The sequence below is a fragment of the Lepus europaeus genome, chromosome 11, assembly GCF_033115175.1.
Source record: "Lepus europaeus isolate LE1 chromosome 11, mLepTim1.pri, whole genome shotgun sequence".
NCBI classification, from domain to species: Eukaryota; Metazoa; Chordata; class Mammalia; order Lagomorpha; family Leporidae; genus Lepus; species Lepus europaeus.
In genome coordinates, this window is record NC_084837.1 from 35,544,314 (window position 1) to 35,616,402 (window position 72,089).

General features: G+C 40.0%; 1 protein-coding gene and 1 pseudogene across 1 annotated transcript; both read left to right on the forward strand.

Moving 5' to 3' along the window:
- Positions 1 to 3,071: 3,071 nt before the first annotated feature.
- On the forward strand, positions 3,072 to 15,864 carry LOC133770459 (CCAAT/enhancer-binding protein epsilon-like). The gene is made up of 3 exons (XM_062206581.1): positions 3,072 to 3,595; positions 14,367 to 14,439; positions 15,763 to 15,864. The coding sequence occupies exons 1-3, from the start codon at positions 3,072 to 3,074 to the stop codon at positions 15,862 to 15,864; spliced, it is 699 nt and encodes a 232-aa protein (XP_062062565.1).
- Positions 15,865 to 28,804: 12,940 nt separating this feature from the next.
- On the forward strand, positions 28,805 to 52,342 carry LOC133770460 (RNA ligase 1-like; annotated as a pseudogene).
- Positions 52,343 to 72,089: the final 19,747 nt, after the last annotated feature.

Below are 72,089 nucleotides of genomic sequence, written 5' to 3' on the forward strand. Positions count from 1 at the left end.
CTTACAATGGTAAACAAACCATGTCTGGCTCCTGTCTTAATGAAGCTTATAGATTTGACAGAAATTAATTTAATAAACACAGAAATAAATACAGGGACACTAGTTCCTGTTTTGAAACTGAACAGTAGACAATCTGGAGAGGACGTATTTAGTGTTGATGCCTCCAAAGCATCCAAGTGTGAGAAAATAAGGCAGGCTGGGGTTAAAATGGAGTTGCTTGAGCTAACTGCATGTTGTTCTGCTTCTGTACAAAACGGCTGGGCTTGCAAAATGCTTTTATGAGATAATTGAACTTTAGTTGAACCTGTAGCATGTGATAATTATTTTAGGAGCTATGTTAAGTTTTTGGGAATCATAAAAGCAGAAGTTGATTGAAAATGTACCCAACCTATGTCCTGATGACCCCGTATTTGTGCTTGCTCAAGTACTTTGTTCCTTTACCCTGGAAAGTCCCTTTACCTTGTGATCTACCTTGTGATCTTTTGTAATGCTGTGGAGATATGCTAATGTTGTGGTTTTAAGCCTTAAATACTCTGTGCAATTGATGATCGGGGTCGTTCTCTCTGCACTGCTTTGTAGTGTTACTGAGACGGCCCATCTGCGCAGATGTAATAAACTTTCCTCTGCTTTTGCATCGATTGGAGTGGAATTCGTGCTTCTGGGGGTCTCTCTCTCTGTGGGACACCAATTTTAGGGTCCTACATCTTGGGGGCTCGTCCGGGATTCGAGACCCCAGACCCACGCTCCATTTTCCAATCGGAGGTAAGTCTTTGCTGTTTTAAGTATTTTTGTGTGTTTTGTTGATTTTTTATTATTTTATTTTTTTCCCGGGGCGCTTGACGTACCGGAGGTTTATGTTTTAGCTGTACGGGCGGCTAGGCGTCCGGGCGCTAGGCGCCGAAAGAATTGAGCCAGTAGTAGGTAAGGACAGACGTGTCCGCGACCCCTGGCTCGGGCCCTGGGGGACGCTCCAGTGGCGGTGTCTCGGGGGAGGCTGGCCAGGCAGCTCTCCCACCAGGTAAAAGGTTTTCTTCCCCGGGAGAAGGGCTGGTGGCAGCAGCCACTCCCGTCGGAAGTTTTGGTTTCAGTTTTGTCTCGGTTTCTGCGCGCAGTGTCTTTGTGAGTCTTGTGGTTGTTTTCTGTGTTCTAATATATCTTCCGTATTTGCCTTTCCCCTCCAACATGGGACAGGAATTAACTACACCTTTGAGTCTTACTTTAGATCATTGGAGAGAGGTCCGGGAGCGGGCCCAAAACTTGTCTATAAGAGTGCAGAAGAAGAACTGGACAAGTTTCTGTACGTCCGAGTGGCCAGCCTTAAACATCGGGTGGCCACAGGATGGGACTTTTGACTCTCGAATTATCTTACAGGTGAAGAGCCAGGTCTGCAGGGGAGGTAAAGAAGGGCGCCCGAATCAAGTGCCCTACATCTTTGTGTGGGAGGACCTGGCGAAAAACCCCCCAGACTGGGTAAAACCTTTCCTCCTTTCCAACAGGGCGGTGGCAGAGCTCGATCCTACTATACCCACCACCGCCCTGAGGATGAAGCCCAGTTCTGAGTTGTCAGCAGTTGCCCTGGGGGTGGCGTCGAGCCCCAAACCCACTCCGATCCTACCCGCCCCGCAACACCCCTAGTATCGGAACTTGCAGACCAGGGCAAATACCCTACCTCAATTGGACACCCTCAAACCTGAAAAACCCTTAGCTCCTCCAGGCGAGCAGGAAGATATTCCACCACCTTATTCCCCCCGCCTCCTTAGACGGGCACCTTATATCCCCCGCTTCCCAAAAAAGGCCCGCGGTGCCCTTTTTGGAAACCAGAAGAGAAATGGAGGAGGAAGAATCCGATGAAATAGAGGAGGAAGGACCCCCGGCCCGTTCTAACTGGCCGTCCTCCTCCTCCATATAACTGGGATCACAAGCCCTGACAGGACTTGCAGGGCCTGTTTTACTAACATTAATTTTACTACACTTAAATGGAACTCTGTAGGAGACTCAGACTCTACTGCCAGACTCTCCTGAGGAGCTTAGCTGAAGGGGTTAAAGTTATTTAGTTAAAAAAGGGGAAGTTTAAAATGGGCTAAGAAAAAGGAACTAACTAGGATCCTGGCCACCACAGTTAAAAGAAAGCAAAAGTAAGGGAGAATCAGGATAGGCAGGGACCCCGGAGACTGACAAAAGCACAGAGAAGTGCCCAAAAGGACAAGTCTGCCTAAGGTCCGACTAACAACGAGAATCTAGTGGTGTACGACTGCCACACGAGACTGAACTAACCGAAACGGCCCCTGCAAGACGACAAGAGAAAAGATGACAGCAGCGGAGTGGTGAGACTGAGCGACAGCGGCCCCTCGGCCCCTCCCTCGTTGGGACACGTGTGGTCCGACACGGTTAGGGATAGTGTTGGGGATGCGGGCTCTGCCCAGGCTCCCGTGGATAATGCTCCATCACCCCTGCGGTGTCTGGGATGGGCCCACGCGATATCCCCCTAGCGTCCGGAGTTCAACGGAGATAACAGTGGGAGACGGCCAAACGAGGACAGTGGTCTGGGTTTCCACCTTCAACCCCCCGAGGACTCTGCTCGGCAGGCAGGGCTGATCGCTATGGACCATGCACTCCGTGCAGCTAAAAAAAGGAGCGGGTGGCAATGCACAAGAACAGCAGGTACGCTCTCGCCACTACCCACGGGGAACTTAAAATGGACAGAGGCTTTATCGACCAGGAAGAAGAATTGCACCAATGTTTCCCTGATTTGGACTACCAAAGGTACTGGGGTCAGACACCGGGCCGGCTTTCGTCTCCAGGGTAAGTCAGATGGTGGCACAGGTGTTGAAAATAGAAAGTTACATTGTGTTTATAGGGTAAGTCAGATGGTGGTAGCGGTAGCCAAGGTACTGGGGATATAGTTAGGTAAAACGTATGATTAATGGTGGAGACTGGCACTGGAGACTGGGTCAGATTGCTGCCGATGGTTTTGTTTAAGGCTTGCAGTATATGTGGCCTGACATTTTATAAAATGTTGTACCCAGCATTGATTCTTTTGCAACTCCCCTACCCCGCCAGGCTTTGCTTAAATGTTCGCCTCCCAGGGCTTCGAGGGCTTCCAGGAGGAGCAGTCCCCGGCTTTGCTCTCCGACCTTTTTGCCATGGAGTCGGCACCTGACAGCAGCCCAGGGAGCTACAACCCTAGGACTGTGGCTGTGAAGGAGAAGCCCCGGGGGCCAGAGGGCGGCCGAGGTGGCAGCCGGGGCAGCTACAATCCCCTGCAGTACCAGGTGGCACACTGCGGGCAGACGACCGTGCACCTGCCCCCAACCCTGACAGCACCAGGCCAGCCCCTGTGCGTCCCCGAGGCCCCCTTGGCCACCACCGTGCCCCCCAGCAGCCCCCTCAAGGCGCCCTCCCCGGCTGACCCCTCGCAGGAGGGCAAGAGGGCAGTGAACAACAGCCTGGAGTACCGGCTGCGGCGGGAGCACAACAATATCGCCGTGCGCAAGACCAAGCGGCGCATCCTGGAGATACAGCAGTACATGGCAGAGAATGAGCAGCTGCGCAGCCGCGTGGAGCAGCTCACGCAGGAACTGAATATCCTGCACAGGTTTTTAAAAGCTATTATAAATTTAATGTCATTGGTCAGTACCAATATTAAAAATTAAGGACATAAAAGGAAGGAGTATTGTTGGTAAGAAGGGCTAAAGAAAATAGAGCTTTTTATATAAGGAAAGGACATGGTTTGTAAGAATAACTTTATCCGGATGGCTAGTTTACTCTAGACTAAAATGGAAGTGGTAAAATGTTTAAAGTAAGTCGAAGAGGGTGTGTGAAAGTCACAGTCACAAAAAGTATTTGGGTCAATTCAGCTAAACAGGCACCAGGTATCAACCCAAGTTTGTATGACTTCTTCAGGGATGTGTTTTCTGTTTTTGTCTCTGTTGTATTTTTTGTTTTTAAATTTTAATGCCTTTTTGTAACTTTTTTTATCCTGCGGGGCATACTTCCCCTACCCTGCAGACTTGCTTCTGTGCTCATAAATTCGGCTGCAAGGCACAGAGATGTGCTTGTAAACCTGTGTCTGGCAGCGGATTTGGTGGGCGCCGGTGATGGGCAGCCCACATATTCCAATAATAATCACGTGGGAGGAAGAGACACCTGGGACATCTCCGGCCTGTTTTATGATCAGACTCCCCTATGAAACAAAGGACCGGGCGGAAGCGTATTCTTAATTCCCTCTTAATTCTAATTGTTAAACACCCTGCTCCCTTTACAAAATTTAAAAAGTAATTCCTAAAATTTTAAGATTAAAATTTGACAAAAAGAAAAGGGGGGAATGAGAAAATAAGGCAGGCTGGGGTTAAAATGGAGTTGCTTGAGCTAACTGCATGTTGTTCTGCTTCTGTACAAAACGGCTGGGCTTGCAAAATGCTTTTATGAGATAATTGAACTTTAGTTGAACCTGTAGCATGTGATAATTATTTTAGGAGCTATGTTAAGTTTTTGGGAATCATAAAAGCAGAAGTTGATCGAAAATGTACCCAACCTATGTCCTGATGACCCCGTATTTGTGCTTGCTCAAGTACTTTGTTCCTTTACCCTGGAAAGTCCCTTTACCTTGTGATCTACCTTGTGATCTTTTGTAATGCTGTGGAGATATGCTAATGTTGTGGTTTTAAGCCTTAAATACTCTGTGCAATTGATGATCGGGGTCGTTCTCTCTGCACTGCTTTGTAGTGTTACTGAGACGGCCCATCTGCGCAGATGTAATAAACTTTCCTCTGCTTTTGCATCGATTGGAGTGGAATTCGTGCTTCTGGGGGTCTCTCTCTCTGTGGGACACCAATTTTAGGGTCCTACAAGTGAAGAGCCTTACAGATTGTAGGATACTTTGTGTTAGGTGCCTAGTTATACATTAGCCTATGTGTATATAAGGGGCTAAAGAAAACGGGAATTTTTTTTAAGAAAATGGGAATTTTTGTGTGGTAGAATAAGGAAAAATGTGCAAGCCAGCCTTGAAAGCAGACTAGCAATTACGTATCTAAAGTATTGCTCTTGTTCAGTAGCCTTGTTTGGTGGGTTTCAAACTTCTGGGAGGGGGTAGGAGGAGGACATAAGTAAAAGCTTAGGGGAAAATTCCCCACCCTGGACCAAGGGATCTATTCAGTCCAATAACACTGTGCTGAAAAGATCCTGGGAGGAATTTCAGGAACTCCACACCAAGAAAGCCCTCCAACCCTCCAACCAGCACTATACCAGAAGAGGGAGGAGGGAGGAGAAGCATGAGTGTGGGGGGCCATGCCCATAGCCACACAAACTCCAGCATGAATGCAGGTTGGGCACTCAGCTCTTTCCTGAGACACCCACCTGGTCTATCGGGCATATTTCTCCCCATTACACTTTGCTACCTTGCTTACCACTACTCTTCTATCTTAAATCTGAATTCCTTCTCACCTGAAGACAAGAACCTCTGATTAGCCAACTATTTGGCCCATAGGTCAGATGCCATGCAAAACTGGAAATCTAAACTGAGCCCACAAACATAAAGATAATGGGGTAACTGAGTGTGTTCAGGAAGGCTAGAGAGTAAGCAGACAGAAAGGACTAATCTTGAGGAACTCCAACATTTCAAGGTAGGACGCGTGAAGAAGATGATAAGCTTGCAAAACTGGCCCCAGGGAACAGCCAAACAGGAAGGCCTGAAACATGGTGTCATGGAAGCCAAGGCAAGAGAACTTTGAGAAAAATGAAAATGGCTAAGTAGTTCCCATGCTGCTGTTGAGAAAGATGAGGCTTTCCAGGGTTGGCTTCTTGTTGCCATACCAATATCAGTTCAAACTTTACCTCTTCAAAGAGGCCTTCCAGACCATACAACCTAAAAGAGCTGCCTTCCATTCTCTCTCTTCTTCCTCTTTTATTTTCATCATAACACTTATCACTACCTGATAATCTTGTTCATGTGAGACTCGTGACACTGGGAATTTCATATGACTCACTCAATACTGCATCCCAGTACCAAGACTAGTGCTCTACACAGCAGAGAAATTCTGCCAGCTTCTAGTGAATAAGTAAAGATTGAAACTTTCCCACTGGGTTTAGCAGTAAAGAGGTAACGTGTTACTTAACGATTTCAACAGTGTTCTGATGTAGAAACCTAACTGAAAAAATATGGGAAGTTAGAAAACAGACACAGAGAATATGGCCGGTGGATAGGGAATTGCTTTAATAGATAAGGTGAATGAGGGGTCACTTTAATGTTGGGTGGATGGACGCTGATATGAAGGAAAGAACTCAGGATTCAGACACTTCTCTTTTATGGGAGTCTTCCCTGCCCTGGAGGAAGAGGGTTATTAGCTCCAATAACACTGTGCTGATAAGATCCTGGGAGCATAAGCAAGATGGCGGAATAGGAAAGGAGCACATTGATATTCTTCGGCAAGACACAGGTTAATAAAAGTGGAGATACTGCAGGGTCAAGGAAGAGTAGGGGAAGAAACAGCAGAGGAAACTCTTCCGGAACTAGTGATTCACAGTGGACCTGCGTGGAGAGCGTGGGAGCTCAAGTTCGGGACACCAGCGGCAGACTCAACACACCAGCGCTGGAACGCGAGGTGAGCCGAACCTCAATAGCCCGAGACAACAGCGGGCAAGCGGAAAGAGGAGACTAGAGGGAACAAGGCTTGAAACTCCGTGGGGAAAAGTTCACCAGGCTAACTAGAAGAGAGAGAGGAAAAAAAAAAAGTGACCGAAACGGACACGAGTTTCTCTCTCTCCGCTCACCCCTCAAGGGCGAGCAAGACAAAGAGCAGGCGCCCATTTTGGACATACGTCATAAGCAGGGCGACCTCAGGTCTGCACCGGCCCTGAGCCTAGCAGAAAAACCTGACTCTGGGGGGAGGGGTGAAATAACAGGAGATTAGGATCTAACTTGGCAACCCAGTGGGAGACTGCAGGAGAATTAGAGCCCACACCGAGGGCAGCAGAGATTCCCTGTGTGGTCCTTGGGAAAGAGCTTCCGATCTCTGGCTCCTGTGGGTATATCATTTGCCTGCTAACCACCTCCAATTCCACTCAGCTGTGTGGAATTACTTCCCTTTTGAATCAAAAAAAAAAAAGAAAGAAAGAAAGAGAGAGAGATTTACCACACCTAACCTGGGAGTGTCATCTTGACACACCCTCAACCCTGAGGAACCAAACACAGCTCTCAGTCCACACCCATCTCAAGTCTCTAAGGCTCCACCGAAAGCAGACAGTACACTTAATATAGAGCCATAGTGTAACAAGAAAAAACACCACAGTGAAGAAACCAAATATCTCCAACATGCCAAACAACAAACACAAAAACCAAGCTAACAAGAACAAGGAAGAAACTATGACGCCCCCAAATGAAAAAGACACCCCAACTCAAGATTATGAAGATGATGAGATCGAAGAAATGCAAGAAGCGGATCTCAAAAAATTGATAAGAACATTAAGAAGTTCTCAAAAACAAATTCTTGAACTACAGAAATCCTTAATGGACAAGATAGAAAATCTCTCTCGTGAAAATGAAATATTAAGGAGGAATCAAAATGAAATGAAACAACTAGTGGAACAAGAAACGGTGATAGTGACAAGAAATCATAATGAAATGAAGAATCCAATAGATCAAATGACAAACACATTAGAGAGCCTTAAAAACAGAATGGGCGAAGCAGAAGAGAGAATATCAGACTTAGAAGACAGAGAACAGGAAAGGAAACAGGCAAACCAAAGAAAAGAAGAAGAAATTAGAAATCTAAAAAATATTGTCGGGAATCTACAGGATACTATTAAAAAATCTAATATTCGGGTTCTAGAAGTTCCGGAAGGCATGGAGAGGGAGAAAGGATTAGAAGGCATTTTAGTGAGATACTAGCAGAAAATTTCCCAGGTTTGGAGGACAGAGGCATCTTAGTACAGGAAGCTTATAGAACCCCTAATAAACATGACCAAAAGAGATCCTCACCACGACACGTTGTAATCAAACTCACCACAGTGAAACATAAAGAAAAGATCCTAAAATGTGCAAGAGAGAAACGTCAGATTACTCTCAGAGGATCTCCAATTAGACTCACAGCAGACTTCTCATCAGAAACCCTACAAGCTAGAAGGGAATGGGGAGACATAGCCAGGTACTAAGAGAAAAAAACTGCCAGCCCAGAATATTATATCCTGCAAAGCTCTCATTTGTGAATGAAGGTGAAATTAAACTTTTCATAGCAAACAGAAACTGAAAGAATTTGTTGCCACTCATCCTGCCCTGCAAAAGATGCTTAAAGATGTGTTACACACAGAAACACAGAAACATGGTCACCAATATGAAAGAAGGTAAAGGAAGGAAACCTCACAGCAAAAGATCACAGGAAGCTCAATTTCTCTTTGACATAGAATTAAACTCTGATGCACTGTTAGAGCAATGTGTTAAAGTAATCTATTATGTTCTCTTGATGTCTGTTAAATTCTAATTGTTCAAAAACAGCTGAATTTTTATTAAGAGCTATGGGTTATTTAACTATGTGCTTATTTTCAAAGACTTGAATAATCACCTTGTAACAATGATCAAATTTGGTCTATGTTATGTCATGATTTTAAGGAATCTTATTTCAACCAGATATTTTGGATTTTGATATTGGTCTATTATGCTATGTTATATGTGCGTACATATTGTATGTCCACATGGGGAAATTTTATTAAGAGTTTTATTTTAAATGGCTTATAGATAAGATTGTCCATAAATTTAAGCTGCTAAAATCAATCAAAGATACATTTTAATTTGTGTGACCTGAATCTGTGTATCATATGTTTTAAACTTGTTGGTAGAAAGAAACTAAAAACATTTTATATGGTTGTGCTTAAGTTTACTGGTTAAACAAACTACACCATCTTAGATATTTAAGAGGTGTTTTCAAATACATGATTCTTAAAATTTATAGAAGGCATTGGACCTTCTGGTAAATGTTTTATTAAGTTCTTATCTAAGGGTTGAAACGGTTTGCTGAGTATTCATGTAATATTGCTATTGTCAGCAAGCGATCTAGGACTTGCTCCCTCATTTCTCTATTCTAAGCCCAACTTGTTCTTTCATTTCTCTATTCTCTTCAAGGTAGGAAACTAATTCTATTATGAAGGAATCTGTAGGACGCACAATTTAATCTTTAGACCTTATAAGAGATGGCTAACATTTTTCTGTAATAGCATAGCCAAAATAAGAACTTAACTAATAATCTCATAGCTAGATTCACTTCGCCATCAGCGAAGTATACAGTAAGTAGAAAAAAAAAACCTCCCTTTCAGACCAAAGGGAAAGAAAGTTTTAAAGTGAGAATATAATTTTCCTCATGGGCATTGTCTACCTTAGAAAAACTACTACAGAACATGCCTGTGACTATAGACTTGTAGTTCAGGCCACCGAAGATTAGAGATGGGAAACGGGCACTCCCTTGACTTGCATCCTCTGGTCTGCTTGAACACAAACCAGGAGGAAAAGAAAGCTAGGCATCAGAAGCAATGGGTGGCAGGCCTATTAATGGCTGATCTGTACAGTGATCTGCCCTCAAGGAGACCCAACAGGCCAGTCCACTGCAGTGGCTTTCAATGTGATAAGCCTGGGCTTCAGCAGAAGTCAGCTTGTGAAGAGCCCTGGCAGCTCTGCCAAGAGTTGGATCACTGGAAATGGACCTGCCCTGGAATCGAAGGATGCCCAGGTCAGAGCCACAGATCTTATTGGCTCCAAGCTGAAAAGCCCTTCACTCAGCCCAACTTCCAAAGTGACCACTGCAGCTGAGGGGATGGTCAAGTAGGGTCAGCAACATTGCAGGCAGAACTGTAAATTTCTTGTTAGAGATGCCACCTGCCTTTACCTGGCCAGCTCTCCTCCCAGGCCAGCCAAGTAATGAAAGTCAACAGAGTGCCTTCCCCTAGGAGGTTCACACCTCCCTTAGGATATACCCCATGTGAAGAGATAGATAGGTCTGGGCCTCTTAACTTACAAGGCCTAAAGCCCACCAGATTATTATCAAGCCCCTTCTATCAGGTTCTATTTGCCTCTCAATCAGAAAACTTAATTGTAGCTTAGACAGTACCTTTCTTAGCTCCTCTAATAATGACTCTGTCCTTTGTTCTAGACCCTGTCTAGTGCACTTGGGCCTCATTCCTTTGTAATCATAACCTCTACTCTACCACCAATGGCTCTACTCCCAACCTGTGTGTACTGATGGTCCTCTTCCCCACTTAATGCTGTATAATTGTTCAGACCTGGTTAAGGCCACTCTTAGGATCATTGGTTACTATCCTCACCCTGTCTTTTATGACCTTGTCTAAATATGATCAGAGTTGGGGAACTTGGAAGGCTTCCATAGCCTTGGCAACTCATGACGACAGCCTAGGGTGGTTACTGGTGCCATAAACTAGAGTGTCAATTTGTTGGATCAACAACAGGAGCCACTGTGCGCTTGCTCCTGATGTGGGATCTCTGTCCTTAATGTACTGTACATTTTGATTTAATGCTATAACTAGTACTCAAACAGTATGTTTCACTTTGTGTTTCTATGTGGGTGCAAACTGTTGAAATATTTATACTAAATTGATCTTCTGTATATAAATAGAATTGAAAATGAATCTTAATGTGAATGGAAGGGGAGAGGGAGCGGGAGAGGGGAGGGTTGCGGGTGGGAGGGAAATTATGGGAAGGGGAAGCCATTGTAATCCATAAGCTGTACACTGGAAATTTATATTCATTAAATAAAAGTTAAAAAAAAAGAAAAAAAAAGATTTATTTATTTATTTTTTTGAGGGGCAGAGTTATAGACAGAGGGAGAAGAGACAAAGAGAGGTCTTCCATCTGCTGGTTCACTTCCCAAATGGCCACATGGCTGGAGCTGGGCCACTCTGAAGCCAGGAGCCAGGAGCTTCTTCTGGGTGTCCCACATCAGTGCAGGGGCCCAAGTTTTTGGGCCATTATCTGCTGCTTTCCCAGGCCATTAGCAGGGAGCAATACTGGAAGAGGTGCAGCTGGGACTCAAATATCAGCACCCATATGGGATGCATGCACCACAGGTGGAGGCTTAATCTACTACGCCACTGCACCAGCCCCCATATATACAGTTTTAAGAACATAATAATACTTCCTACCCTAACCTCCCTCTCTCACTCATTCACACACATCCTCCCTTCTCCTACCTTTTCATTTTTCTTTGAATTTTGGTAATGACATGCTTTCACTTTACTTTATAATCACAAGCTTAACCCTTCACTAAATAAAGAATTCAACAGTAGAAAGTATAAAAAAAAAAACACTATTCCTCAAGAGTATAGACAATGACTATAAGTAATAATCAGATCTCAAAATGTCAATTTTGTCCATATACATTATTTTGTACTCTGTATATTAGTTACCAGAAATTAGTTACCACAAAGCATAATTGCCTTTTTGGGACTGGCTTATTTTATTAAGCATAATGGCCTCCAATTGCATCCATTTTGTTGCAAAGGACAAGATTACATTCTTTCATACAATTCTTAATTCAGTTATCAGTTGATGGACATCTGGGTTGATTCCATATCTTAGCTAGTGTGAGTGGAGCTGCTATAAACACAGGGGTACAGGTAACTCTTTCATGTGTCTATTTTATTTCCTTTGAGTAAATTCTCAGGAGTGGAATGGCTGAGTCATATGGTAGATCTATTCTGAGGAACTTCCATACTCTTCCATAACGGTTGCAGTAGTTTACATTCCCACCAACAGTATTAGGGTATTTTTTTTGTCCAGCCCCAGCCATTGCGGTCATTTGTGGAGTGAACTACAAATGGAAGTTCTCTCTCTCTCTCCTTCCCTGTGTTTCTGCCTTTCAAAGAAATAAATAAATCTTTTTTTTTAAAAAAAAGTGAGGTATAGAAAATGAGAAAAATTAGAATTAAAGGTTAAAATGTATTTTCAGCCAGCGCCATGGCTCAACAGGCTAATGCTCCGCCTTGCGGCGCCGGCACACCGGGTTCTAGTCCCGGTCGGGGCACCGGATTCTATCCCAGTTGCCCCTCTTCCAGTCCAGCTCTCTGCTATGGCCTGGGAAGGCAGTGGAGGATGGCCCAAGTCCTTCGGCCCTGCACCCGCATGGGAGACCAGGAGAAGCACCTGGCTCCTGGCTTCAGATCAGTGAGCTGCGCCGGCCGCAGCGGCCATTGGAGGGTGAACCAACGGCAAAAGGAAGACCTTTCTCTCTGTCTCTCTCTCTCTCTCTCACTATCCACTCTGCCTGTAAAAAAAAAAATGTATTTTCTTGTGGAGATATATACATCTACATATATATAATTAGAATGTTCTATATGATAAGGTATACAGTCACGATCATCTTGAAATTCTAGGCAGAGTCTTAAAATGTATAAAATCTGACAGAAATGCAAAAACAAATATATACTCACAGTAGAAAACTATATAATCTTCTCTCAATTCCTAACAAACCAAGTACACAAATAAGTAGGATATGGAGATTTGAAATAAAATAATCCAGGCTGGACATGCAAAAAAAGAAAATAGCATAGCATGCTTCCTAGATCATGCTGATCATATTTTTAGTAATGACTCTAGAACTCATATAATTTTTATCCAAATTTATTTCTGACATTGAGGGAGCTATTCCAAAGCCGTTACCCAAAGCCCTATTAGCCCCTTATTAGAAAGCAGCTCCACAGTTTGACATCTGCGGATAGCACCTCTTGAAGATTAAATACATCGAGTAAGGGAGGTTTGGCTTTGAAGAAATGATATAAAACAGTAGCAGATGGTAAATCCATTCTCTGACATGGAAAACTGAGAAACAAATGCATTTAGAGTAGGAAGTATGACACATACACTGTCTTTATTACTGAAATGGTATGAAATGTATGACCTTTTAAAATTGTTGGCTCATTGAAAACTTTGACATTTCCAAGCATAGCATCTGTTACAAACCATTCGTTCTTCTTTTCTTAGCTATTGTGTGCACAAATAACTATATTATCTTGCTCAGCAAATTTTATTTAGCACAAAGTTGAGTGCGTTGAAGTGATAGAGATCCAAGTAGAAAAGTAATTTCTAAAGGAGGAAGTCTGACTTGATCCATAAAATCCTTTTAGGAGAACAAAAAAAATTAGAAATAGAACTAGACATGTTGCAATTGCTAGCCTTTCTCTTTGGGCCACAATAATTGTCTAAAATTGGCCTTAACACAGTTACAAGAGTATTTTGAGTTCTATTCAAACATTTCCTGAGAGAAAAAGCAGAGCTGATGTTGACTCTAAAAGATTTCACACAAGGTGATCAAAATGCACCACATATTATCCCTCAAATCACACACACAAAAAAAACCTTACATATATATCTGCATGCCAACATTGTGAGTGGTAAGACACTGGGTAAGGTAAGAGCAAGGACATTTTGCATTTAAAGGAAGATTCTCGTGCTTTAACAAGCAATAACATAACCTAGAACTGGAATATGTTTATGATAATTTTTAACATGTTTAATAATCATTTTTGAACACTTTAGAAAATAATTACACAGCATAATATGAAAGGTTGTTGTGTTACTTTCCTGCAGCTGCTGTAATAAAGTACCTCAACTGGGAAGCTTAAATTACAGAGCATATTCCCTGAAAGTTCTAGAGGCTGGAAGTCCATAGTCAGTTGCTTATTTCTGAGGACCATGAGGGAGAATCTGTTCCATGCCTCTCTCCCAGCTTCTGGTGGCTTGATGGCAATCTTTGGTATATCTAGTATTGCAGACACATTACCTCAGTCTTGACCTTCATGTTTTCACATGGCATTCCCCCGTGTGCATATCTATTTCTATGTCCAAATTTCCCCTTTTTATAAGAAGATCACTCATACTGGAATAGGGCCCACCTTAATGAATTTATTTTAACTTGATTAGCTCTATAAAGTTCCTGCCTTCAAATAAGGTCACATTCTGAGGTACTTGGGGTTAGAGTAGGGAGACACAATTTCACTCACAATAATTAACTAAGATAAGGATAAGTAGTAAATACAACATTATTGGCATAATTATCCAACAAGCTTTGACAAAGGGAAATAGTATCATTCGATAACTATTTGTAGTTTTCTAATTCCAATGGATCATTCCCTATAAACTGAACTCATTCTTGGCTTTAAGTACATCCATACTTGTGTACTAACTAATACAGTCTATTTCCCACAAACATAAAATGCAGGTGCCATATTTCTGATCAGTCTAAAGGAGAGACTGCTGCACATCACACGGCCTGTTTACCATGTGCACACATAAAGCAAGGATGGTTGGTTAGTCTGTTGACTGGCCAAAGCAGTCTCTATGAAAAATTTAAAATTTTGGATTGGGCATTTAGCCTGGCAGAGCGCCTGAGTTCAATACCTTGTTCAGGCTCCTCACTTAGCATCGTGCTAATGCAGACCCAGAAGGCAATGGTGATGGCTCAAGTAATTGAGATCCTGTCACCAACATGAGAGACCTAGGTTCTGTTTCCAGTCCTTGCCTCTTCCCCAGGTCCATCCCTAGCTGTTGTGGGCATTTGGGGAGTGAACTGGCAGATAGGAGCACTCTCTCTCTTTCTCTCTTTCTCTTTCTCTCTCTCTCTCTCTCTCTCTCTCTCTCTCTCTCTCTCTCTCTCTCCCTCTCTCTCCCTCTCTCTCTCTCTCTCCCCCTATCAAATTCTTTTAAGTATACAAAAAAATATATAAGGTTGGGAACATGGTGGCAAGTAGTCTTACTTTAAAAAACAAAGATCAGTCTATCTACTCAAGGATAAATTGACATAGCAACATGGAAGTTCACGGTAAACTAAATATAAAAATAAATAAATTTCAAAATATATATCACTTCATAGTATTAGAAATCATTATTTACAGAAAATACATACCATCTCCTAAATAACTATTTTAATTGCATACACTATAATATTTTAAATATTTATTTATCAGGGCCAGCGCTGTGGCAAAGCAGGTAAAATCACAGCCTGCAGTGCCGGCATCCCATATGGGTGCCAGTTCAAGTCCCGGCTGTTCCACTTCAGATCCAACTCTCTGCTATGGCCTGGGAAATCTGTGAAAGATGGCCCAAGTGCTTGGGCCCTTGCACCCATGTGGAACTTGTAAGAAGCTCCCGGCTCCTGGCTTCGTATCAGCACAGCTGTAGCCACTGTGGCCATTATGGGAGTGAAACAGCAGATGGAAGACCTCTCTCTCTCTCTTTCTCTCTCTCAGATTCTGCCTCTGTAACTCTGCCTTTCAAATAAATAAATAAATTTTTAAAAATAAATAATAAGTATTTATTTATTTAGCTGAGAGGCAGAGTTATAGAAAGAGAGAAAGAGAGACTGATATTCCAGCTGCTGGTTCACTACCCAAAAGGCCACAACAGCCAGGGATTGGCTGGGCTGGGCCTAAACCAGTAGCTTCACCTGGGTCTCCCACGTGAATGCAAGGGCTCAAGTGCTTGGGTTATCTTCCACTGCTTTCCCAGGTGCATTAGCAAGGAGCTGAATAAGAAGTGGAGCAGTGGGACTTGAATGGGATGTCAGCATCACAGGCAGCAGCTTAATCTGCCATGCCACAACACCAAATCATATACTATAATATTCTTTATTAAACTTTTATTTAATGAATATAAATTTCCAAAGTACAGCTTATGGATTCATATACTATAATATTTAAAGAGGCTAAAGTAGTTTGTGTTTATTTCTAAAGTATGCAAAACTTACTTTCTTTTAACTGTATATTAAGAAGGTAAGATCTACGGAGCACGCCAAGTGCAAGATGGTCACGGCCATGGATGTGGTCTACGCGCTCAAGCGCAAGGAGCGCACACTCTACGGCTTCAGCGGCTGAGCAGCAGAGCCCAGACCCCCACAAAGGCCCTTCTCAGGACCGTAGGAAAAAAAAAAAGGTAAGATCTATATTTTCTAGAACTATTTTGCTTTAAAAATGTAATTTGATCTGCTGGCGCCATGGCTCCATAGGCTAATCCTCTGCCTGCGGCACCAGCACCCCAGGTTCTAGTCCCAGTCAGGGCGCCGGATTCTGTCCCAGTTGCCCCTCTTCCAGTCCAGCTCTCTGATGTGGCCCGGAGTACAGTGGAGGATGGCCCAAGTCCTTGGGCCCTGCACCCGCATGGGAGACCAGGAGAAGCACCTGGCTCCTGGCTTCGGATCAGCGCAGTGGGCCGGCCACAGCGTGCCGGCCGCAGCGGCCACTGGAGGGTGAACCAACGGTAAAGAAAGACCTTTCTCTCTGTCTCTCTCTCTCTCACTGTCCACTCTGCCTGTCAAAAAAAGAAAAAAAAAAGAAAAAAAATGTTATTTGATCTGTTTCCATGGGTTAGTTATTGAAAGCATAATAATTTTTCTTCCAAAACTAGTATCACTACCCAGAATATTAGAAATTCATAATACAGACTATAGTAGAAACAATCAAATTTCAGTCTCTGGAGAGTTACAGAAAGGTAATGTGAAGACTTTGATGCACCCTCTCTCTCTAAAAAAAATAACCATTTAGGGGCCGGCATTGTGGCATAGCAGGTAAAACCACCACCTACAACACAGGCATCTCATGTAGGTGCCAGTTTGTGTACAGGCTGCTCTACTTCCAATCCAGTTTCCTGATGAAGGCTTGGGAAAAAGCAGCAGAAGATGGGCTAAGCATTTGGGTCCCTACTACCCATGTGGAAAACTTGGAAAAAGCTCCTGGTTCCTGGCTTCGGCCTGGTCCAGCCCTGGCTGTTGCAGCCATCTGTGGAGTGAATCAATGGATGGAAGATCTTCTCTCTCTCTCTGTCTCTGTCTCTGTCTCTCTCTCTCTGTAACTCTGCCTTTCAAAATAAATAAATAAATATTTTAATAACCATTCAACTGGCTAAAATTAACAAAACTAAAATACATGCACACACATACACACAAGCACATATATACAGGCACACACACACATATGCACTTTTAAACTCTCTTGAAAATTATCCTAAGGCCACACAGGAAATGAAGATACTTTTTGTTAAGAAAATATAGTAAGTCTCAGTAATTTCACTGTTCATGAAAGTTTATGGCATTTAAACCACATCTTGCTCCCATCCATTCCAGCTCTGTGTCATACAAGATCTCCTGTAGGTGCTCTAGCTAGGTAGGTATGGCCAAAAAGAAGGGAGTTCCTCTCCCTCCAGCTCCTCCAAGATAACACTCTAGGGCTATTGTTTTATCTTTCCATTTTCTCTTAGCCCCACCCCCATCTCTATGTTATAGAAGCCCTTTTCTGGAAAGATATGAAAACATTGGGACTTCCTTCCCCAACTCACCTACAAGAGCAAGAGCTCAATCCCAGGTATGACAGGGAAAGAGAATCCCCTCCTCTTACCCATTTCATAAAGACAAAGTATATCAGAGGCTACCACCAGTGCCCGCTCATAAAGTAGAAAGTCACTTGAAAAAGCAGATCATTGTCCCTGCTTCCAGCTTCAATTTAATGGCACAGAGGTCCAGCTAAGGTAAACTGTAAGGATGGAGCACTCCTGAAACTAAGACTCAGGAGACTGACTGTATTTGGAAATGAGTCTTGAGAATTCCTTACTAAGGGCATGGCTAAAAACAATGGAGATTTTGTTGGGGGACAATTAAAAGGTGAATGGTAACACCATAGTAGTAGTAACAAATGAAGTGGCAAACTAGTCACAAATTTAACATAGTGAATTAAAAAAAGGCCAGGGAAGAAGCCTTCCTGGGATTACTTATCCCTGGATATCCAAAGAGTTAGCCGCATGTACCCTTCACCCACTCAGGAATGATCAAACGACAATGTGGGGTTTCTTGAAAAACATCTCATACAATACATGGACCCATCAGCATCAGACAGAATCCTTACTAGATCAAGGGGCTTCAGCTCCACTCTGGCTAAATACTGACTGAATAAAAAGCTACTGATCCAGGGGTGAACCTAGAGAAAACCAACTCAAAGTGAACTTGAACTTATACCTGGTGAACTGGAACACTGTGCATACCCAAAGCTGTGCCCACCAAGAACAATCAGAGAGAGAATCTCTGAGTCACCAGTCAACAGCTGAATACAAAGAAAAATTGTAAATGATTTCTACGGTGAAAGTAGACACAATGCCCAATGATAAAAAGGGAAAATCTGCCTTATAGAGAGGACTTAAATACAATTTTTGGCCAACTGGTGGTTTACGAAGACTTAGGGGCATCCTATAGAAAACCCAGCTAAAAGATTTTAAAAAGAAAGAATGACACTAAGAGGAAAAAATTAAATGGTAACATTAGAAACACTTTAAGGAAAACAGAAATCTAGAATTAGTCCAGCAAAGTCAGTAAACAAGCAAATGAACAAAGAAACTGTCATACCAATTCTAGAAAGTGATAGAGAAGAGAAATAGTATCCAGAGTTGCTAAATTATCCAATGTGTTGTATCCAGAAAAATTATGAGGCATGCAAGGAAGCAGAAAAAGTGTGACCTCTACATAAACAATAAAAAGTGGCAATAGGAAGTTTTAGTTGTTGGAAGTGGGGCTTTGCATACAAAGGCATCAAAAGCAACTAAGTGTGTGCAAATAAATTAAGGAAACCACACTTAACAGATTTTAAAATGCATACTAACAAGGACTCAAAGAGAATATCAATAAAGAGAAATTTTTTAAAGAACAAGAAAATTACTGTTTATTTAGTACATATTATGACATGTACTGCATGTTTCTTGATAGATTTCTTTTTAAAGAGAACATATTTCATGTATTTCATATTTTCAATTTCAAGAACATAACAATATTTCCCTCCATCCTACCCTCATTCCTCCTTTCTTTCTTTCCTTCTTTTAATTTTTATGATAACATACTTTCAAAATACATTATAATTACAGCTTAATCCTCCACTAAATAAAGAATTAAATCATTTAAAGTACAAATCCACTGTTCTTCAGGAGTATAGACAATAGCTATAAACGATCATCAAATCTCAAGATTTCTATTTCATTCATACACATTACATTTTTTGTAGTCTACATATATGCTAAAACAAATCAGAGGAAACACGACATTTGTCTTTTTGGGACTGGCTCATTTCACTAAGCATAATGCTCTCCAATTGCATCCATTTTGTTGCAAAAAACAGGATTTTACTCTCATTTATGGATGAGTAGCATTCCATAATGTGTGTGTACATATATATATATATATGTGTGTGTGTGTGTGTGTGTATACAATTTCTTTATCCAGTCATCAGTTGATGGACATTTGGGTTGATTCCATATTTTAGCTATTGTGTATTGAGCTGCTTAAATATGGGGGTACAGATAACTCTTCCATATGCTGATTTCATTTCCCTTGGGTAAATACTTAGGAGTGGGATGGTTGGGCCATATGGTATATTGATGTTTATACTTCTGAGGCATCTCCATAATATCTTTGATAACCATTATACTAGTTTATACCAAAAGTTTATTAGGGTAACTTTTTCTCCACATCCTCATTAGCATATGTACCTTTTTGGTTTTTGGATACTAGTCATTCTAACTGGAGTGAGGTAAAACCTCATTGTAGTATTTATTTGCATTTCCCTGATGGCTATTGATCCTGAGCATTTTTTCATGTGTATTTTGGCCATTTGTATTTCATTCTTTGAAAACTACCTGTTAATGTCCTTTGCCCATTTCTTAACTGGATTGTTGTTGACTTTCTTGAACTCTTTATATATAGAGAGAGAAATATAGATATATAGATATATATCTTTATATATTCTGAATGTTAATCCTTTATAAAATGTATAGTTTGAAAATATTTTCTCCCATTCTGGTGATTGCTTCTTCACTTTGTTAGAGTGTTTCCTTTGCTGCACAGAAGCTTCTTAGTGTGATGTAATGCTATTTGTCTATTTTTGCTTTTATTGCCTATGCTTCTGGGGTATGCAAGAAGTCTTGGCCTATGCCAATGTCTTGCAGTATTTTCCCTTTGTTTGCCTCTAGTAATTTTATAGTTTTAAGTCTTGGGCTTAGATCCTCGTATTTTCTAGCTATGTTGAATGGGACTGGTCTTATATATAATTATTTGAGGCAATATTAGAGTATACAAATGCTACTGATTTCTGTGCATTGACTTTATATCCTGCAACCTTTTTGCTGAACTCTCTTATGAGTTCCAATAGTCTTTTAGTGGAGTCTCTTGATTCTCCCTTTATAAAAGATCATGTCATCTGCAAACAGTGATAATTTGACTTTCCCCTTCCCATTTGTATCCCTTTTTCTTGCCTAATAGCTCTGGCTAAAACTTCCAGACTATATTGAACAGTAACGGTGAAAGAGGGAATCCTTGTCTGGTTCTGGGCCTTAGTGGATATGCTTCCAGATTTTCCCCATTCAAAATGATGTTTACTGTGGGTTTGTCATATACTACATTGACCATGTTGAGTTATGTTTCTTCTATATCAGATTTTCTTAAGGTTTTCACCATAAAAGGATGCTGTATTATATCAAATGCTTTCTCTGCATCTATTGAGATAATCATATATTTTTTCTTTTTCAGTTTATCATGTGATTTATCATGTTTATTGATTTGCATAAATTGAAACAACCCTAAATTCTTGGAATGAGTCCCACACAAGTTCAAGTTAATGTACTTTTTGATGTGCCATATTTGATCAGCTAGCATTTTTCTGAAGATTTTTCATCTATGTTCATCAGGGATATTGGTCTATAATTTTCTTTCTTGTGTCTTTTTCTGGTTTGGCAATTAAGGTATTGCTACATAATAGATGGGGTTGGGGAGGATTCACTCCCTTTTAATAGTTTTGAATAGTTTAAGAAGAATTAGGATTAGTTCTTTAAAAAGTTTGGTAGAATTCTGCAGTAAAAACATTGCTCCTGGACTTTTCTTTGTTGGGAAGATCTTTATTACTGATTCAATCTCTTGGTTATTGTAGGTTTTCTTTGTCTTTGTGTCTCAATTTTGGTAAATTGTATGTGTCTAGAAATATATCCATTTCTTTTAGATTTTCCCATTTGTTGGCATATAGCTATTTGTGTCCCCTAAAAGTTTTTTGTTGTAGTCCCAAGCCCAGTTCTTCAGACCGCAATCATATTTGGATATAATCTTCAAAGAGGTGGTTAAGTTAAAATTAGGTTTTTAGGATGGAGGGGCCCTAATCCAATATGATTGCTATCCTTATAAGAAGATTCCAGGGATGCCATGCATGGAGAAAAGGTAATCTGAGGACACAGTGAGAAGGTAGCCCTCCGAATGCTTAAGGAGAGAGGCTTTGAGTGAAATCAAACCTGACAACACATTGATCTGGAATTTCCAACTTCCAGAATTGTGACAAAATAAATTTCTATTGTTTAAATCACCCAGTCTATAGTATTTTGTTATGACCGCCCTAATGAACAAATATATGCATAAATGCGAATTTGAGGACAACAGTCCCAATTTTTCTAAATTAGGTACTAAAAATGTTTGGCATATTAAAAAAATCTAGATTTCCTTTTTTTTAAAGATTTACTTATTTGAAAAGCAGAGTTACAAAGAAAGGAAGGCACAGAGAGAGAGAGAGATCTTCCATCTGCTGGTTCACTCCCCAAATGGTCACAACAGCCAGACCTACGCCAGGCTGATGCCAGGAGCTTCATGTAGGTGGCAGGAACCTAAGGATTTGGGCCATTTTCTGCTGCGTTACCAGGCCATTAGCAGGGAGCTGGATTGGAAGTGGAGCAGCCAGGACACAAACCAGTACCTATATGGAATGCTGGGGTTGCAGTCAGCATCTTAACTCCTCAATGTCATTCCCAAAAAATCTAGATTTTCTTTCTTAGTATGTTAGTATTGAATAAGGTCCTTTTATTTGCTGGAAGTAATCAAATGTTACAAGCAAATCTGTACAATCTACATTGTCATAGTCATGCTAAATAAAAAAAATAACATGGAAAAAATTTAAAATGAACTTTTTCACTCAAATTATAATTTAGGTAATTTTAGTACTTAGCATTATTATCTAAGGCATTTTAAATTAGATATGTTTATCCTGAGGTAACCCAGGATAGTCAATGAAAAAAATTAAGTGGCAGACAGATAGCTAAGTATGAACAGATATTGTAGTATGTTAAAGCTATACAGAACAACAGAATATAATAGTCACAAAGATTCTGTAAGACTTAAAATATGTAAGTTACTCTTCTAAGTACACATTTTATATACTAATAAATTTAACCATAACAATAACCTTATATAGTTATCTCCATTTTAATATGAGCACAGAAATATTAAGTAATTTTTCCAAAGTCACACAACCAAAATATTAAAGCCAGACTCAAACCCTGTGCCCATGTTTGCAACCACAACCTTACATGCTCATCTATCCATGCCTTCATCTTTTAATCTCACATTTCTTTTTTTTTTTATTTTTGACAGGCAGAGTGGACAGTGAGAGAGAGACAGAGAGAAAGGTCTTCCTTTTGCCATTGGTTCACCCTCCAATGGCCGCCGCGGCTGGTGCGCTGCAGCTGGCGCACCGCGCTGATCCGAAGGCAGGAGCCAGGTGCTTATCCTAGTCTCCCATGGGGTGCAGGGCCCAAGCACTTGCGCCATCCTCCACTGCACTCCCTGGCCACAGCAGAGAGCTGGCCTGGAAGAGGGGCAACTGGGACAGGATCGGCACCCTGACCGGGACTAGAACCCGGTGTGCCGGCGCCACAAGGCAGAGGATTAGCCTAGTGAGCCGTGGCACTGGCCTAATCTCACATTTCTAAAACGAGGGTAACATCAGGGAAAAAAATTGAATGTATGTATTACTTTGAATTTTTTAACCACCAGCATTAAAACAATTTAATTTTCTCTTTTTAAGGTTTACTCATTTATTTATCTGAAAGAGAGGGAGGGTGGGAGAGAGAGATATCTTCCACATGTTGGATCACTCCCCAAATGACAACAGCCAAGGCCATCATCTACTACTTTCCCAGGTACATTAGCAGGGAACTGAACTGGAAGCAGAGTAGCCAGAACTTTAATGAGAACTCCCATATGGGATGCAAGCAACACAAGCAGGAACTTAACCCACTGTGCCATGATGCCAGTTTCAAAATAATTTAATTTTTTGACATCTAAGTTTCTATTTTACATATTCTCTTAGCATAAGCACCTGTGGAAATAATACTTCTATCTTTGTTTTTCTTATAAACCTATAAAATATATTTTAAAAATAAATAAAATGTTAGGCTTTGCTAATCTTTGCCAAAATATAAGAGTACTTCAAAAGAAAGTGTGGAAAATGGAATTAAAAGATGTTTATTTTAGTGCAAAGATTTTTGAAATCCGTGTATATATCAGGTAGTACACTTAAAATCATACAGAAGATACATTGTATTCAGTATACAGTCTTTATTTAAAAAAAAAAACTACAAAATTATTCTACAAAGTCCTGATCTGCTCATTGTAATTTGCCAGATATACCCAGACTTTTACTGGTGTATCTATCTTCAAAAGTGCGAGAAAAGACCCAAAGAAAGTACATTGGAGCCACACCATTGCATTTGTTCATCAACATCCTTTGTGTTTAAGCGAACAGAATTAGATGAGAGAGAGAATTTTTGATGATTTCATAGACAACAGTGCACAGAAAACTGTCTTATTGCTGTAATTTGGGCACATGCAGAATATAGCCATATTAAATATCTTTGGCAGAAATCTTGTTTATATACATGCAGCTATTCCATTTGCCCATGATTGCATTCAGCATGGTAGAGCCAACATCACATTATTCTAGCAAAGTGTTGTCATTATCACGTTTTCCCACATATCTCTAATCTTCTAGTTTAGAGATTTTTTTCCCAAGTTTCATCCTTTAATGCATGGAATCCATATTACAGAATGAATTCTATAATGAAATCACACCATTACACTGACTGCTGTCTCTGAGTTCTAAACTCAGGTCTTTCTAGTAAATGCCCCCTTTTTATTATGTTATATTAGCCCTGGAAAGTAAAAGTCTTCCCTTATTTTGTGCAGTTGGAGGTCTCTAAGATTAATTCCAATGATCCCCACCTATTAACACTAACATCCCTGTGTAATCTTCTCCCTTGTGTGTGAGCTGTACTATTCCTGACTTCTAATGAATAGAATACAGCAGAAGTAATGGAATGTCACTTCCAAGATTACATTATAAGGACTGGCTTCTGTTGGGTGTGCTCTTTCTTTCCTCTCTGATACATTCTGAGGGAAGCCAGCTGTGATGAGGGTTGCTCCAAAAAGGGACTCAATTGGTAAGTAACTGAGGGAGGCCTCCAGGCCCTCAATGCAAAGGCATGCCAGCAATCATGAGCAAGCTTGGAAGTGAGCCTGCAGCCCAACAACAATTCAGAAACTTACAAGAGACCTTGAGCACCCATCCAAACTGTGCCCAGATTCCTGACCATCAGGGTTACAAGATAACCCATTACATATTTGTTACTTGGTGTTTTAACCTACTAAATTGGGGATTAATCTGTTACACAGCAAGAGGTTACTATATGTTTTGTATACCATGCTCAGTGCTCTTTACTAGATATGTTGCTACAGCTTAGGAATAGGACTCAGGATGACCTCTAGTCCTATTTTATCAACACCCAAAGTATTGGGAACCATTATGCACAAAAAATATGGATTTTGAAATCAAATTAATTTAAATTAGAGTTTTTGAACCTGCCACTTAATAAAAATATAATTTAGGATTATATCATATATAAATTTAGATTCAGCTTTCTCATTTCTTAAATGCAAGTGTGTTATTCTTACAAGTATTTGACCTACAGACTAGATATAAGGACTGTTAACAACTCAGCACTGAAACTGGAGAAAAATGGCAGCTTTGTTATTATTAACAGAAAAATGACTAACAGTATGAGAGAACTTCAGAATTTTCATGGAAAATAGAATGAAAATAAATACTCTGGTACAAAAATTTTTATATTCATGCATATTTTTTCATAATATACACTTTTCCATGAACTTTTGAAGACCCCTTCATATATATCCTTTAAAAACAATTTTAAACTATTGCCTAGGAATTCTTTCACTAATTCACCTAATGCATGGCAGATCCTGGGAGACTGGAATTTCTTTCAAAAAACTAGGAGAAAAATGGGAAAACAAAGGAGCAAACAAGTAATTAGAAAATGTGTTTGTTTTCCTACTTCATACTATTTGTTGAATCTCTTTACTTAGTGTAGGGTTAATATTACAAGTATAAAATTAACTGAAAATATATCTTTGTGAAAAAATAAGAAGGGGAATAGGAGAGGGAGGAGGAAGAAGGGTGGGAACATGGGCAGGAGGGAGGATAGGGTGAAGTATCACTATGTTCCTGAATCTGCATATATGAAACACATGAAATTTGTATACCTTAAATAAAATTTAAAAATAAATAAATAAATGGACAAAGTTAATACAATAGGGCTGGAATACAATACAAGCAAAGATAATTCATCAGAGGGTAACCCATTCTGTTGGGAGTGTCAGAAGACACCACAGAGAAAGGATGTCTACAAAAGAACATGCTAGGACAACAATGTAGAATATTATAGCAAAAGAAACGGGGAAAGATATGAAGGGTTTGAAGAGTATGAGGCATTTGGGAAAGTGTAAGAAATTCAGCATTGCTGGAATATATAGCACATAAAAGTGGTCAGTGAGAAAGAAAGTAGCCAAGAGGGGCTGGCACTGTGGCTTAGCGGAGAAAGCCACCACCTACAGTGCCAGCATCCTATATGGGCACCAGTTCAAGTCCCGGCTGCTTCACTTCCAATCCAGCTCTATGCTGTGGCCTGGGAAAGCAGTAAAAGATGACCCAAGTCTGTGGGCCACTGCACCCGCACGAGAGACCCCAAGGAAACTCCCTGCTCCAGGCTTCGGATCAGCTCAGCTCCAGCCATTGCAGCCAATTGGGGAGTGAACCAGCAGATGGAAGACCTCCCTCTCTGCCTCTCCTTCTCTCTATGTAACTCTGACATTCAAATAAATAAATAATAAAAATTAAAAATCTTAAGAAACAAGTGCCCAAGAGATGTATTATTGAGGATCTTTTATTCCAGACATAGTTTGGATTTCATTCCACAATTTATATGGAAGTTCTAAAGAGTTTCTTTTTATTTTTATTAATATAAAGTGAACAGATTTCATGTATTTCACAGGTACAGTTCTAAGAAGACAGTCATACTTCCCTCCCTACACTTTTCCCTCCCTCAATCCCCTCCTTCCTTCCCTTCTACTTTTTCTTTAATTTTTACAAGAACATACTTTCTTTTTTTATTTTTTTTATTTTTTGACAGGCAGAGTGGACAGTGAGAGACAGAGAGACAGACAGAAAGATATTCCTTTACCATTGGTTCACCCTCCAATGGCCGCTGCGGATGGCACACCGCGCTGATCCAAAGGTAGGAGACAGGTACTTCTCCTGGTCTCCCATGGGGTGCAAGGCCCAAGCACTTGGGCCATCCTCCATTGCATTCCCTGTCCACAGCAGAGAGCTGGCCTGGAAGAGGGGCAACCAGGACAGAATCCAGTGCCCCAACTGGGACTAGAACCCGGTGTGCCAGCACCACAAGCAGAGGATTAGCCTATTGAGCTGCGGCGCCGGCCCACAAGAACATACTTTCAATCCATTCTACAATAAGTAAGAAGTAAGAAGTAGGATGACTACAGTCCCTTGTTTATAAACAAGGGGTATAAACAACAATCATATCACAAGATGTCTGTTTCATCCCTATATGTTTTTTGTATTCCATATTAACTGCCACATATTAGAGAAAACATATGATATTTGTTTTGGGGGGACTGATTTATTTCACTAAGAATAATGGTTTCCAGTTGCACCCATTTTGTTGCAAAAGACAGGATTTCATTCTTTTTATGACTGAGTAGTAGTCTATATATGTTCATATACCAACATTATCCTTATCCTGCCATCAATTGATGAATATCTGGGTTGATTTCCTATATTAGCTGTTGTGAATTGAACTGCAATAAACATGAGGATACAGATAACTCTTTGATATACTAATTTCATTTCTTTTGGGTAAATTCTCGGGAATGATATGGCTGGGTGACATGGTAAACCTCTTTTCAGATTTCTGAGGAATCTCCATACAGTCTTCCATAATGATTGTATTAGTTTATATCCCTATCAACAGCATTTCAGGGTGCCTTTTCCCCACATCTTCACCAACATTTATTTATTTATTTTTATTTTTAGATGATAGCCAATCTAACTGGGGTGTGGTAAAACCTCATTGTGGTTTTTATTTGCATTTTCGTGGTGGCTAGTGAACCCAAGCATTTTTTTATGTGTATGTTGACCATTTGAATTTCAACATGGAAAAATACTTGTTCATGTCCTTTGTTCGTTTCTTAACTGTATTGCTTGTTTTGTTGTTGTTTGATTTTCTTGAGCTTTTTATAGATCCTAAATATTAATCCTTTATCATTTGCATAGTTTGCAAATATTTTCTCCCATTCTGTCAGTTACATCTTCACTGTTGAGTATTTCCTTTGCAGCGCAGAAGCTTCTTAGCTTGATATAATCACATTTGTCTATTTTTGTCTTTATTTTCTATGCTTCTGTGGTCTCACACAAGAAGTCTTTGCTTATGCCAATGTCTTACAGAATTTCCCCAATGTTCTCCTCTTGTGATTTGACGGTATCAGGTCATAGATTTAGATCCTTGTTCCATTTTGAATTCATTTTTTTAGAGGTATAAGGTAGGGGCCTTGTTTCATACTTTGAATGTATAGATTCAGTTTTCCCAGCACCATTTGTTGAAGAGACTGTCCTTTCTCCAGAGAGAAACTTTAGATTCTTTGTCAAATATTAGTTAAATTAAGATATTTGGATTAATTTCTGGGGCTTCTATTCTGTTCTGTTGGTCTACATGTCTATTTCTGTGCCAGACCAGGCTATTTTGTTTATAACTTCTCTATAGTATGTCTTGAAATCTGACATTATGATGCCTCTGGCTTTGTTTTTGTTGTTCAAGATTGTTTTAGCTTTTCAGGGTCTCTCAAATTTCCACATGAACTTTAACATTTTTTTTCTAGATCTGAGAAGTCCTGGTATTTTGATTGGGAATTGCATTGGGAGGCATTGGACATTTGATTCCATTGATTCTTCCAATCCATGAACAGGAAGATTTTTCTTTTTTGTGCGTCTTCTATTTCTTTCTTTAATATTTTGTAATTTGCATTATAGAAGTCTTTCACATATTTTGTTAAATTTATTCAAAGGTATTTAATTTTTTTAAGATTATTTATGTATTTGAAATTCAGAGTTACACAGAGAGAGGAAAGGCAAGGGGAGAGAGAGAGAGAGAGAGGTCTTCCATCTGCTGGTTTACTCCCCAGTTTGCCACAACGGCCGGAGCTGCACTGATTCGAAGTCAGGAACCAGGAGCCTCCTCCAGGTCTTCCCATGCGGGTGCAGGGACCTAAAGACTTGGATCATATTCTATTGCTTTCCCAGGCCATAACAGAGAGCAAGACTGGAAGTGGAGCAGCCAGGATTCGAACCAATACCCATATGGGATGCTGGCACTGCAGGCGGCGGCTTTACCCGCTACACCACAGTGCCAGTCCCAGTATTTAAATTTTTGTACCTATTGTGAATGGTACTGATCTTACAGGTCTTTCTCAGTCATAGCATTGTTTATGTATTTAATGTTATTGGTTTTTATGTGTTGATGTTATACTCTACAACTTTACCAAACTCTCTTATGAGTTCTAATATTCTGTTAGTGGAGCCTTTTGGTTTCCCCATATACAGGATCATGGGTTTTCAGCAAATAATTGAGATGCAAGAAACTGAGTCTGTAGTTGTCTACAGACTGATGATGTGAGGCTGAGTCTGGATGATGGGAATGTAAAGAATGGTATGGATTCCAGAGGTATTTATGAGGTAGTTCATCACTATGGAAGATGATGCAGAAAGGGAAATCGAACACGACCTTGAGATTTCTCAAAAGGGAAAAGAAAAAAAATGGCACTGGAAGGAGAGAGGCACAAAAGTAAGAGGGACTGGTCAAAGAAGGGATGCATTCTCTTGTTCCCATTCCCAAAAAATCTATTTTCCCCAAAAATCACTGAAATAAATTTCCACCATAGGCACTTTAAGGTTAAATATAGACCTGAAAAATGTAGAACATTAAAATAAAGTCAGATATTCCATTACTTAGCTTTTATTTATTTTTAAATGAGCACAGTTAGATAAAATTACTTACTCTTTTGCCACTAGCTTGCATGTGTCTATAGAAATCAGACAGATTTCATTTTTCTTGAATAATTATAAATGTTTTCATTTTTAAATGGGAAGAAAAATCTAACTTGAGATTTTTTTTATTTTTCAAATAGTAGTTGACTACAAAAGTACTTTCTAAAGTGATAACAGAAAAGTTGATCACATTATCCTTATGGTAACCAGGTTTCAGGTTTGTAACACAAACCTGAACAAACAATCAAAAGGAAGATTTTCCCTCTTCAATATCTAATTTTCTTCCACAGAACCTTATGCAAAAGACCTGACTAGCTATGTGAAGATAAGAATAAATAGCTATCCAAATTACAGCCAAGAAATCCATTTATATGTAGTTGAGGCAAAAAGATTTTCTTAGTGAAGTACTGAGGCAATTACCAATTCTCAGCTTCATTGTCCTATGCAGACCTAATCCAAAAAAACCGAGCTCTCAGAAATTCAGAAAAAAAGTTTCTGTACATTTTGTAACTTGGAGATTTCACAATCCAAATAGCACTTTGTGCAACCATAAAACAGAGCATTATAACAAAGTTAGGAGGCACAGTGTGATTGCATGCAACAAGGGCGGTCTGCCCTCTACATGGTCTCTGGTCAGTGAGCAACTGAGACATAAAATATGTCTCATGGTTTACTTAACCAAGGAATAGATAAGGTTTATTATGAAGCCAAAGTTAGGAGGAATCGTATTTTGATAATATTGTGAACATTGATTCCAAAATTAATTGAACAAGATGGAAAAACCTTTATAGACAAGCAGAAGAACTTTGAAATTCTCTCCATTTCCCTTCACTACTTGGGCTATGTTCATTTTAAAGCAGAAAGATCTAAACTCCTAAATTTATCTTCATAGGTGATTTTCTGGTCTCACTTAGTGAATGGTGACATTGCTTTTTTTAGTCTAGCTTAAGTGTTTGATGACATCCCTCCTTCCCCCACATCCCTTTCAGTTAATCCTTTGAGGTCCTGAAAAGACCTAGGATCCTCCTCAGGTTTATTAATACTACACAGCATGTGATCCTCAATACTTACTTTCACTACATGATATCCAGGCATCCTTCCTAACGATTCTTCCATTTCCCTAGAAGAAGTTTTCCTCTTTCTAGGGTGCAGTCCATCTCTTTCATAGGGTACTGTAATCAAGGTTGCCTGCCTCTAACCCTTAATGGAGTCAAAGAAGTCCCTAAAAAGTCCCTCTGAAAGAGTAGACCCCTCTTTTACCTACCCTCCCATGGCCTGAGAGTGGATGCTATCAAACTCCTTATCCTGAAACTTATACCTACTTTTAGGGTGGCACCTTGTTTCTCTATACTTTGCATTAATTCCAGGAATACCCTGATATCCTCCAACTCCATATCCAAAAAAAAAAAAAAACTCCTTATGTTTAAGTTATCTGGAGTTTCTTTCTTCTATGTGCAACTCAAAAACAATATCAGTGGTCATGTTATTACTAGTCATAATACAAGAAATGCTTTGTATGGTTCTTAAACTTGTTGAATCAACCTAAAATCAAATATCAAACATAATATTGGTTAGAAAATTTTTACTGTAATTATTGGTATACATGGGAGGTGCCATTGCAGGACATTATTATAACAGTTCCAAAGATCTCTGTAAACCATGACTTCTTTAATGGCAAAGGATACAAGCAGATTGAAAATGATCAGGAAACCCAAAGATGTTGGAAGTTCCTGTTGAGATAGAGCTACTGATTCTTATCCTCCCAATATTAAATTAAACTTCACTAAATTACTTGACATCAAACTTAAATTATTCATTTGCCTCCCAAATAGAGCTTCTAAGCTTAACTTAATTTTCCTTAACCTTTTCCTAGCAGCTGTAACTTGTCTTCCCAGATCATCTCAGGTAAGAGTTTTATATGGAGGTGAAACAACCCTGAACTGCTCAGATGGATTTTATCAACTAACAAACACATATACCCGATGTTAAATGTTCTTGCACGACTCATGGACTTTTACTTAAGAACTCATTCTGAACAGCTACATTTCATATTCATTAGTTTTTCATTATTTTGTATGTACTCATGTGCCTTCAGTTGGAAACTTATTTCTCACACCAGTAGTCTTTCAGATGGAAAGCAACTGGGGAGAAATGGGAGTGGAATCGCTATTGTTCTTCTTTCATGTTAATAGAAATTGAAATACAAGGTTTCTTCAAAAAGTTCATGAAAAATGAAATTTTAAAAAATTGGAGAGCAGGAGTTTAATAGAGACACTCACATCTAACATCTAACATCACAGTGCCTGGGTTTGATTCCCAGCTTTGACTTCTGACACCAGAAGTCAGAATTCTCACCAATTCAAGCCCAGAGAAGCAGCAGCAATGGCTCAAATAATTGAGTTGCTGCCACCCATGTGGGAGCCCTAAATTGAGTTTCTGGCTTTCTCCCTAACCCAGTAGATGGGAGTTCCCTTTCTCTCACCACCTCTCTCTCTCCAATAAATTAAAAATAATTTATTTTTAAAAGATGTTTATTTTACTGCAAAAAAAAATTGATAACCATGAATAATTTCTTCATAATACACATTTTCCATGAACATTTTGAAGAACTCCATACTAAAATTAAAATGATATTTAAATAATAAAAAGGGGAAATAAAGTAAATAAATCTATTGTCTTATAGTTGGGAGTTAAAAGTTTGATTAGTTTCCTATTGATGCATGACAAATTACCACAAGCTTAACAGCTTCAAACAGCACAAATTTTACTACCTGACAGCTTCTGTGTATCAGGTGTCTGCCATAGGTTAGCTGAGCCTTTTCTCAAGGTCACAATGCTGAGATCAAGCTGTCAGCCAGGCTACCTTTTTATCTGAGACTTGAAATCCTTTCCCAAATTGGCAGAATTCATTATCTTGTAACTGGCTGACTGAAGCCCCCATTTTCTTGCTAGCTGTCAGCGGAAGGTCATTCTCAGAAGCCACCCTTAAGTCCTAACCATGCTACCCTCTTCTTTAAAAACATGGAAGCTTACTTCATCGCTCATAAGAGAATTTCTTTCTGGGGGCTGGCAATGTGGCATAGCAGGTAAAGCTGGTATCCCATATAGTCTCCAGTTCAAGTCCCAGCTGCTCCTCTTCCAATCCAGCTCTCTGCTATGGCTGGGAAAGCAGTAGAACATGGAACAAGTGCTTGGGCCACTGCACCTGTGAGGGAGACCCAGAAGAAGCTCCTGGCTCCTGGCTTCAGATTGGCTCTGCCCCGGCCATTGCAGCCATTTGGGGAGTGAACCAGTGGATGGAAGACCTTTCTCTCTGTCTTTCCCTCTTTCTGTCTGTAATTCTACCTCTCAAATAAATAAATTTTAAAAACAGAGAGAGAGAGAGAGAGAGAGAGAGAGAGAGAATACTTTCCTGGAAAGTCCTACTCAATACCTTTTTGCAAGTCTGAATAGGCTCTAATAATCTCTGCATGAACTAAAAGCTAGTTGATTGGAAACATGATCATTGGAATGACTGCTCATTAGGTTCACAGATCCATCAGCCCTGAGGGGCAAGACTGATACAGAGAATTCCACGTGGAGAGGGAATTTAGAGGACTACCTTAAAACCATTCCACTTCGGGAATGGCACTGTGGCATAATGGGTGAAGCCTCTGCATGCAGCACTGGCATCCCATATGGGCACTGGTTTGAGTCCTGGTTGCAAAACTTCCAATCTACTAATGAGCCTGGGAAAGCAGTGGAGGATGACCCAAGTCCTTGAAAGCCTGCACTAGCTCCTGGCTAGGCCATTGCAGCCATTTGGAGAGTAGACTGCAGATGAAAGGTATCTCAGTCTCTTTCTGCCACTGCCTCTCCTTCTCTGTAACTCTGCCTCTCAAATAAATACATAAATATTTTTAAAAAGAGATTTATTTATTTGAGAGGCAGAGTTACAGAGAGAGGGAGAGACAGAGAGAGAGAGAGAGGCAGAGAGAGAGAATGGCAGAGAGAGATCTTCCATCCACTGGTTCACCCCCTAAATGGCCACAGGTGCTGGAGCTGGGCCGATCCAAAGCCAAGAGCCAGGAGCTTCTTCCAGGTCTCCCATGTGGGTGCAGGGACCCAAGTACCTGGGCCATCTTCTGCTGCTTTCCCAGGCCATTAGCAAGGAGGTGGATCAGAAGTGGAGAAGATAGGACTCAAACCATTGCCTATATGAGACGCTGGTGTAGGTGGAGGTTCAACCTATCACGCCAGAGTGCCGGCCCACAAATAAATCTTTTTTAAAAAATTATTCTAGTTACCACAATAGCCATGATCTAAAGTACTTAATTCAAAACACAGAGACAAGCACCCAACTCAAATGTATAAATTCTTTTACAACTAAAAAAGACACAGTTAAACATAGGTTACCTCAGGGTAATGGATGTAGGCAGACAAGCTTTTGATAATATGCTTTTCTGTACTGTTTGACTTTTTTCATCCTACACATGTATTATTCTTAGCAAAGGACAAAAAAAACATTCAACCAACTGTATCCATGGAAATTAACAAATCATGTGGCTAATTTTCATTTTGTGCATCATCTAAAACTATGAACACCCCAAACTTCTTAAAGTCCTCTTTTCTTCTAACATCCTGATACAACCTTCTGCTGCTTTGCATCCTACCTTTTGCACACTAGTTGTTTCTTCTTAATTTTGTTTTATTCTGACAAGAAATTGTATTATTATAGATGAATTAGAAACCACAGGGGCAGCCGGCGCTGCGGCTAATCCTCCGCCTGCAGTGCCGGCACCCCAGGTTCTAGTCCCAGTTGGGGCACCGGAGTCTGTCCCAGTTGCTCCTCTTCCAGTCCAGCTCTCTGCTGTGGCCCGGGAAGGCAGTGGAGGATGGCCCAAGTGCTTGGGTCCTGCACCCACATGGGAGACCAGGAGGAGGCACCTGGCTCCTGGCTTCAGAAAAGAAACCACAGATAGGAGCAGTGAAAAATCTCATCTTTACAGGCTCATTTTCCTGTTCTCCTTTCACATGTCCAAGTGAACTCTAGGTGGGTTCTTAGGACATCTTCTCTTCCTCTACCTCCTCCCTGGATGACTTCATTCATTCCTGTGAATCCAGCTATCTTCTACATGCTTACAATTCAGATAGCTTATGATATGTATTTATAGCTCTGAGCTTCCTACTGAGTTAAAAACATACACAGAATTTTCAACTCTGCATGGATATCTCCAACTACTTATTCCACTAGCATCTTAAACTTACTAAGTTCAGAATTTAATTTCTTTGTTATTTGATAGCATCAAATCTTCTCATTTTTCCTTTGTCAGTTGATGGCATAGTAATTTACTTGACTGCTCAAACTGTAATTGCAGTCATCTGTTGTACTTACTAATTCTTCATCCTTCTTAGTCACCAAGACCTCTAGACTATATATCAGAGTAGCTCCACATGTGTCAAAGTTACCACTGTACTGCTACCAAATGTAAGTCCTGACTTATACTAGATGCTCAATAAGTGTTTAATAAAATAAAATCAACTCATAAATATATGGTGACTTGATTTATGAAAAAGATGACATTGGGGCCAGCTCTGTGGTATAGCAGGTAAAGCTGCTGCCTGCAGTGTCAGCGTCCCATATAGGTGCCAGTTCGAGTCCCAGCTGCTCCACTTCCATTTTCTCTTTATTTTTGTTCGACTGGGCTATTTCAAATATCTTGTCCTTCTGATCAGAAATTCTCTCCTCCACTTGGTCTATTCTGCTATTAAAGCTCTTAATAGATGCTTTTATTTCATTGATTGAAGTTTTGATCTCCAAAATTCCTATTTGGTTCTTCTTAATGATTTCTATCTCTTTAGAGAATTTTTCATTCGTATCACTCATTAATTTCCTCATTTCTTTAAGCTACCCATCTGTATTATCTTGCATCACATTAAGTTTCCTTACAATCATTATTTTGAAGTCTATTTCTGGCATTTCATAGATTTCCTTCAGGTCAGGGTCTAATTCTGGAGAACTATTATGTTCTCTTGGAGATACTACCTCGCTTCTTCATGTTCCCTGAATTGATGTCTGCACATCTAGTTTAACAATCCTTCCTTCTTTAGACAATACATATTATTGGAAAAGAGTTTATAGTTGAAATGGAATGCACTCGGCTTTTTGCTATGCCTTTGGTTCTAGGTGATCCCAGAAGTGAAACTTCTAATTTCTTTTGTTTCAATCAATGTCAGCTATGTCTATAAGTGACATAACAGTCTAGTCTTCAGCAGTTTGTATTTGTGACTTGGAAGTGAATGTGGGTTTCCTAGGGTGTATAGATTGGTGTCAGTTACACTGGGGATTGTGATTGCCAGTACCTTGTTCTTGGTGCTGAGGGCAATAAAGAGACTGCCCACTTGTCCCACTGGTAAGCTCAAGTGATTCTGAGGCTTGTGGTACCAATAGCTGTGGCCTTAGGACTGTGTGATGTAGACAGGCCCTTCCTCAGGTCCTGCTGGGAGAGTCCAGCTGGTGCTGGGGCTTATAACATCAAAATCCCTAGTCCTAGGACTGAGGAATGTGAATGGAATCCTGCTCTAGCTTACAAGGTGACTACAAGGTATATAGGAGCTTTTGCACTGGCAGGTATGGGTCCAGCGAGGTGAAATGCAGGCAGATCCCACTAGGTAGATCCAGTGGGTTTGAGGAATTTAGCACTGATTGTGTCCTGGTGTTGCAAGATACAGTGGGGTCATTGCCCAGATCTCTCAGAGTGGGAGCCAGGTTTTTAGGATAGCGGTAGCCACTATCTGAAGCCAAGCAATGCAAATAAAGTGCTACAAACACTGTGTGTGAATGCAAATTAGCCCAAATATTATAATACCAACATCAACAGTACAGGTTCTACAAGGTACAGATGAAACTGCCCCCAGCTTTAGTTTATATGGGTTCTATTAAATGATTATCATATTAGAGTTTAAAACTCTAAAGTTTATTTATTTATTATTATCATATTAGAGATTAAAACTCAAAAATATTTGTCTATTTACTTACCTACTTAAAAATCACAAGAACTGGGGCAGGCATTTGATGCACTAGATAAGACGCTACTTGGGATGCCCACATCCCATGTTGGAGTGCATGGGTTCAAGTTCTGGCTCTGCTTCCAATTCTACCTCCCTGCTAATGTGCACCCTGGGAGGGAGCAGCTGATGGCTCAAGTAGTTTGGTCCTCGTCACTCATGTGGGAGACTCGGATCAGTTCCCAGCTTCAGCCTGACCCTGCCTTGACTGTTACAGGGGATTGGGGAGTTTCTCTCTCTCTCTCTCTCTCTCTCTCTCTCTCTGCCTCTCTTTCTCTGCCTTTAAAATAAATAATAATTTTGTTTAAATATCATAAAAATTCAGTATGCATTAAACATCAGAGGAATTATGCCATGACTTCATGGAGCCTCTAGAGGTGAAAATTATGGGGGAAAACTCTCAGTATTATTATGAAAAACAGTTTTGACACTGAAGTCTCCCTGAAGTATAGAACTGCTTTAAGAACTGCTGCCTTAAACCTTTAACTTATTAACAGGAAAAACGTGATTTGTCTACTAAGTCAATAAGTAATTGCAGTTTTCAGGAAGAAAAACTTGTTTTTTTTTACTGTTAAGTAATCATGTCATTCTTAGCATCTTCATAAACAGCTAGGTCACAATGACCAAAACAAGAGCTGTAATTTCCAGTCTGGTGCAGTTCATAGTCTAAACTAGCAGCAATGCAACGTGGGTACTTTCATAGACAAAATTAAGGGTTATGAAATGCATATAACCAACAGCAATTAGTTAATTATGACAATGCCTTAGTTTTAAACCAATTCAGTGGTAACTTTATGACTGCTTAATTCAGTAAAGTTAATTATATATCAATATTACAATTAACATAAAGGTGATAAATTGTGTTGCTATTCATTTTGTCTTGTTTAAAATATCTTCCATGAGCTAAAATTCCAAAGGATAGTCAAATATGTCCTTGAGCTGAATGTATCAAAATGGCTAATTAAGAACATTTATATGTTATATTGCATGCATGCACATATTTGGGTACCTCAAAAATTTTGTGGGAAATGTATATTTCCAATGTACCAAAATAAACATCTTTTAATTTCATTTTCCATGAGCTGTTGAAGTACCCTCACATATGCATGTATTGACAAATATAATTTATTAGCACATATAAATATGCACATATATTGCCAAATTTCCTAGACTCCTCAGTTTTTCATATTGATTTCCTTTTTCAACCAAAATAAAAATATTAGCTCTGTTCTACTTTAATGAATTCCAATATAAAATTACTAATGTTTTAAATAATTGTATTTGTCCACCATCAATCCCCCTTATCCCTTTACTCTAACATACCCCAAAAGGATCCTCACTGATGCAATTTAAATGATCTCCAGATTGATTAAAACCTGACACTTGGATTAACAACTACAAAAACACCCATTTTTTTTCAAGAGTTATTACAAAGGCAGATTTACAGAGAGAAAGGGAGAGATCAAGAGCCAGCAAGCTTCCATCCACTGGTTCACTCCCCAAAAGGCCTCAACAGCCAGGGCAAGGCCAGGCTAAAGCCAGGAGCCAGGAATTTCTTCCAGGTCTCCCACATGGGTGCAGGGGCCCAATCACTCAGACCATCTTCTGTTGCTTTCCCAGGCACAGTAGCAGGTAGCTGGATCAGAAATGGAGCAGCCAGCACTCGAACCAGTGCCCATAGGGGATGCCATCATTACAGGCAGCAACTTAATCCGTATGCCACAATGGCAGCCCCAAAAAACACCTATCCTAAAACTAGAATGTAAGCCTCTAAAAAGCAGCTATCTTTGTGTATTTTCTTTGTGGATTAATCCCAAGCAGTGCTACAAAGTCTAACCTCTAATAAGCATGCAATAAATATTTGTAGAAGATATGAAAAGAAAAATGAATGTAAGTTATCATCTTAGCAATTTACCAATGTTAGAAATTTATCATCTTAGAAATTTACCAATGCTGAGTTATTGTTCCACATTTGCTAGTTGAGATAGCAGTATTCAGGTTTAACAGTTCAGAAAGATAGGTATTATATGAGTAAAATATCATAAATCATTTCCTATAAAGAGTCATCTCCCGAAATCTAGATTGTTACTACTCTGAAACACAGAAAATCACCAAAGGTTTTCCTTTCTCCTTGCAAAGAATGTAAGCTGTTTATTCACTTTTTAAAGAGTGATTTATTTACTTGAAAGCAGAATGACAGAGAGAGAGGGAGAGAAAGAGAGATATTTCATCCACTGTTCACTACAAATGCCTGCAAAAGCCAAAGCTAGGCCAGGCCAAAGCCAGTAGCCACAAACTCCATCTGGGTCTCTCATGTATTTGACAGGGATCCAAGTATTTGATACATTATCTGCTGCCTGCCTCCCAGGTACATTAGCAAGGAGCTAGACCAAAAGTGGTTGTGCTGTACTTTATACTTTGTGTGTCTGTGTGGGTGCAACTGTTGAAATATTTACGTAGTACAGAGTTGGTCTTCTGTATATAAAGTCAAATATAAATACAAACCTTAATGAAGAATGGGATGGGAGAGGAAGTAGGAGGTAGGATGGGAGTGGTGGTGGGAGGACAGGAATGGGGGGGGGGGAGGGAGAATCACTATATTCCTAAAATATGTACCTCTGAAATTTGTATTCATTAAATAAAAGCCTTCTAAAAAAATGGTCGTGAGGGGCCAGTGCTGTGGCATAGTGGGTGAAGCCACCACCTGAAGGTGCCAGCATCCCATACAGGTGCCCGTTAGAGTCCTAGCACTTCCAATCCAATTCTCTGCTTGGCCTGGTAAAGCAGTGGAGGATGGTCCAAGTCCTTGGGCCTCTGCACCCACATGGGAGACCCAGAAGAAGCTCCTGGCCCCTGGCTTCAGATCAGCACAACTCTGGCCATTGTGGCCACTGGGGGAGTGAACCAGCAGATGGAAGACATCTCTCGCTCACTCACTCTCTTGCTCATTCTCTCTCTCTGCCTCTGCCTCTCTGTAACTCTGTCTTTCAAATAAATAAATCTTTTTAAAAAAAAAGTGGTTGTGGGACTCGAGCCCTGATACTCTGATATGAGATGCAGTCATTCTAAGCAACAGCTTAACCAGCTGCTCACAGCACCCCTACAATAAAACTTTATTTATAATACAGTTGCCAAATAAAGCATGTATGATGGTTAATTTCATATGTCAACTTGAGTGGACTATGAGGTACCCAGACAGCTAGCAAACATTTTTCTGAGTGTGTCTGTGAAGATGTTTGTGGAAGAGATTATCAATAAATCAGAAGACTCAGTAAAGAAGCTCTGCTCTCACCAAAGTGGGCAGGCATCATCAATCCACCACAGATCCAAACAGAACAAAAGTGGAAGAAGAAAAAAAAAAAAACTCTCCTTGCTTGAACTGAGAAATCCACCCTTTCCTGCCTTTGCATGCCAGCCCTCCTTGTTCTGGCATATTAGACTCGGAAAGGGACTTCTATCATTGATCTCCTAGTTCTCAGTCCTTTGGACTCAGACTGAATTATACCACCAGCTTCCTGGTTCTCTGGCTTGCAACGTCAGATCATGGGCCCTCTTGACGTCCATATTCATGTAAGCTACATGTAGCAACAAATGCCATTTATAACAGAGGTGAAAGAGGAGCCCTCCACCAAAAGGCAGCATCAGGCCAGTCACACCTTTGAGCCTGACTCAGAAAACCCAACAAACAAGCTGACAAAAGATTTAAAAATTTTATACACCCAAAAGGCAATTCAAACGATTTTTTTTTAATATTTGGGAGGATCTCAAATCTGCTCTGGAGTACTGGCTACCACTGAAATAAACAGAACAGTTAAATGGGAATCCAGTGCCTGATGAAAATACACATTTCCGGCTGGGTACCAGTAGAGGAAAACAACAATCAGTATTGCTGGCATTCCTCTGTAGTTAATTATTAATTTGAAATTGCCTAGGTAATACTGATAACCCTGAACTCTTGGAAATTAGTGCAGTGTCACTATCAGATCCCTTAGAATAAACAGTGTAACTTATAGGAACAAATATAAATGGATATGGTTTAGGAAGCAAGAAGCATCTATTACATCTTCTTATACCGTATGGAACATTTGAAATAAGAACTCTGATTACACTGAAGCACAATGATCTGTTGTCTTGGTTTGAAGTTTGAAAAGGGTAAAGTTGAAGGAATGCCATGGTTTTGAAGTGATAGCTGGTCTAAAAAAAATTTGAGAGGCTGAGTTACAGAGAGCGGGAGAGACATAAGAGAGAGGTCTTCCATCTGCTGGTTCACTCCCCCAATGGCTGTAATTAGGCTAGAGCTGGACCAATCCAAAGCCAGGAGCCAGGAGCTTCTTCCAGGTCTCCCACAAAGGTATAGGGGCCCAAGCACTTATGTCATCTTCCACTACTTTCCCAAATCTTTAGCAGGGAGCTGGATTGGAAGTGGAACAGCTGAAACATGAACTATGGGTGCCAGCGCCATAGGCAGAGGACTAACCTACTATGCCACAGTGCCAGCCCTGTGATAGGTGTTTAATTAAGGTCCGTCACCATCATCTTGATTTACGCTGGCCAATTCCAAATATTTACATGAATTCAAAACCAGTTTATCAACATAAACCTGCACAAATATGACTGTGCCTTTGATACTAAATTTTTGTTGAATCACTTTTCATAAAATAGATAATCAGAAATCTGGTAGACTCAAAGCTATAAGACGCGGCCGGCGCCGTGGCTTAACAGGCTAATCCTCCACCTTGCAGCACCGGCACACTGGGTTCTAGTCCCGGTCGGGGCGCCGGATTCTATCCCGGTTGCCCCTCTTCCAGGCCAGCTCTCTGCTATGGCCTGGGAAGGCAGTGGAGGATGGCCCAAGTCCTTGGGCCCTGCACCCGCATGGGAGACTGGGAGAAGCACTTGGCTCCTGGCTTCAGATCAGCACGATGTGCCGGCTGCAGCGACCATTGGAGGGTGAACCAACGGCAAAAAGGAAGACCTTTCTCTCTATCTCTCTCCCTCACTATCCACTCTGCCTGTCCAAATAAATAAATAAATAAATAAAGCTCTAAGACGTCATATATAAACTAAAATTAGTTTTATTATTGTTGTATTTGAATATTATATCTTATCTTCTGCTATGTTCAAGAAGGTGAAAATAGCTCAAGGTTCCTACTATTCATCATAAAATAGCAATATATCTTCTGGAGGCCAGCATTGTGATATAACAGGCAGTATCCCATGTGGATACCTAGCTGCTCAACTTCTGATCCAGCTCCCTGCTAATGCTACTGGGAAAGCAGCAGCAGATGTCCCAACTACCTGGGCCTCTGCAATCTATGCGGGAGACATAGATGAAGCTCCTGGATCCTGGCTTCTGCCTGGCCCAGCCACAGCCATCATGGCCATTTGGGGACTGAACTAGTAGATGGAAGATCTCTCTCTCTCTCTCTCCCACTCTTCCTCTCTCTAACTTCTCCCCTTCAAATAAACTAAATAAATATATATATATATATATATATCTTTTTTTCTTGAATTTAAAGAAATGAATTTTCCAGTTGCAAATGCCTATTCAAAATTTTATTTAGTGTCAACAAATTTTAATCTTTGGACAAAAAAACATATGTAACAATAAGTTCCCAAGCTTATTCAAAGGCAAAATTATTTCCATTGAAGCTGACCTTATAAGTACAATTAATAGGATTTAAAAATTCACATACACACACAAAACCAAAAAAGTTTTGGGGCTGGCATAATGGCATAGCAGGGAAAGCTGCCACATGCAACACCAGCATCACATATTGCCATAGGTTTGAGTCCCCACTGCTCTACTTCCAATCCGACTCCCTGCTAACACACCTGAGAAAGTAGCGGAATATGGCCAAAGTGCTTGGGCCCCTGCTATACACAGGAGAGACACAGAGGAAACTTCAGACTAGCCCAACTCTGGCCGCTGCAGCCATTCGAAGAGTAACACAGCAGAAGAAAGATCTCTTTCTGCTTCTCCTTGTTACGTTTTGCCTCTCCCTCTCTCTTTCTGTAACTCTGCCTCTCAAATAAATAAATAAATCTTAAAACCAAAGTTTTAAATGTTAAAACCATTAAAGAAGAGGCTGGCACTATGGCATAGCAGATTAAGCTACCACCTGAAGAGCTGGCATCCCCTATGGGCGCCGGTTCCAGACCCTGCTGCTCCACTTCCAATCCAGCTCTCTGCTATGGCCTGGGAAAGCAGTAGGAGATGGCCCAAGTCCTTGGGTCCCTGCATCTACACGGGAGACCAGGAAGAAGCTCCTGGCTCCTGGCTTCAGATCAGCACAGCTCCAGCCATTGTGGCCATTTGGGGAGTGAACCAGCGGATGGAAGACCTCTCTCTCTCTCTGCCTCTCCACTCTCTGTGTAACTCTGACTTTCAAATAAATAAATAGAGGGAGAGCAGCAAGATGGCAGAATAGGAAGGGAGCACACCGATAGTCCGGGAAGAGACAGTTTAATAAAAGTGGAGATACTGCAGGGTCAAGGAAGAGTAGGGGAAGAAACAGGCAGAGGAAACTCTTCCGGAACTAGTGATTCACAGTGGACCTGCGTGGACAGCGTGGGAGCCCACGATTCGGGACAGCAGCGGCAGAATCAACACACCAGCACTGGAACACGAGGTGAGCCAACCCTCAATAGCCCGAGACACCAGCAGGAAAGTGGAAAGAGGAGACTAGAGGGAATGAGGTTTGAAACCCTGTGGGGAAAAGTTCACCAGGCTATCTAGAAGAGAGAGGGAGAAAAAAAAAACTGACCGATACGGGCACGAGTTTCTCTCTCTCCGCTCACCTCTCAAAGGCGAGCAAGACAAAGAGCAGGTGCCATATTGAACATACGTCATAAGCAGGGTGACCTCAGTCAGGACTGCACCTGCCCTCAGCCAAGCAGAAAAACCTGACTCTGGTTGGGGGGCGGGTGAAATAACAGGAGATTAGGACCTGGTGAATGTGTGGTGCTAATGAACTGAGACTGTGAAAAAAAGAGACAGTGGGGGTGAGAACTCATGGAATTCACGTGAGTACTCTCCAAAGATGCTACAATTCGGTAACCTTGGCAACCCAGTGGGAGACTGCAGGAGAATTTGAGCCCACACTGAGGGCAGCACAGATTCCCTGTGTGGTCCTTGGGAAAGAGCTTCCGATCTCTGGCTCCTGTGGGTATATCATTCGCCTGCTAACCACCTCCAATTCCACTCAGCTGTGTGGAATTGCTTCCCTTCTAAATCAAAAAAGAAAGAAAGAGAGAGAGATTTACCACACAGAACCTGGGAGTGTCACCTTTGGCACACCCTTAACCCTGAGAAATCAAACAGAGCTCTCAGGCCACACCCATCTCAAGCCTCTAAGGCTCCACCGAAAGCAGACAGTCCACTTAATCCAGGGCCATAGTATAACAAGAAAAAACACCACAACAAGGGAAGAAGAATCCAAAGAATATCTCCACAATGCCAAGCAACAAACGCAAAAACCGAGGTAAGAAGAACAAGGAAGACATTATGGCACCCCCAAATGAACAAGACACCCAATTCAAGATTATGAAGATGATGAGATGGAAGAAATGCAAGATACGGATTTCAAAAAATTTATGATAAGAACAATTAGAAGTGTTCAAAGACAAATGCTTGAGCTATGGAATTCCTTACTGGACAGGATAGAAAATCTCCTTCGAGAAAATGAAATCTTAAGGAGGAATCAAAATGAAACACAGAAACTAGTAGAACAGGAAAGTGTGATAGTGAAGAGAAATCAAAATGAAATGAAGAACTCAATAGACCAAATAACAAACACATTAGAGAGCCTTAAAGACAGAGTCAGTGAAACAGAAGAGAGAATATCAGACTTAGAAGACAGAGAACAGGAAAGCATACAGTCAAACCAAAGAAAAGAAGAGGAAATTGGAAATCTAAAAAATATTGTTGGGAATCAACAGGATACTATTAAAAAAACCAACATTCAGGTTCTAGGAGTTCCTGAAGGCATGGAGAGGGAGAAAGGATTAGAAGACCTTTTTAGTGAGATACTAGCAGAGAAATTCCCAGGATTGGAGAAGGACAGAGAAATCCTAGTACAAGAAACTCACAGAACCCCTAATAAACATGACCAAAAGAGATCCTCACCATGACACGTCGTAATCAAACTCACCACAGTGAAACATAAAGAAAAAATTCAAAAATGTGCAAGAGAGAAACATCAGATTGCTCTCAAAGGATCTCCAATTAGACTCACAGCTGATTTCTCATCAGAAACCCTACAAGCTAGAAGGGAATGGTGAGACATAGCCAGGTACTAAGAGAGAAAAACTGCCAGCCCAGAATATTATATCCTGCAAAGCTCTCATTTGTGAATGAAGGTGAAATAAAGACCTTTCATAGCAAACAGAAATTGAAAGAATTTGTTGCCACTCGTCCTGCCCTGCAAAAGATGCTTAAAGATGTGTTACACACAGAAAGACAAAAACATGGTCATCAATATGAAAGAAGGTAAAGGAAGGAAACCTCACAGTAAAAGATCACATGAAGGTCAAAGCATACATTAGAAAATATCTTTGGCAAATGGCAGGGCAAAGTTACTACTTATCAAAAATCACATTGAACATTAATGGCCAGAACTGTCCAGTTAAAAGACACAGATTGGCTGATTGGGTTAAGGAACAAAATCCATCTATTTGCTGTTTACAAGAAACACATCTTTACAACAAAGATGCATACAGACTGAAAGTGAAAGGCTGGAAAAAGATATACCATGCCAACAGAAATGAAAAAAGCTCAGGCTAAAATTTGTGTTACCTTATTTAAAAATGTTATCCTAACTGTGTTACTAGACATGATAGTTATCTTAATGAAAAAGCCCCAGAGGCCTAAAGGGTTAAATACTTGTAAAATCCTACAGGTGCTTTCAAAAATACTGTGAACTAAGCAAGTGCGTCTTGTTGGTTGATGAGTTTATAATTTTAAACATGGCAACTTAAAGTCTTTTGTCATCCACAGTTATATATGATTTGCTGCTCATAAAACTAAAGCGTTGTTGGTTCTGTGTTTTGCTGTCCTCCTATAGGTTCCTATGGACATTTTCCAGCCACTTCTATTGTATTCAGTATTTGGGGATGGCTATGTAAATAGATGCAGCCAATAATATATTAACAGAACCAACTGAGAGAAAGTACGGTTAACTGAGGTTACTAAAAACAAAAAGCAATTCAATCAAATGCCAATTTACAAAAAGAGTTTAAAGACTTTAAAAGCTATTATTAATATTGCTATAATAGTCGATTATGTTAGGTTATATGTGTGTACATACTGTATGTCCACGTGGGAAAATTTTATTAAGAGTTTTATTTAATTGGCTTTTAGATAAGATTGTCCATAAATTTAAGCTGCTAAAATTAATCAAAGATACATTTTAATTTGTGTGACCTGAATCTGTGTATCATATGTTTTAAACATGTTGGTAGAAAGAAACTAAAAGCATTTTATATGGTTGTGCTTAAGTTTACTGGTTAAACAAACTACACCATGTTAGATATTTAAGAGGTGTTTTCAAATACATGATTCTTAAAATTTATAGAAGGCATTGGACCTTCTGATAAATGTTTTCTTAAGTTGTTATCTAATGGTTGAAACTGTTTGCTAAGTTTTCATGTGATATTGCTATTGTCAGCAAGCGATCTAGGACTTGCTCCCTCATTTCTCTATTCTAAGCCCAACTTGTTCTTTCATTTCTCTATTCTCTTCAAGGTAGGAAACTAATTCTATTATGAACGAATCTGTAGGATGCACAATTTAATCTTTAGACCTTATAAAAGAGATGGCTAACATTTTTCTGTAATAGCATAGCCAAAATAAGAGCTTAAATAACAATCTCATAGCTAGATTTACTTCGCCATCAGCAAAGTAAACAGTAAGTAGAAAAAAACCTTCCTTTCAGACCAAATGGAAAGAAAGTTTTTAAGTGAGAATATAATTGTCTACCTTAGAAAAACTACTACAGAACATGCCTGTGACTATAGACTTGTAGTTCAGGCCACCGAAGATTAGAGATGGGACACGGGCACTCCCTTGACTTGCATCCTCTGCTCTGCTTTAACACAAACCAGGAGGAAAAGAAAGCTAGGCATCAGAAGCAATGGGTGGCAGGCCTATTAATGGCTTATCTGTACAGTGATCTGCCCTCAAGGAGACTCAACAGACCAGTCCACTGCAGTGGCTTTCAATGTGGTAAGCCTGGGCTTCAGCAGAAGTCAGCTTGTGAAGAGCCCTGTCAGCTCTGCCAAAAGTTGGATCACTGGAAATGGACCTGGCCTGGAGTCGAAGGATGCCCAGGTCAGAGCCACAGATCTTATTGGCTCTAAGCTGAAAAGCCCTTCACTCAGCCCAGCTTCCAAAGTGACCACTGCTGCTGAGGGGACGGCCAAACAGGGTCAGCAACAATGCAGGCAGACTGTAAATTTCTTGTTAGAGATGCCACCTGCCTTTACCTGGCCAGCTCTCCTCCCAGGCCAGCCAAGTAATGAAAGTCAACAGAGTGCCTTCCCCTAGGAGGTTCACACCTCCCTTAGGATGTACCCCATGTGAAGAGATAGATAGGTCTGGGCCTCTGAATTTACAAGGCCTAAAGCCCACCAGATTATTATCAAGCCCCTTCTGTCAGGTTCTATTTGCCTCTCAATCAGAAAACTTAATTGTAGCTTAGCACCTTTCTTAGCTCCTCTAAAAATGACTCTGTCCTTTGTTCTAGACCCTGTCTAGCGTACTAGGGCCTCATTCCTTTGTAATCATAACCTCTCCTCTACCACCAATGGCTCTACTCCCAAGAGTGTTAAATTGTTAAATCAACATCAGGAGTAACTGTGTACTTACTTCTCATGTGGGATCTGTCCTTAATGGGTTGTCCAATGTGAAGTGATGCTATAACTAGTACTAAAACAGTATTTTTACACTTTGTGTTTCTGTGTGGGTGCAAACTGATGAAATCTTTACTTAATATATACTGAATTGATCTTCTGTATATAAAGATAATTGAAAATGAAAACAAAAAACCTGGTGTTAAATTGGAAATTGCATAGAAAATTAATTTTTTAAAAATATCATGTAGGATCTGTGTCTTTAATGTGCTATACACTGTTATTTAATGCTATAACTAGTACTCCAACAGTATTTTTCACTTGGTGTTGCTATGTGAGGGCAAACTGTTGAAATCTTTGCTTAATATATACTGAACTGATCTTCTGTATATAAAGAGAATTGAAAATGAATCTTGATGTGAATGGAAGGGGAGAGAGAGTGGGAAAGGGGAGGGTTGCATGTGGGAGGGAAGTTATGGGGGGGGGGGGAAGCCATTGTAATCCATAAGCTGTACTTTGGAAATTTATATTCATTATATAAAAGTTAAAAAAATAAAAATAAAAATAAAAAAAGATCCAGTTCCTAAAATGTCTAGTCTTTCTATATCTCAATTCCAAATTTTAAATTATTGAAAAAAAAATGTAATTGTCCATGGGTAGGTCAGATATGCCCTCCTAAATAAGTTAAGCACAGACAAACTCGCAGCCACACTATAGAGGTGGTTGCTGGGGGCCTACTGCATGTTGTTGGAGATTCCCAGTAATGGGCAAATCTTCTGAGTCGGACAGTGATCATGCCAAGTGTCCTCTGAAAGTATCATTATAGACTCAACGACCTTTTCTTATTTACCTGCTTTAAACTGCAAAATCCTTAATTTTGTGACTTTTTTTAATCATAAAAGATTATTCATAGGAGGCCAGCAAGTAAAACTGCCAGCTGCAAGGCCAGCATCCTATATACATGCCAGCTCATATCCTGGCTGCTCCACTTCCAATCCAGCTCCCTACTAATGGCCTGGGGAAAGCAATAGAAAATGGCTCAAGTGCTTGAATTCCTGCAACCTACATAAGAGACATGGGAGAAACTCCTGGCTCCTGGCTTCACCTGGCCTAGTCCTTGCCATTGTGGCCATCTAAGGAGTAAGCTAGTAGATAGAAGATCTCTATCTCTTCCTGTCTCTCTGCAACTCTTACTTTCAAATAAATAAATAAATCTATAGAAAACAAAAAGGATTATTTATGGATTTTTCAAGCAAGCATTCAAAGTTTTATGATAGCTAAAATACAATCACATCCATTGGCAATAACTAGCATATTTCTAGACTTAGGCTAATAATAAATTCAAAGTTCAGATAAAACAAATTATCTTCTGTTGAAAAAAATGTAATTCAAAGTTAGAAATTCCAACAAAGATAGATAATAAAAATTTTAAATAGTTTATATCATTTATAAATAAAAGCCAGTATAATTATGGTTTAATAAAATAACATACCCCAAAATTAAGACAGAATGAATAACTCAAAATAGTTGAGTTTAAGTGTGCTTAAGGATTGCATTATTCTACCAAGTTTCAATCTACATTCACCAAAATAATTTCAGTAGTTTAATTATATTTTAAAGTATTAAAATACATCTAAGTGAGGGTATCCTCCAGAAATAACCATATAAAGCCACCTTTGGCTCTCTCATCATTGCTACATCCATATAAACTTAAATGTCAGTGTTCATCTAAAACCATAGTGCCTGTGTTATCAATTACGTTACTGTGAGATCACACTTGGACTAGATCAACTCTTGAGATTGCATAGTTTAGACTTTAAGGGTTAAGCATTGCTATCTTGGAAGTTCAAAGACAAACATGAATTTATGGATATGGAGTAGAGGAGATAAGATGTTCTGAATCACTAAGATGTGTGGTAAGAAAAAAGTAGATAAGAATACATGACATTACATAATGGAAATAAGCTGTGTAGTGATTTAGGGTGAGTTAAACCAACAGAATGCAAAGATTGGGATAGACATGTTTTTCTTAACTGATTATCTTACTAATTTTTTTTATTCATAGATAGATAGGCAGACAGATACATATATATATTGATTGATAGGGAGAAAGATGTACCTATAGATATTGACACATGACTTTCTTGGCTACACAAAACTGATTCACTTTGATTTCACAACTGAGAGCAGAACTCCCAGCAAAGTCCCAGAAAGAAGTAACAATTCAGAGCCTCCTCCACAAAAGCCTTTCATGTGTCATAACTTACTCATCCTTAACTCTATGGGTTTATAAATGATAAGAAAGAAAGAAAATTTCCAAGACCAAACTGAAAATTTCTATACTAAATTTAAGAGTTATATAAGGAAAAAGGATATCAAAAGAACAATGCTGATCACAGAGATTTTCAAATTAATCATTTCAATCTGATGTTTTATGATTGGCATTTACATTCTACCTTTGAAAAATAAATTCAGAATTTAACCTGGTTAGATTTGGAATTCAAAAATATCAAGTATAACCCTAAACTGAGCGTGGTTGGAAGCAAAACACTTTCATTTAAAACCTAAGCCTTTGTACTAAGTAGCTAGTTCCCAAATCACTCTCCACAGGCCAGTGAGGCTATGACAAAGTTTTCATCTGCAACAAGATGAAAAAAATAAGTACACCCAATCCCATCAAGGTGGCATGTACCAATGCCATCTCACTAGTCCATGTGATAAATTTCAGTTCACAATTGATCACACTGATAGGTCTAAGAGTCAAAGGGATCACACAAACAAGACTAGTGTCTGCTAATACTAACTGGTAGAATCAAAAAGGGAGAGAACAATCCAACATGGGAAGTGGGAGACACAGCAGACTCATAGAATGGCAGATGTCCTAAATAGCACTCTGGCCTCAGAATCAGCCCTTAAGGCTTTCGCATCTGGCTGAAGAGCCCATGAGAGTATTTTAGGCATGGAAAGCCAAGACACTCTGGAATAAAAATAAAAAAAAGAAGAAGACCTAAATAAAAGATCTCTGCGAGTGAGATCCCAGTGGAAAGAATGGGGCCATCAAAGAAGGAGGTACCTTTCTCTGAAGGGAGGAGAGAACTTCCATTTTGACTATGACCCTGTTGGAATAAGATCAAAGTCAGCGCACTCTAAAGGCTTCCATAGCTCTGGCAACTCATGACTAGAGCCTAGGGAGATTACTGACACCATAAACAAGAGTGTTAAATTGTTAAATCAACATCAGGAGTAACTGTGTACTTACTTCTCATGTGGGATCTGTCCTTAATGGGTTGTCCAATGTGAAGTGATGCTATAACTAGTACTGAAACAGTATTTTTACACTGTGTGTTTCTGTGTGGGTGCAAACTGATGAAATCTTTACTTAGCATATACTGAAGCGATCTTCTGTATATAAAGATAATTGAAAATGAAAAAAAAACTAGGGTTTAAATTGGACATTGCATAGAAAATTAATCAATTTTTTTAAAAAATATCATGTAGGATCTCTGTCATTAATGTGATGTACACTGTGATTTAATGCTATAACTAGTACTCCAACAGTATTTTTCACTTGGTGTTGCTATGTGAGGGCAAACTGTTGAAATCTTTACTTAATATATACTAAACTGATATTCTTTATATAAAGAGAATTGAAAATGAATATTGATGAGAATGGAAGGAGAGAGGGAGAGGGAGCGGGAAAGGGGAGGGTTGCGGGTGGGAGGGAAGTTATGGGGGGGGAAGCCATTGTAATCAATAAGCTGTACTATGGAAATTTACATTCATTAAATAAAAGCTTTAAAATAAAAAAATAAATTAAAAAATAAAAATAAGGACACCAATTTTTCCATAAACTTAGTTCATCTTAATTTTTATAGATAATATTTATTATAATTAGTTTTTGAAGTAATATGCCATCATTACTCACAAATAATAATAGTATACACTAAATAGTATAAGGGCTTCAAAGAGTTCATGGAAAAATGATAATAGCAGATAATGTGGACAAAGTTTTTAAACCTCCTTTTATATAAATTAAGATGTGACCCTTACAAATGAAAATTGACACAGTGACTTCATCCTGTGCTGTGCTGATCACTCTACATACTTGTTAACATGCCAAAAGAAAATTATTTGTGAGAAGTTATAACCTTAGAATTGTATAAACTCTTTCCTAGAACAATGTGGTCTAACCTGGTCTGTACTAGACCATTGACCTACAGAACTAAATTTGTCCTCAACAACAACTCTTGACAAACAACCATGTAGCTTTCTTAAATGTCATCCTCTTACCCTTACAAGAACCCTCTAAAATCCTCCCAAAGGGGACACATTCTAATCTCTATTGGAATCTGTGCTCCCCAAATTGCAATTCTAAGATCTCAAATAAACATCTTTTTGTTTAACTGATCTGAGTCTCCTGAAATGAAATTCTAAATTATCCACCAATTAAAAAATTAGTAAGGCAATTCCATCATTCTGGGTTCAGTTGGAGGCAGAAACCTTAGCAGCCGTTTAGACAGACAGAATGTATTACAAAGAATTGGCAACTGTAAGAGTAAAAGAGAGAGAACTCCTAAGGTATCAAAGAGATAGTCACTGAAGAAAGCAGCTAACATTCCTAGAGTTGAGGCAACAAGGGAAGAGGTTGTAAAAACTTAGAAATGTGGAGGAGAGAGGCCAGCATTGTGGCATAGTAGGTTAAGCTGCAGTCTGCAACACCAGCATCTCGTAAGAGTGCTGGTTCGTGTTCTGGCTGCTCCACTTCCAATTCAGCTCCCTGTTAATGGCCCTGTTAATGGCACTCATGTAGGAGATCATATGAAGTTCCTGGTTACTGGCTTTGGCTTGGCCCAGTACTGGGCACTGTGGCTATCAGGGGAATGAAGCAGCAGATGGAAGATCTTTCTCTGTCTCTCCCTCTCTTGTGTAACTCTTTCAAAATAAGTAAATAAGAAAGGAAGGGAGTTAGGGAGGGAGGGAAAGAAAAAAGAGAAAGAAATGTAGAGGACGAACCCGATATAGAACCCAACTTCTAAAGAAGACATACTGCTCTCCTCTTGGCTATGCTGGGGGAAGTAAAGGGGCTGCATATGACAAATCTTTTTCTGCAGGTGTTGGAGTTTCAGACAACCAACACCAGGGAATTGCAGCTGCTAGGCTGATGCTCACAAGAACAGGAAAAACACATGGAGAAAGCTGAAGACCCAAAGGAAGAAGGATGCCTTTATTTCTCCTCTAGGTCATGGTCTCACTCTTTTTTTCTTTTAAGATTTATTAAAAAAAAAAAAAGACTTATTCATGGGAGGCAAGGTAGAATAGCGACAGGGAGGTCTGTTCTAGGGTCCACGAACAAAGCAGTAAAAAAAAAAAAAAAGTGGAGAAGTTACACTCTCAGGGAAAATTGCAGTGGGAGAGCTTGTGAAAGCAGTGGAAATGGCCTGGACCTAAGAAGAGGGCCCAGACATGCAGCAGCAAGCACTGAACACAGAGCATGCAGCATGACACAATAAAAGAATCAGCAGCCTGCCCTGGATCACAAGGTAAAGTCTGACTGCACCAGCTCTTACCGCACCACTGTTTTGTTTTTTCTTGTTGTTGTTTTTTTTTTTTTTTTAAGATTTATTTTATTTTGAAAGTCAGAGTTACATAGACAGAAAAGGAGAGGCAGAGAGAGAGAGAGAGGTCTCCTGTCTGCTGGTTCACTCCCCAGATGGTCATAATGGCCAGAGTTGTGCTGATCCGAAACCAGGAGCCAGCAGCATCTTCCAGGTCTCCCATGCAGGGCCACGCCACTGTTGATAGAGCTGGAGGGAGAGTCTAGTAGACTGCACCATGTTTGAGTCCATCCAGGAACCCTCAGGGGAGCTGAGCGACTGCTCACCAGGGTTGGGGAGAGGGGAAGTGGGGCACCTCTCTCTCCACTTTTTTCCTGCCACACAAGCACCCTGTAGCTAACCAGCTGGAAGAAGGCTGGCACCACTGTGGACATAAATATGAGTAGCAGCTCCAGCTTCCCCATGTGTATCCAGCAGCTAGTGGGGACTATTGGTAGGGGCAACCACAGCAGTTCGAATCAATTGGTGGGGTCTGTTCCCACTTTGTCATCAGGGCAACAATAGCAGCTCCACTGCACCAACCCAGCAATGTGCAGGAAGGGGGAGCCATGTCCACTGAAGTGAAGTGCCCTGTGTGGACTCTTGTGCCTACCCAGCACAATTCTGAAAGTAGTAGAGCTGCCAGTGTTGGGTATTGGGCTTGCTTCTGACCCAGGGATTTCACCAGAGGGAAAAATCCGAGATCCCCTTCAACTTGAAGTCTGGTTGGGGGGATCAGATTTGATCCACACAGGAAAAAAAATATAGGCAGCAACTCTTGGGACCCCTCAACCACTCTGTGGACAGGGCAACCTAGTGGGCTTCAGCAGACTCTCTTGCACTCCTTGACTGTAGGAGCCCTGGGTGCTGAGACTGTGAAAACACTGTGACTGCGGGACAGGGAGCAAGGTGTAGCTGGAGTTCTGGGCAAGCTCTGGGTGCAGAGCCATACTCTCGGAACTCCTCGATTGTTGGAGCAGCTCATTGAAGCTGGAGCCATACACACAGGAAGGTCTGCACAGACCATTCTTGCAGTGAGTGTTGAACACACTGGGGACTAACACACAGCATTGCTGAGCTTAAAGGAGAGGAAGTGAAGGAGTGATCACACTAGCAGATGTGACCATTCCCCCTCCCTTCTGTTAATAAGAGGAGAGCTATCACTCCTAACTTGTATGATATTTTGGACACTCACTCCACCCTAGAGCACTGAATAGAGCTCCCTGACCACATCCAGCACATGGCTCTGGGTATTCACTGAAAGAACAGACACTCCACTATGCCACAGAGACATAGCCCAAAGATAAAAGCCATTACAGGGGGGAAAAAACAAGTATCTCCACAAATGCCTAAAAATAAATGTAGCAATTCAAGAAACAAGAATAAGGAAGACAATGTGATGCCTCCAAAGGAGCACACACTTCAATACTAGAATGTGAAGATGAAGAGGTTGATGAAATACCAGAAATGGAATTCAAAACATTAATCATAGGATTACTCAGAAGCAATTGAAAGCAAATCCATGAACTAAAGAAAACTATACATGATCTGAATGAAAAATTTTCCAATCAAATTGAGATTTTTTTAAAAACTTTTATTTAATGAATATAAATTTCTAAAGTACAGCTTATGGATTACAATGGCTTCCCCCCCCTCCATAACTTCCCTCCCACCCACAACCCTCCCCTTTCCCACTCCCTCTCCCCTTCCATTCACATCAAGATTCATTTTCAATTCTCTTTATATACAGAAGATCAGTTCAGTATATATTAAGCAAAGATTTCAACAGTTTGCTCTCACATAGCAACACCAAGTGAAAAATACTGTTTGAGTACTAGTTATAGCATTAAATCACAATGTACAGTACATTAAGGACAGAGATCCTACATGATATCAAATTGAGATTTTAAAGAGAAATGAAAATGAAATATTAGAAATCAAGAACTAAATAGATCAAATAAAAAATGAAGTGGAAAGACCTAACAACAAATTAAGTAGGCAAAAGAAAAAATATCCAAACTAGAAGAAATGGGCAAAGGACTTGAACAGGCATTTTTCACAGGAAATTCAAATGGCCAGCAGACACTTGAGAAAATGCTCAAGATCACTAGCCATCAGGAAAACGCAAATCGAAACTACAATGAGGTTTATTCCAAGGTATTTGATTGTTTTTGTAGCTATTGTGAATGGGATTGATCTTAGAAGTTCTTCCTCAGCCATGGCATTGCCTGTGTATACAAAGGATGTTGATTTTTGTGCATTGATTTTATAGCCTGCTACTTTGTCAAACTCTTCTATGAGTTCCAGCAGTCTCTTAGTAGAGTTCTTTGGGTCCCCTAAATAAAGAATCATATCATCTGCAAAGAGGGATAGTTTGAGTTCTTCCTTCCCAATTAGTACCCCTTTAATTTCTTTTTCTTGCCTAATACCTCTGGCTAAAACTTCCAGAACTATATTGAATAGCAGTGGTGAGAGTGGGCATCCCTGTCTGGTACCAGATCTCAGCGGAAATGGTTCCAACTTCTCCCCATTCAATAGGATGTTGGCCGTGGGTTTTTCATATATTGCTTTGATTGTATTGAGGAATGTTCCTTCCATACCCAGTTTGCTTAGAGTTTTCATCATGAAAGGGTGTTGTATTTTATCAAATGATTTCTCTGCATCTATTGAGAGAATCATATGGTTTTTCTTCTGCTGTTTGTTAATGTGGTGTATCACATTGATTGTTTTGCGAACATTGAACCATCCCTGCATACCAGGGATAAATCCCACTTGGTCTGGGTGGATGATCTTTCTGATGTATTGTTGCATTCTATTGGCCAGAATTTTATTGAGGATTTTTGCATCTATGTTCATCAGGGATATTGGTCTGTAATTCTCTTTCAATGCTGCATCTTTCTCTGGCTTAGGAATTAAGGTGATGCTGGCTTCATAGAAAGAATTTGGGAGAATTCCCTCTTTTTCGATTGTTCTGAATAGTTTGAGAAGAATTGGAGTTAGTTCTTCTTTAAATGTCTGGTAGAACTCAGCAGTGAATCCATCTGGTCCTGGACTTTTCTTTGTTGGGAGGGCCTTTATTACTGTTTCAATTTCTTTCTCAGTTATGGGTCTGTTTAGGTTTTCTATGTCTTCCTGGTTCATTTTAGGTAGGTTGCATGAGTCCAGGAATCTATCCATTTCTGATAGATTTCCCTGTTTGCTGGCATACAAGTCCTTGCAGTAATTTCTGATGATTCTTTTTATTTCTGTGGTGTCTGTTGTTACGTTTCCTTTTTCATCTCTGATTTTATTGATTTGGGTCTTTTCTTTTTTTTAGTTAGTTGGGCCAATGGAGTTTTGTTTATTTTTTCAAAAAACCAGCTCCTCGTTTGGCTGATTTTTTTTGTAATTTTTTTTATTCAATCCTGTTGATTTCTTCTTTGATTTTAATTATTTCTCTTCTCCTACTAGATTTGGGTCTGGTTTGCTGCAGATTTTCTAGATCCTTGAGATGAAATGAGGTTTGACCTTTTTCAGTTAGAATGGAGCACATAAAAAAATCAACAAATGATAAACGCTGGTGAGAATGTGGGGAAAAATGTACCCTGATATACTGTTGGTGGGAGTAAACTGGTGCAACCACCATGGAAGAGAGTACAAAGATACCTCAAAAATATGAATATAGACCTACCATACAATCCAGCGATCCCACTCTTGGGATTTTACCCAAACCAAAAGAAATCAGTACCTGAGTTATCTGTACCTCCATTTTCATTGCAGCACAATGCACAATAGCCAAGATATGAAATCAACCCAGTTGTCCATCAACTGATGACTGAAATTATGGTATATATACACTATGGAGTACTATTCAGCTGTAAAAAAAAAAAATGAAATCCTGTCTTTTGCAACAAGATGGTCAGAACTGGAAACCATCCTGCCTGCTTAGTGAAATTAGATAGTCCCCAAAAGACAGACAACATGTTTTCCCTGATCAGAGGTAATGAATAGAATACCTGAAATATAATCTATTGAAGTGAAGTAGACATTTTGAGAATCAATGATTGTTTTTAGCCTTTATCTCTTTCATTTAAACAGTATTTTGTTTTGCTTTGTTTTGTTTTCTCTTCATACTATTTGTTGAATTCTTCCTTAGGGTAGTGTTAACTATAAAAGAATTAAGCATACTTAAAAAAAGATAATTGTAAAGATTAAGAGGGGGAATATGAAAGGGAGTGGGAGGAAGGATTGGAGCATGGGTGGGAGAGAGAGTAGGGTAAGTGCCACTGTGTTCCTATAATGGTATAAAGGAAATATATGAAAATTATATAATTTAAATAAAAGATATATTAAAAAAGAAAATAAAGAAAACAAAGATCATTCACTTTGCTTAAAAAAAGGATTTATTCATTTATTTAAAAGGCAGAGTTATAGACGGCAGCAAAGAGGATAGAAAGAGAAGAGTCAGGGGCTGGCGCTGTGGCACAGCAGGTTAATGCCCTGGCCTGAAGCGCCGGCATCCCATGTGGGCGCCGGTTCTGGTTCCGGCTGCTCAACTTCCAATCTAGCTCTCTGCTATGGCCTGGAATAGCAGTGGAAGATGGCCCAAGTCCTTGGGCCCCTGCACCCACATGGGAAGCCTGGAGGAGGCCCCTGGCTCCTGGCTTCGGATCGGCGCAGCTCCGGCCGTTGCAGCTATCTGGGGAGTGAGCCAGTGCATGGTAGACCTCTCTCTCTGTCTCTACCTCTCTCTGTAACTCTGTCTTTCAAATAAATAAAATAAAAATCTTTTTTAAAAAATCACATAAAACCACATCTTATTAAAAAAAAGGAAAGAGAAGAATCTTCTATCTATGGGTTCACTCCCTGAATGGCTACAACCGCCAGAACTGAGCCAGGCCAAAGCCAGAAGCCAGGAACTTCTTCTGGGTATCCCACATGGGTACAGGGGCCCAAGCACTAAGCTTATGGCAAAGTTAAAATGGAGTCAGCAGGGTCCCAGCCCCACATCACAAGGCCCAATACAGAAGGCCTTAAAAACTTAATAATTGACACAACATCAACCTTTCATATTATTTTAATAAAAAATTTACTTCTCTATAAAATATCACTTAGTGACATCATTTGCAGAAACTTTATGAGGATTCCATTTCTCATCTCTATTTAATGTCATTAAGAAGATATATAGAACACTGTGCCCTCTTTGAAGCACTCTCAAATATGCAATCCAGTTTCATTTTCACAAAGCAGTTGATGTGAAATAGTCCTAATTTATTTGTTGATAATTCCACTTCTCAGAAAACAGAGTAATCAATAAGGAAATTGCTACTCTGAATCTAATTTTAACAAAGACAGACTGGCTAGAGGAGGAAAGTGACCCTGGGAGAAAGTAAACATTGCCAACTGTCACCTTCTGATCCATGTAGCCAGAGAATTGCTCTCCAGTCTCCAGCCACTATTGGAACATCCTTCAGTTCCCTATGCTTTGAAGCTCCCACAACTATAAGTAATCCCTATTCCTTCCCCATCCTCTTCTTTGTCCTTACCAACCTCCAAACCACACCCCCACACTCATTAGGACATCAGTCACTTGCCTCGGAATCGTCCTTTATACCCCAAGTCCTGTCACGTTGCAGTTGATTTAATCCTGCACATGAAAAGACTAACTGCACAGCTGTCTGACCTAGCCCCCTGCAACAAACTTGGCCTCTTTTCCACTGAAGGACTCCTCTGTCAGACCTATATTTAAAGTTCTGCCATCACACATAATTGCTACATTTTTGAGATCCTGAACTACAAAATCAAACTCCACCTAAATTGTCATCTCAAGGATTACACCTCAGTAAAACCTGACTCCCTTATCACTTCTCTCACCTTTCAGTCCATTCCTTTTAATCATGACTCTGTAACTTACCCAAAAAAGAAAAGCGAGCAAGCCCTTACAAGGGAAAATTATAGTATGTCCTTCGGTTCCACCCCTTTGTCTCTTTTGAACCTCCTCTCCTAGGGGTCTCCTCTGCTCTCTGAAGTATGTGGCATTGTTGAGTCCTCATTCTTGATTTTGCTCTCAATGCTTTGGCCTTTTTCTATCTCTCTGACCTTCTGTTGTCTGACTCCTGCTTCTACTCCTTGAACATACACATAAATGCTACAAAAGAGTCTATCATTAACTTTCTTTGCTCTACATATATTCTTCTTTTCAAATCTTATCCAATTGCATGACCCATGACTTACCTCTGTCAGTAGTTTTTAAACTTCATTGTACATTAGAAATCATCAGGGAGTCTTACAAAATATATAAATGCCAGGTTCCTACCCAACAACAATTCAATCAGCCAGACCAATTAAATAAAAATGTTTAGCCTTGCCAATTAAATCAGAATCTCTGAACCTACCAATTAAATCAGGATAACTGAGGGCGAGGGCATACATTTTTTAAAGCTCTCCAGGTACAACTATTATTACAGGTACAACTACATTGAGAATTGCTATTTTTCACGATGGAAATAACATCCATGCTTGTACTTCTGACTTCACTTCTCTTGTTCCACATTTCCAAATTTGTTAGACGTTTCTCCTGGATCCCGCCAGTGTTTCCACTTGAAAAATCCAAAATTGGACTTATTACTTCCTTATACAAATATATTCTTTCTCTTCGGCACTTTTATAAATGAAACCATTTTTCTAATGAACCTGGATGGAAACCTCAGAATAATCTGATTCTCTCCCTTGCTTTGAACATCTAATGACAGTAGTTGCTATGAACTACTGAGTCCAGCTATTCTTATTATAACCCAGTTCCTCTCATTCCCACTGTCACTAAGCTACAGCAATTCTTTGCAACTTCTCAACAGTCCTATTATATCAGTCTCCAAAATAATTTGATGTCTCGTTTCCCAAGTTTCAGGTTATCCAAAAGATGCTAATATCATCTCCATTCAACAGACTTCTTATGTGACCCTAAAGGCACAAAGATCTTCAGGGCTCCCTGCCATCTACAAAAAGAAATTAAAGGGGCTGGAGGTGTGGCACAGAAGGTTAAAGCACCAGTCTTCAGTGCCAGCATCCCATATGGGCCCTGGTTCAAGTCCCAGCTGTTCCACTTCCAATCCAACTCCCTATTAATGGAACTGGGAACACAGCAGAAGATGGGTCAGGTCCCTGGGCCTCTGCACCCAAGTGGGAGACCTGGAAGAAGCTCCTGGCTCCTATCTTCAGATCAGCTCAGCTTCAGCTGTTGTAGCCATTTGGGGAGTGAACCAGCAGATAAAAGACCTTTCTCTCTGTCTCCCTCTCTCTCTTTATAATTCTACCTCTTAAGTAAATAAAATCCTTACAAAAAAGAAAGAAAGAAAGAAATTAAAATGACTTAGTCTGATATTCAAGCCCTTTCCAACATGATTTTCCTCTGTTCCACTTCAATTGCTGTAAAACTTGCATTTGGTCTACACATGCCTTGAAATTTCCTAATTCCATGACTATGAAATACCCCTCCTGTCTTGTCTGAATGTTCAAAAACCATTTACCCTCAAAGTCTGGTTTATTATCCTCTATCCCTATTTCTCTCAGAGAAAAACTCTACCTCAACTTGTCCCAGAAGCATTTTATTTATACTCTTATAGTATTTCCTAGCTTGTATAATAACATACATATTTTATCTCTAAGAGACTAATGCTACCTTTGAATATGACTTGCTATATAGATCCTAATAGTGTCTTGATGACACTCATTTCTTTTAAATTAACTAGTGAAGAAACTAGGAGAAGCAGTAAAGTTGGCAAGAGATCAGACTTCATATTTCAAACACGCTAAGGTTCAAATCCTAACTTCAATGAGTTTTTATTCCATGGCATGACCTTGAGCAAATAACTTTTCTTAGTAACATATCCTCAACTGTAAAAGTGGCTAGGATAATAATACCTAACTAGTAGACCCTAACTTCCTAATTAATTTGAATAGTTTTAAGAATTAAGTCCTTAACAAAAATGTTAGATATGCCCAGGAGTCACCAGTCACTCAGCATGCATTCTAACTCTCTAAAATGTGAGGTTACAAATTTAAAGACTATTTCCTAGCCCCTTAAACCTGGGATTCTAGATTTTATTTAAGTTTCTATTACCAAATGTTATACTTGGCTTTGGCCTTTTTGTCAGTGTGGCTTAGAACACAGTGACACAGTATGGGACAGCAGCTGCAGCAGAGGCTTCATAACTTGGAGGCTGCTTTCGGCTCACAGCAGAGCTCTGTAGCAGACAGCTGTTGTGACATGTTTCTGATATCACAGCTTCTGAATCTTGGAAAGGGCACAATCTCTTGATAGCTAGTGTGGCTATAGGAACCATTCCTAGAAGTTCAAGCTAGCACATGTAAGTTATTTAATGCTCCATGATGAATCTCTTTTCAGTTTAAGCTATAATGAGTTTGATTCTCCACAACTGAACAATGACTCAAAACACTATTATTTCTTCTGGAGAAAATTTCTACCTGGGAATAAAATGATTTGTGATCATATGGTAATTCGGAGACAGATTTCACTCTGCATCTTTGACAAAGCTACTGTAGTGAGGAATCACACTCATAAACAAACAAAAAAAAAAATCAGCAAGCAATGGTTTGTAACAGGTTCAGTAAGCGTTTATGATGTTAACATTCAGTGTGGCATTAAAATATATATTCAAATTTCGTGGCTATAACTTAGTTGAGTAAAATATCATGCTATATATTCCTTCCTATAAGCATGTATCTGGATTTCTCCAAATAAACAATTTGAAAGAATAGTTAACTACCCATTTTCATCAACCTGCAGACCCTGGGGAGGTCAAGCATTGTGTCAGAACTCCAACAGGAAGCACAAGAGGATTCAGAATCCACATCTTTTTCTGCTGACACTTTGACATTGTTCTGTCTCAATTTAGCTATTCTTTTTCCTCTCTTAACCTCTGTCCCCTTGAGAAGCTCTCAGTATCATCTCCTCTCCCTTTAACCCTACTTTCAAGTAGTGAAAGATGAACAGCTAAGAAACCTGAGTGCCACTCTCTATGGCTTTGACTTCCATGATCCCATGATTATTTTCTAGGTGAACAAACAATCGCCATAAAATAGACCCAGTAAATTTTTGTGGCAGATTGTCTCACAGCAACAAATATTTATTGAGTGCCAAAAGTATAAAACATCCCAGATTGCTGAGATACACATCAAAAAAAAAAAAAAAAAGACCTAGTTCCTGGTCTTAGCTCACAGGCACTGGTCAATTCACTTGAGTGTTACTGCTTACTTGTAATGTCACTAAGATCAAACTGGAACAACAACAAAAATCACAGATAGAAACCTTCATCTGAGATGTTTCTGTACGCATAAAAAACAAAATCCACCTAAAATCCCTTTTACTATAAGAATGCACTTTCCCTAGTTACTCAGACCTGGAAAGGTCTAGAATTCTGTGTGCAGAAAAACTAACAAATAAATTAAACAAATAATAGATCTAGTTTAAGAAAACAGAACTTCCATGGAAATTTCATATATTTGGATAAGGGTTTCAGTAACCCAGGTGTATGCATTTGTTAAGCTTTGTTGAATGCTATACTTAAAGACTGAGATCTCATTGTATGAGTATAAAAACTTCACCAAAAAAAGGAACTGAAAACAAATATTAAGCTCCTGTGTTGTGTATGCTAAAATATCCATGAATAAAGTATATTGATGCCTGTAATTTACTTTGAAATGCATAAAAACACTGTTTGCATGGATGATGATAAGGCAAATATAATACAATATTAACAATAATAGAACATAGGTGATAAATTCCTTCAACAATTCTTTCAGTCTTTCTTTATATTGAAAATTTTCATAACACAAAATTGGTGGAGAGGTGAGTTCCCTATAGCAGACCAAGCACCATTTGCAAATTGGCACTACTCCTGGGATCACAGTGAATCACACAAAGAATTCTAGAGGTAAGGAGAGGGGTGGGGGACCAAACAAAACAACAGCCAAGCAACTAAACAAATAAAATAGGATTACAGCAGGAACTGAAATTTATTTTCCAGACACATGGAAGACTAATGGAAAAGTAAAGAACATTAATGAACTTGTTAATATTGTCCCATTTATGAAAAACCTACCATCAACAACTGGAAATCATAATTTTTTAATCTGCAGGGAAATCCTTTTAGAATAATTTTTTTATTACATTGAAAACAGACTGTTTTTCTTTCTGTTTCAAGAACATAAATTGATACCATTGACTTCTAGGGAACCATGGCTGTGCTAAGTGAAGGGGCCTCTACCACAGAGTATTTTTATGGGTTTAGGAGATGGAGGAGACAGGGAAAGAGAAAGAGGAAAAAGCAAGAGGAGAAAGAGATGGGGTGAAGAAAGGATGGGGAGCAAGTGAGAAGAAGTGGAAGTTCCAGGGCTGAGAAAAGAAAAGGGGAGCTGAACAAAAGAATTCAGGAGAACTCCATGGTGGTGGGGGGCCAAAGGACTTCTGTGGGCCTGCCTGATACATCAGAGGTTGTTCCATCACTCCTGTGTAAACTTGGCTTTCATCCTTTCCCCAAATCTTCACTACAGGCACTTATGCTCATGAATGTTTTATGTGAATGAGCTTTTAGTGGACATCAAGCAGGGAGCTGCTTTGTTTCTGGGTTAGCGCAGTGCAGAAATCTTGAGAAGGGATTCAGATTCCCACTGCACTTGAAATGGGTGGTGTCCAAGTCAGTTATGTACATCTCTGGGCTGAGGATGAATGAGAAGCAGGAGGAGAGGGATCAGACATCAGCTTGCTCGGTGAAAATGTGGCCTTCGTAGAAAAAAATCTAAAGCCACTTTTTCTCATCTATTTTTAACCCAGAAGACCCTTATTACCAGGTTTGGAATTTCAAGAAAGTCATTTTCAGGTTTGATTGGTCTTTTTCCATGGGGTACTATTGCCACCTACTGGTACTTATAAAAACTACCTTTTATAATAATTTTTTATTTGCTATTCTTTGAAATCTTTCATTTACTAACAAATTATTCCTTTGTATGGAAATACAGATTTGCATAAAATGAAATCCTTTGCCTGAAAAAGTGTTATCATTTAATGGTAACCTTGATGAAAACGCCTTCCTGCCTTACAGGATTCAGGTGCAATTTCAACAGTAAATCATTTCTTGATACTAGGTTCTCCCCACCCTCCTGCCCATCCTTCTTATGCAGAATCGATCACTCCTTCTTTTGGGCCCTGTTAACCTCCAAGACCTTAGTCCACTCACATAACACACAGCAAGCCAATCACTGACATCAAAGTGGTAGAAGAAAGTAGGTATTTATTGTAAAGTGCACAGCAAGAAATAGAGCTGCTATCCTTAATTCCTGGATTTCCCAAAGAGTTTAGATGTCAAGGTCTTTATAGACTGAGTATATGTTCAGTTTATATGCAAGTCTCTGGTGGGTCTATAGTGCCCAAGGCCCTCCTTTGATTGATTAGTGAGATCATGTTCTTTGGGGAATTTTGATAATGGAAAAGTAGGCTTCAGTCAGGCAGTAGTTATTTCTTGCTCAGTATCTGGGATTCCTGGGAAAACACTCAAGATATCATAGGGGAGATAAATGACCCCATGAGTATTGTGATCTAGGACCCTGTGGAGCCAGCTGTACCTCTTCCTCCATTTAGTGAACTGATTTTCGTAAAAGCAGGAAAAGGAAATCGTAAGCTAATGTGAGGAGGCTGGGAGACTGTGAGAGACTAGGACCTGTTAAGTGTCTGGCAACAGCATCAAAGACACTGTGTAGGAGCCTAGTTTCATCTATTATATCCTATATGTTTTTCTTTCCTAGCACATACTATTGTACTCACACTATTACAATGTCTACCTGCCATAACTAAGCCATAAGTTTCTTAAAATTCAGGAGCTATATCTTTCCCCCAGAACCTGGACAATGTATCTTACTAGAAAGTATGTAACAGGGCCCAGCATTGTGGCATAGTGGGTTAAGTTGCTGCCTTTGACACTGGCATCCCTATGGGCTCTGGTTAGAGTCCTGGCTGCTCCATTTCTGCTCCAGCTCCCTGGTAATGCACCTGAGAAAGCAGCAGAAGATGGCCCAATTCCCTGGGATTTTGCATCCACCGGGAGACCTGGATGAAACTCCTGGCTTCAGCCTGGCTCTTGTGGCCATTTGGGAAGTGAACCAGCAGATGGAAGGTCTCTCTCTTCTCTTCTCTCTCTCTCTCTCTCTCTCTCTAACTCTTTCAAATAAAATAAATATTTTTTTTTAAAAAAGAAACTGTATAGGGGCCAGCGCTGTGGCATAGTGAGTAAAGCCTCCACCTGAAGTGCCAGCATCCCATATGGGTGCTGGTTTAAGTCCTGGCTGCTCTACTTCCAATCCAGCTCTCTGCTACTGCCTGGGAAAGCAGTGGAATATGACCCAGGTGCTTGGACCTCTGTACCCACATGGGAAACCTGGAAGAAGCTCCTGGTTCTTGCCTTCAGATTGGTGCAGCTCTGGCCATTGCAGCCATCTGTGGAGTAAATCAGCAGATAGAAGACCTCTCTCTCTCTCTCTGCCTCTGCCTCTGTGTAACTCTGCCTTTCTTTCTATTTTTTCTTATTTGACAGGCAGGTAACTCTGACAGATAACTCTGCCTGTCAAATAAAAAAAATAAATCTTAAAAAAAAAGAAAGAAAGCAATTTGCACTTCCCTTTTTAAAAAATGGTATAATAAATGAATAACTGAATGACAATCTCACTAGTTATCATAGACTAACCTAAAATAAGATATTGATGAACTTTGGCTTCAGTCTTTAAGAAGAATAACTAAGAAGAAACATTCAGCATAAATAAATTTTATCTATTTTATGATAGAATTAGTAAGGAACAAAGTAATATGAGACTTACACTATTCAAATGATTCAAATTATTGATATAACCTAGGATCACAAATAGAGTTCAGTTTGTGATTGATTGCAATCCTCGTATCAATTCTTGGAAACCCCATGGCACCCAAGTCTCTCTCTTTGAAACCTGATTTCTCTGTGAGAAGACACTTGGCCTTCCACCAAGTCTCATATCTGAATCTAAACAAGGACTGAAGTGTTCTTCAGAAGTCTCTGGGAAATGCACTTCTAGGTAATATGGCTACTTATTTGGAGTAAAAAAAAAAAAAAAGATAAGTCAAAGAATATGGGTAATAGTGAGCCAAACCTTGTGACGTGGCCCTCCTTCACAAACGATCAGCACAAATGCATTCTTAGCAGATAACTGGGACATCTATTTCACGGAGCAACACCTGGTATAAATTTCTTTATGCTCTTCCCATTTGCCTTAGATTTTCTATTTTCCATCCATTCCTCCATCCTTCCTATCTTCTAATCTCATCTCTTCTCAGTTAAATTCTGAGACCTTAATTCATAAACCATCTCCCTCTTCAGTCTTCCTCCTTATCCATTCCACCAGTCCTTCCCTCCATAGAGACACTCCAAGTCTCTTGAGTCTTTGGAGATAGTCCTCCATAAGTACCATTTCTGAAGAGACTATGGAAATATCCTAATTTGTTCATTTCACTGCCAACCTTAATAAAAGACTACCTGCTCCCATAATAATTCTGTTATCACTTTTATGGAAAAATTTCTTGAAACCTGAGTTCTCCCAGGCTCATATCTCGGTACTATCAATAATCTCCTAGCTGCCAAATTAAGTACTACTGCTCATTTAGCCACAATGATTATACGCTTTGCTGATGAATGTATTTTCCACTTTTGCACTCCCAGTCTCTTCATGCTTCTCTTGAAATGTTCCATTTCCTTCCCTGGAGCCTCTTCTGCCTTCTATCTCTAAACATAAGGAAGAAGATATACTAAACAGTTTCGTCCTTATCTTGTTCTCTCTCGACATCTTCTTTCTTGGAGATTTCATCTATTATTTTTGTCCTTCTGTAACCACACCAGATACATATTTCCTTTCCTTTCCAAATTCTGATTAACAAAATCTAATGAGTCTGTGACTAAGAATGTTCAAACAAATGAGTAATGCTGCGCTTCATCCTAGTTAATGAAATACCGAAATCTCTTAATAAAATACTTTGCCTCTTTCAGATCTCAACCAAATAACACTTTGTAAGTGCATAGTTGTGCAGAACATCCTCTTATTCCGTCTTCATGGCAAAGTCAAACCAGCAAGCAAGTTTCTCAAGGAAGTATGTTAATGTCCAAGATACCCTGTTATCAGACCCACAACTGGCTTCAGTGCCTATCTACTCTTTAGAAAAAAAAACACTTAATGTTATGATTCTTTAAATGGCATATATACAAAACATTATGCATGTAAGATAGGTGCTACAACAGAAAATAAGTTGAATTTCACTCATTCTTCCTTTAATTTTTAATAACATAAGCCATTTCTAAAAACCTCTCTCCCCAATAGACTGTGACCTCTACAAGCAAAGGAACCCGTTTTGGCCACCATTTTAATGGGCATCACATACCATTGCCCACTCTGTTCCTCTCCATATCCCTTCCCCAGCAAAAGTGATGAGTCACCAGCCAGATCTGTCATGTTGGATCCCAACAACAGGCAATCGGTCCTGCCAGCCCTACCCACAAGGCTATGTGTGAGCCAGTTGGAGTGGCAACAGAGACCAGCCCTGCCCCATCAAATCCAAGATGGCCTAATCTATGGAAGGACATGTGTTCAGATAGGAATGAAGGACACTTTCCATTCCCAGGACCTTCAATTTTTGGAGCCAGTAACTAAGTCACAAACAAGCCCCTCCTGCCTGTTTTATCATGTCCACTCTCCAGTTTGAGTAAAGGGCACCTAGATTCCCAACTAGTTTTGTTGAGGCCACTAATAGCACAGTCCAAAATAACCATACAGGATGGGATCAGCCTAGAACTGGGAGCCGGCAGAGCTGGGCACCTCCTTGGCAGCACTGAGTACATTGAGAATTTTTGTCTATGATCTTGCTGCCATGCAATAGAGGTGGGGCTCCTTTGTGTAACTCTGCATCCTAGTGTCCTGCACAGGGCACAACCACAGGTATATATTCAGGAGATGCTAATCCCCAGGAGTCCTTTGGGTCTGACTCAGGCACCTCCTTAAGAAGTCTTTCTTTCCTGACATGTTCTCTAGTTGTCTCTTTAGTTGTCTCCATGTTCCTTGCCCTACAGCCTTGGTGCTCTGTGATCACAAAAGTATGCAGGCTGACTCTCCCATGAGCCCCTTCGAGGTCTGATGTTCTCTGCCTGGAATATTCTTCCCTTTTCATTTACCTGCTCCATGTATTTCACCATTTGAGAAATTAGCAAATGTTAGACCCTCTTACTAGACACGAGTCACCTCCTTCAGCACCCTCCTTACTCTCTCATGAAGGGGATTCCTCTTTCCTATGTCCACTAGACTTGGTGGACTTCTCTGCCCCTTGACCAAGATGGTCCCCCCGAACAGAGAAACCAGGCCTGATTCATTTCCTTATGACCATCACCTGGCAGTGTGTGAATCTAAACTGGGCTCAGGCAACACCATACAGAAGGCACTTTCTCTTAAGGAAGAGACCCACCTCTGGGCAGGCATATCCTGGATGGAATTCTAGCTCTGCCACCTGATATCTTGGCCAAGTTCTTTCCTCACTATTAGCTTGCTGGTCAGTAAAATGGCCTGTTGAGTCCAGAAACAAGGTTCTAAATGACCTGAGTTGCCAGGATAGTCATTATCCCTTCAACCCCATGGAAAGCAGGGCAGGACATGCCCCTGAATATCTGGTACTTGGTGGTCCAAGAACTTAAGGAAGCAGGGGGAGAAGGAGAAATACAGTAGGATTGGTCCTTTTAGGCCCCAGTTTAATGTTCTCTTGTCCCTGCATCCCAATTCAGCTAGAAACAGCATTAAACATGAATTAAATACTGCTGGCTGTTGATTGCCAGAGAGAATCTGAGAAAGATTTTGTGGATGATAAATAAAGATTATGAGAGTTAAAAAAATGTGTTTTATTCTGGAGATGCAAACCCACAGAATTAGAAAAGGGAAATGGAAGTAGAACATGGTGACACAGTACCTGGCTGGGCATTGCCTCATGACAAACCCTGAAGAGGCACAGCAGATATGTCCACCAGCTAGATACCTGGAGGTCTCCCCGCAGGCTGTACAGTCTTAGAGAAACAGTGCCTAGGAGAAATTCATGGAAGGGAGAGAAGAATGTAGAACTTATCTGATTATCTTCCGTTTCCTTTTGACTATCTACTCTTAACTTGCCACTAGTCATGTCTTCAGTAGCCCAACATCCATTTTGTACTTTTTAAAAGCCCCAGGCCACCCTCACTAAATATGACAGTAGTTATTAAGACTCCCAGTCTGCTATTGTCCTCATGTATTGGCAGATTGAACTTTCTCTTTCCTTTATCCTCAAACCTTGTCCTCATTATTCTGACTCAGCACCATTGACAAGAACTGGATTTCTAATAATATTTCCTTGCTTCATTGATTTAACAGAAATCTATTATGGGCCAACCATGTGACAAGTACGTATCTTGGAGCTTGTAATTCAGCATTGAACAAGACTGACAAGATCCCATGATGATGAGCTTATATACTAATGTGTATATCAAGAATATCAAAAGGAACTTGGCAACAGAGCCTGGTCATTAGAAGACTCTAATGGTTTAGCTTTCCTAAGTCTGTCAAGAGCACCTAGCTAGGGATCTTGCCAGCAGAGGTTTCTGTATAGGAGCGAGGATCAAGGCTTACTATGAGCCACTCAACCTAAGCTGACTGCAACTCACAGCCAAATTTCAAATGGGTCCCTAATACCTCAAGCCATGTCAGACAGGAATCAGCATTAAGCTCTGTCCAAACTGTGGTTCTGAGAAGCCAGCAAAGCCAATAACTCCAGCAATACAAATGTTACTGCAGACAACCAACATAAGACATAATCATGGAAACCAAAAGAACCTTGGGACAAAATGCAAATCAGAGAATCCTGTCCTCCTCAAGCCATAAGGTCTTAGATGCCATCCTTGAACCACATAACCAGATGCTTTCTTCATAATACAAGGTGAGACCCTGAGCAATTATTCCAATATAGCATTACTGAAGGAAAATTAAATTCTTACATGAAGTTAAGCTTTAAACCTGATTAATTCAAGTTCATTGTATGTTTGCTTTTGTTCACTTCTTCGTTTGTTCTTTCAAGCACCCAATCCTTCAACAGCCAGAAGGTTGAATGTTGTAAAGGGTATATTGAGCAGCCATAACAAATTTTCTCACACCTCTGAATTGTCACATGGATAGGCTTATGATTCAGATGTGTATTTATTTCTAATTATGACCTCTTTCTTGAGTTTAACACCAACATTTCTAAGAGTCTGACAGTCTAAAATAAAATTTCTTTTTCTACTCTTCACAGCACTTTTCCTAAATCCTTTGCCTGAAGGAAAATTAATTTCTTTATATATAAACTCCAGTAATGAGTTAATATTAAATATAGATATATTAAATGTTTTAAGAAGTAATCTCTGATCCTCCTACTCAATCAGATTAGAAACACTGGAGTCTCAAAATGTCACAATCCTAACATGAAATTCTACTCAGATGTTATTGTTTATTTACATTCTCATTGCCACTCCACTAGCTCAGGGCCTCAACTCTCATCTAAGTACTGCCAAGCCTCTTAGCTGGCTTTTCTGGGGAAAGAGGATGAGAATAGGCCTATGGGAATGAAAAAGTGTGAAGATCTTTGTATCATATACTAACACCCACCAGAGAACATCTGTCACAGGTAAGGGACCAAATAACCAAATATACAGAACACCAACCCACTGACATCATGCAGCTTCTGTCACTGGCCACCTTAATGTTTACATAAAAATGTTTACATGGGACAAAGTAGCCATGGTGACTGAGATGGAGGCTATGCATGGACCCAACTGTATGAGCTCCTTCTCACCAAGGCTAAACTATTGCCACTTCAATATACAAACTGCCAATAACAGAGACTAAAGCTGAGCCTACAATATGACATATTCCCTCAAAGATATCAACCAGAAAATTGGTAGCAAATGGATTATACTGGATTCCTTGCACTATAGAAGGGACAGTGGTTTTCAATGACAAGAATCAACATGTTCCATTACAGATTTGCCTTTTTCAACTTCAGAATCTTATCCAGCATCACTATTTGAGATCTTAAGATTCTAGCTCACTTTAACCATATCCCAGATTATATTTCCTCAGACCAAGGGGCTTTTTATAGCAAAGAATATGCGAGCACATGACCATAGGATCCATTGGTCTTATCACATATTGTAACTTCCAGATATCAACCTGAGAGAGCAATCAATAGACATTCTGAAGGTATAAGGCTGAAATACCCCTGGCAAGTGGTAACATGCGAGGACAGAGCAACCTTCTCCAGGATGCAGTTCTGCTCTAATTCAGAAACCATTACGTGGTGTCTGCATCTGCAATCAACAAAACACATGAAGCCAGAAAACAAAAGGGAGGAGGAGGAATGGTCCCACATGCTATCATTCCCAGTGACCCATTAGCAACATAAGTTGTTTCAGGTCCCTACAAAGTTAGCTTCTATTGTTCTAGAAGTTCTGCTCCATCCAAGGAACATGGCCTATTAAATTTTTTAACTTATATAAAGAAATTTCACATATTTCATAGATATATTTCATAGATTCAAATTTAAGAACATAATAATACTTCAATCATCCCCTTTGTTTTAATTTTTACCATATTTTCAGTTTATTTTAAAATCACAAGTTTAATTTTACACTAAATAAAGAATTCAACAAGAAGAACATGGAAAGACCACTGTTCCACAGAAGTATAGGTAAGGGCTATAAACAATAATCAAAGCCCAAGTTATAAATGCTACCTGGTCACTTCGAGACCTTGGACCAGAGATCAGAGAGTAAAAAAGGAAGTCAACATCCAGGCAGGGGTAATTGACCTGGATCATCAGGTAGGGTTTCTGTCATGCAGTGAATACAGGGAATAATATTTTTTATCACCCAGATGATGAATATATAGTGCTTGTCATACAAAGGATACCTCCTCATACTCCTTTGCCCAATTTTGACAGTGAATGAGCCTGAGGAAAGCATGGAGATAATGGCCTCAATGCCCACCAGGTAAGATGCCTAGACTAGTAGAGGTATTTGCAAAGGTAAACAAAATCTAGAGTTGGTTACAGAAAGAGATAATGAGAATAGTTGTGCCCGCAAGAACAGCTGTAGTGACAGGTACTAGAATAACTCCTACTTAACTTCCTCTTTTATTTTCAGAATAAAAGAGACCACCAGAATCCTAGAGGAGCTGTTCCCAGATTTGAGTGAATGAATCATATGAAGCAAATGCAAGATAGTAGGGGCTGCTTGGAGGTGC

Bases quoted from the DNA above. Each gene is read 5' to 3' on its own strand.
- LOC133770459 (XM_062206581.1), top strand. From the start codon at position 3,072: ATGTTCGCCTCCCAGGGCTTCGAGGGCTTCCAGGAGGAGCAGTCCCCG. The intron at 3,596-14,366 runs GTTTTTAAAAGC...TTGGGCATTTAG, and splicing joins GAACTGAATATCCTGCACAG to CCTGGCAGAGCGCCTGAGTT. The intron at 14,440-15,762 runs GCAATGGTGATG...TATATTAAGAAG, and splicing joins TGCTAATGCAGACCCAGAAG to GTAAGATCTACGGAGCACGC.